Source organism: Hyaena hyaena, unplaced genomic scaffold, assembly GCF_003009895.1.
Source record: "Hyaena hyaena isolate Hyena2069 unplaced genomic scaffold, ASM300989v1 scaffold_130, whole genome shotgun sequence".
Lineage (NCBI taxonomy): Eukaryota > Metazoa > Chordata > Mammalia > Carnivora > Hyaenidae > Hyaena > Hyaena hyaena.
Window position 1 is genome coordinate 1258396 of NW_024080762.1, and position 53578 is coordinate 1311973.

The following is a 53578-nucleotide window of genomic DNA, read 5'->3' on the forward strand; positions in this document are numbered from 1 at the left end:
TATCAACTTTTCCTTCCATTGATTCTTTCGGTGTCATATCCATGAACTCTTTACCTAGATCCAGAAAATTTTCTCCTAGTGCCTATCCTAAAATTTTTATAATTCTAGTTTGCATTTAAGTCCATGATCTATCTAATTTGAGTTAATTTTTGGATCAGGTGTATGGTTTAGGTTGGCATTCATATTTATAGCTATGAAATGTCCAATTGCTCCTGCACCATTTGCTGAAAAGTTTATCCTTCCTCCACTATATTGTCTTTGTGTTTCAGGTGGGCATATTTGTATGATGTCTATTCTGTCTCACTGATCTATGTATCAATTCCTCCACCAATACCGTATTGTCTTTATTATGCAGCTCTATAGCAAGCCTTAGTAGTGGGTACAGTGATTCCTCCCACTTTTTCTTTACAGATTTTAGGTTTCTAGGGCCTGTGATTTTCCATATAAATTATAGAATAAGCTTATTTATGTCACCAAAAATCCTTGCTGGGGTTTTGATAGGAATTGCCTAGATCAGTCTGGGGAGAATGACCATTTTCACTATGTTGAGTCTCCTAATCTACAAACATGGTCGGTCTTCCCATTCATTTAGAATTTCATGGAATTTTTTTCATCAGTGTTTTATAATTTTCAGCATACAGATCCTGTTTTGTTAGGTTTATACCCGTGTATTTCGTTTTTCTTTGAACAATTGTAAGTGATGTTATTTTCTGAATTTTTTTTCTACATGTTCATTGTCCATCCTATTTTAAAATCCTCTCAATCACTTTGCTTGGGGCATACATTTTGTATATAACACTCAGATTTTGTTTTGTGGTCCAATCTGAAACATGTAGTTCTTTTATTAGTTAAATATTAAGTATTCACATTCATTAATGAGTTATTTGGGTTTTGAGGATATCATTATTTTCAGATATGCTTCTGTTATAAATTTCCTTCAAAATGTGGTCTGTGCTTCCTTCACTTTTTGTGTTTCTTCTAGTAAGTTGGAAAGTTTGCATCTTTTCTATTGAATACACTTATAATGATAACTTTATATATATCTTTAATTCCCTTTAAAAATTTTTTTTTGATTGTTTAAGTGTACTTTACATTTATTTACTTTCACAAATTTTATTTTATTTTTTTTTTTTTACAAATAGTTTATTGTCAAATTAGTTTCTACATAACACTCAGTGCTCATCCCCAAAGTGCCCTCCTCCATGCCCATCCCCCCCTCCCCCCCACATCCATCAGTCCTCAGTTTTTGTCAGCATTCAAGAGTCTCTCATGGTTTGCCTCTCTCCCTTTCCCCCACCATTTCCGCCCTTCTTCTCCCGCTTGTTCCTCCGTCAAGTTCCTCCTAATCCTCCTATACGTGCAAACATATGATATTTGTCCTTCTCTGCCTGACTTATTTCGCTCAGCATAACACCCTCAAGGTCCATCCATGTTGCTACACATGGCCAGATTTCATTGTTTCTCATTGCCATGTAGTATTCCATGGTATAGATAAACCACATCTTCTTGATCCATTCATCTGTTGATGGACACTTAGGCTCTTTCCATGTTTTAGCTATTGTGGAGAGTGCTGCTATGAACATTGGGGTACATGTGCTCCTATGCCTCAGCATTTCTGTATCCCTTGGGTAAATTCCTAGCAGTGCTATTGCTGGGTCATAAGGGAGTTCTATTGTTAGTTTCCTGAGGAACCTCCACACTGTTTTCCAGAGGGGCTGTACCAGTTTACATTCCCACCAACAGTGTAGGAGGGTGCCCGTTTCTCGTGGCTAAAATGAGCAAATAAAAATTTTTTTAAAAATGTTTATCTTTGAAGGAGAGAGAGACAGAGTGCAAGCAGGGAAGGGGCAGAGAGAGAGGGAGACACAGACTCTGAAGCAGGCTCCAGGCTCTGAGCTGTCAGCACAGAGCCTGACACAGGGCTCAAACCCATGACCTGCAAGATCATAACCTGAGCTGAAGTTGTATGCTTAACCAACTGAGTCACTCAGGCACCTCTCTAATTCCCTTTGTTACAGATGGGTCTAATGACTTCCTATTATGGGAATGATTAAATCAGCACTAGAATATTTCCCCTCATTTTCCTTCTCTTCCACCATCTGATTTTATATTTATGTTTTGTAGTATTTATACTTTGCATTTGCTAGAAAAGTATGTAGCTGCCAGTAATAGAAACCCCAACTGACATTGTCTTTAAAATTAAGGCTTTTTTTTTTTTTTCACATGAATTTCACAGGAATTCTGGAAGGAGGTCATTCTTGGCATTGTTTCACCAGCTCCACAATGTCATTAAGGACTTAAGCTTTTTTTCTACATTTCTGCTATGCCATCCTCAGATGCTGGCTTCTACTTCATGCTTGTTGCTTCGTGTTTCTAAGATGATCTGCTGCAGCTCTTGCCATCACACTAGCATTCAAGGCAGAATGAAAAAGCTGGGAGAAGCACCAGGAGTGTTTGCCAAGCAAATACATATTCTCTGTGACTCCACAGCATACTTCCTCTGATGTCTCATCGGCCACAAACATGTAATATGATCAGCTCTAGCTATAGAGGAGGCTGGAATGTGACTAATTAAGTGGCATATTCCTATTTAAATAAGTTTTCTGTTCTGTCTTGTAAGTTCTAGTTTTCTTCACATAGATCCTTCACGTTTGTTTTCATTATGTATTTTCTTTACTCTTATTAGCTTTATTGTTACAGTTTTGCTACTGGTTATATGGCTAATTTAAATTAGCTGTTGGTTTTTGAATGTTGATTATACTGTCTTTATTCATCCGTGACACTAAAATTTTTAATTTAGTTCTGAGAGTAAGTTGGGACAGTGAGGAGGAAGAGGAAGCACTGACACTCTGGAATGAGGCATCGATACTCTCTTCCTTAGTCCCTCCTGCAAATGCAGGCCCTTTGAGCTAGCTTAGCCACGCAGGGGGGCCCAGGATCCTTGAAGAGGAGAGCAGTGAGGCAAATACCTCCTCTAAGTGTAGAGGAACTATAGCAATTTCCCACCACAGAAGGACTAGAAAGAAAAGGATCACGGTTTAATATTGTTTTATGTTGTTTTCATCTACTCTTAGAAGGGGAACTTATAGAACAGCGTTTCTTTTTTTTTTTTTTTAATGTTTTATTTATTTCTAGGAGACAGAGAGAGAGACAGCGTGAGCAGGGGAGGGTCAGAGAGAGAGGGAGTCACAGACAGAAACAGGCTCCAGGCTCTGAGCTGGCAGTCAGCACAGGGCCCGACGCGGGGCTCGAACCCACGAACCGCGAGATCATGACCTAAGCGAAAGTCAGATGCCCAACCGACTAAGCCACCCAGGCGCCCCGATATTGTTCCATTTCATTGAATCACTTAGTTCTCTAACCCTCCCCTTGTGATCCAGATTTTTTAATCTCTCTCTTTCTCAGCTTCCTCTTTTTCCATAATTTTATCTTCTATTTCACCTATTTTCCCTCTGCCTCTTCAANACACAGAGCCCAACACGGGGCTCGAACCCACGAACCGCGAGATCATGACCTAAGCGAAAGTCGGTCGCTTAACCGACTAAGCCACCCAGGCGCCCCAGAACAGCTTTTCAAAAATATTCCAAAGAGCAAATATAACAGAAAAGGAAATAAACCCTTCCTTTAATGCTAGATCATGGACCTTTTCTAAAACCCAGAGTTTTATACAAGGTTTTCAAATAGTTACCTGAGCCCTTGGGTCTCCATAAGGAAACCCAGAGGTGATATTGGGTATAAGGTTTGAAAAAAAGGTAAAATTTCCATGTGTAGGAAAATGTGGGAAGGAATGGATATTACTCAAAAAAGGAATGGGGTAGCAAAAGGTAAACAGGACAAAGAAAGGAGAAAGGAAAGCCAAGCATGGAACAAAAATGGCTGAGTAAATTTTGTTTTTCCTTCTTACCTTTTAAGAACAGGTTGCTGTAATATTATTCTCTTTCCAGAAACTTTGGGAAAGTCAATTTTACAAGAAAGACTTGTTCAGTGATTCTCCTCCTAGATGAAGTTCTAGTTATCATTTTTCTTTTTCAAAATAGAGCTCGTTCATGTTTTACCAGTTCCAGGGGCTTTCCTTTAAGCCCCTAGACTGAATTGGGCTGAGCCTTCTGTGTGCTATGAGAATTCCAGAAACCTGTTTTTTACCCTTTACTCTTATTGTCTCTATCCCCCTCTACACAGTGAACTACTTGTTAATGTTCAGTAACTCTTTTACAATTTTTTGATGAATGGATGATGCATGGAAAGACGGGTATGAATACAAGAAAATGGCGGTTACAGGTTTCCAAACTAGTCAAACATCAGATACTTTCATGGTTGTAGACAAAGATGTAATAGAGATGAAGTTTGTCTTTACCAGTCTCCCACATTTCTTCTTACTCTTTCAGTATGCCTGCCCCTCCGCCAGGTAACCAGCCCCTTCATCCTGACAGAAAGCTCTCAAAATTCTCCCCCCACTACACCTTCCCTTTGCAAAGTGTCTTCTTTCTCCTCTCTCATCTATCAAAGCATCTGCTTAATCGCATTTGGCTATGTAAATATCTAATTGATTTAAGTAATACAAATTAAAGTATGGCCAAACTTTTAACTATCCCCTTAGAGAATTTGCACTTTAAGGCAGACATCTGTTAATTCATATTTGCTGGGAGGATTATCTTTTAATGCTTCCTGCCCTGTCCAACTTCTTCTGTCTCCTGGTTCCTTATCTAACCAGAAAAGTAAATATGTAAAATATGTGGAATAGAGATGGTATCATTTATTGAAGCCACTTTTAAAGATGACAAAATTAAGGGTCATAAAATTTGACTGACTAGCTAGAGGTGCAGGCAGCCAGCAATAGTAAGATAGTGACTATTTAAGGAGTTAAGAGTGGGTTTTCATGGTGAACTACTAATATTTCCAACCAAAAACCTAACTTCTGGTTTCAAAGGCCACAATCTCCTTTGTGAAACTGTTTAAGGCCTCACTGAAATTCCCTGGGTCTATGTGGTAGACTGTGTCACAGAGTCTCAGTCCTTTTGCCTTTCTCTCTTTTCTTCCTTTCTAGTTATTCCAAACAGTTAAAAACAGTGGGATTCAGCTACATTTTTAAATGAGATACCTAAGTGAAAAAATAAGAAGTGAGTTGCCAAAAGTAGCCTTGAAGATAGAGAACTGAATTTAGTTCCTCTGACTAGACTAAGTGACTTGCTAAAATAATCTGGGGTCATAGGAGCCAATGGCCAAAGGAATAACTTCTCCATTGTTTATCATTCATGGCCATAAATAGCACTAGAGGAAATCTCAGACTCTAATTGGTCAATGAAGGATGTTAGGCCCAAGAAAGTTAAATGCTTGCCAAAAGTCAGCCTAATGAATTAGGGAAGTAAGGATCAAGAATGAGAGTTTGAATTTACACACTGAAAGCTTTTTCAGTTCCACTGAGATGTGCCATGTGTGGTCATGGAAATCTGGAAAGGCTCGGTGGCCTGGGCGTCTCGTCTCCTGCCAACCTTTCCCACTGAAAGCACATAACACTAACATGGAAACTTCCTTTAATAAGCTTTGCATTTCTTTCCTTGTGATCCTTACATTATTGGTACCTTTGGCCTAACCCATACAAATGGCTTTCTTTCATCCATAATACCAACTTTCTCCATGAAGGAGGTGTAATCCGGCAGGGTGGGGTTCAAAAGAGTCATCATACTATTATATCAGAATTACTTCTGATGCTCCTACCACACTTCTTACAGACCCAACAAAACATCTTTAAGCCTGCTAGGGTTTGTTTGTTTTTTTAATATCACTGCTCTCATTACCGTATAACTAAGATTAATTTTTTGTCTTGTCATCCTCATTTTTCTCAGCTGAATCTATATCCTCATAATCCCAGTTTTTGGTCATTTTGTTTTCATTACCCTGAAGGGTATTGCTTGACATATCTTCAGCCACACTCCCAATTCCCTCTGCCTCAGGCCTTGGCTCTACTGTGTTAATTGGTTCTATCTCAGTAGCTAACCTTGTAGTTATTAACCCATCTTTTATTGCTGATTCACTTCCTATCTCTGGCTCTGTATGGGTCCCTGACTCAGCCTGGACCTCTGGTTCAATCTGACTTTCTAGCACTTTTGGGGTTACTGCCTGTGTCTGAGTCCCTTTCTCTACACAGACACTTGATTGTACCACTGAACCCAGCTGCCTTTCTGGTGCCTGACTCATACACGTAGAAACACCTACATTTGTTTCAGTTAGCCTCTGGTCTACTCTGGTTATATTTCCTATTCTTGTCCTTGTTATAGGAATCACAAGGAGATTTTGATCTGGAGAAGAAACCCGAGAACTTATGTGATTGAGTCCAGAGAGGAACCCTAGAGAAAAAGAGAAGGTCAGGGTCAGCATTGTAGATCAGTAATAGATAAAATCTTAAGTCATCAAACTCCCCTGATGTACTGGCTTAGTTATAATAGAATTTGCTTTACATTTCTGAATGTCCTGTTCATTATCTTTAGGGACCTGGGATTCAAAACCTTGATCCCAGCTCTTCTGTAGGTACAGTATTTCCCAAGGGGTATGCAAGCCAATTCATTGGGGCACAGGAGGAAAATAGTAGTTTCTTTTTGTATTTTTAAAATGTTTTGTTTTCAGGTCCATTTTGAGTATATTTTACAATGTAATGAATATATTAATGGTATAATACATGTACATATTTTATAAATAAACATGTGTCTTTTCAGAATGCTTGCTAAAAAGTGTTTTACTAATAGGGTGTATGATGCAATGGTTTGGAGACCACTGTTAATTAATGAATAAAAATAAGTATGTGGCCTAGAAGGATTAAAGGTGAAATGTTGCACCAACAAAACTCCTATATTATAGCCCTGCTTTATATTGGTAATATTACAGAGGAACATATGTCATATGTTGAAGCTTTATTTTGGAGATCCATAAGTTGGAGAGGTTATTTGGTATAATAAAAAGGAAATTTAAGAGCTGTCTTCTGGAAGGACAGAGAAACTATTCATAGCTCAATTAATGTCTTTTCCTTGTTCCTCTACTTCCTGAATCTTGCTCCTTCCTGTGTAGGGACAGGTATCATTATAGAAAAAATGTTTTAAATTCGAAGCACTTGCTATTAAGAATTGTTCACTGACATAGAAATAACTCTTGTAGAGCCCTTCCAAATTATGAGATTCTAACATGTCAAACATACAACCAAAAGAAAGCAGAAGAGAGAGAGGGGGACCAACTATGTAGAAATGCCTTTTCTGTGCCTTCACTGTTTAACAGGAGCATTAACTCACCAGCTATCATGTAGAAGACACTGCCCCACCAACTGAGGCGGTAGGCTAATAAGAAATGGGACTCCAAGACGTTCCTACTGTACAATTTCACTTGCATCAGGAACAAAATGAGGCAGAGGAGTAGGCAGGTGCCTGGGATCAGAATGAAAGCTATCACTACCCATCATAACCCTCCTTCTGCCATCCCTCCCATTCCACCCTCTTCCCTCTCTTTGCACTTCCTTGTCACCTCAACCATCTCAATTATGCCATGGAGGCTTATTCCATGGCAGTGGTCATGGGAAGACCCATTTGGCAATTAACTAAGATGAGAGAGCAAAAGGCTTCTGCTTTGATTGGAATAAGGTTATCAAGGTGGGGCCTATAGATAAGACCAATAGAGCAGTTACTAGCTAGCTACAAAGAAATTTTTCTTCATGCCAGAAGGGCCTCCAGCCTAGGAAATCTCCTCTGCTAGTCCATCAGATAACAACTCCTAGAGATGTTTCCATTGAGTTAGGACCCTAATCTCTTCAGGGTCCCCCCATTAAAGAGGCAATAGCCCCATAAGGAGTAAAAGCTTATCAAAAGCCTTCTTCCTTGTGTGAAGAGACACTGTCCTATGATGGCAGTGTTGATGTGAGGCAGGGAATGACTTGGTAAAATAAGGAAAATTGGCCCAGAAGGAGAAGAACTACAAGGACTCCAGGGACAAACTTTTCCAACCTCATCATGTTGTACCTGAGATGAAGGAGAAGATGGATATGCCCAGATCTATGTAGGTTTTGTCTCCTGGCCCTTTGGTGGGAGAGATGCTGAGCCATATAATAATAATGAGGATGATGAAGACAGAGATGAGGAAGAAGGCCCTGGAGTATTGGAGGTAGTCTGCCAGGAGAAGTGGAAAAGGAGAGGCTTGGATGGAGCAGAGGTGACCTGCCCCCTAATAAAGCTAGACAGGTTCTAGGGAAGGGACTGAAGGGCAAAGGAGGACGGAATTAGTGCTTGTCTTACATATAATGGAGTCAGAGTTAAGGAGCCACCAAGTGGGTGGCTTCACAGGCATCAGTAAGGACCCTCTTTCCATCTCCTCATTGACATGTGGAATTCCTTTAACAGGGAAGGAAATAATTTATTCCACAATGAGAGAAAAGTTGAAATTATAACTATAACTTGAGAGGTGTATTATGAGGTAACTTTCATATTAAGGTGCAAACGATTACTATGCTTCCCCTTAAGGAAGTTGTGAGTACAGAGGTAAGTAAAAGCACAAGGTCACTAGGCATTAGCTTCCAATAATTAAGGAGCTGTGGCTTTGAAGTCGCTGGAGAAGTCTAGTCAAGACAAACTTGGGTAAATTTACCCTGTTTGGAGGAGCTGTCCTTACATGCTTGTGAATCAGGGGAGAAAAGAAGAGGTAGGGTTGTGGGAAGGAGAAAGGGAGAAAGGCAAGGCTGTGAGGGATCTGAACAGATCTACCAAAGGAGGGGGCTCTAGGATTTGGAAGGCACTCACAGGGTGCTTTTGGCACATGGCTCCAGCAGAGATCATGGTGGCATACGGTCCAGAGCCCCGCAAAGAGCTTCTTCTTATCTTTCATTACCATGAACTGCACCCAATGTAAAGGGGACAAGCACATCAGCAGGACAAAGATGAAGCCCAAGAGGCCAGCACAGAAGATGCGCATGTAGCTTCTGGTCCTCTCCAGAAACTGCTGCTGGTATGGTGACATGGAAGAGAAGTGGTACATGCGGTAGGGGAGAATTGGCTGTGGTGAGGAAGGGAGGAGGACATCATGAATGTCATCTCAGGCATCTCCACCTCTGCTCACAGAAAAGACAAGCCCTGGGTCCTCTACTAGGTGGGAACTCCTCCTCCCTTCACACATCAGGGTCTTTTTCTCCAGAGCCTCCCACAACTTGTAAATATATTCCTTTTTAACTGTCCCCAGTTAAAAAAAAAAAAGTTAGAGTGATCTTTGCCTTTCCTACCTTGACATTTCCCCCATGCCATACACAAGCTGCTTCCTGCAAAAGAACCCCACACTACTTAGCCTACAAAAAGGCTACCTCACCCTATATGTTGGGTAACCCAAGATGCTGGAATTGTAAACTCTGTGGAAGGGCATGGCATTTCCTTCCCTTCTTTCCATCTTAGTTTCTGGGTCACTGCTCTTCTCAACTGCCGTAGAACCTAACCCACTCTGACCTAACACACTTTCCTGCCCCTCCCCCACACCAGGAAACAGAACTAACAGGAAGTGTACAGTGTCTCTGTCTCATTTGCTAGATCTAGTCCAATCCCTTCCTTCAATCCAGATGTCTACTGAGTTCCAAACACCTAGCAAACTGCCTGATAAACCCAAGTTTCCTATAGACACACCACACCTGAGAGGTCTCAAGACCTCTTTTCTTTTCATCCTATACCGCCTTCCTATGTTCTTTTCTTGTCTCCCGCCAGTCAATCACACCATCTCCTGCAATTCCAACTCTTTGATGCTTTTAAGTCCATCTCATTTTTGTTTCCTTTTTCTTAGAACATCTTGTTGTCATATCTGTCTTAGATTGCTATAACAGCCTTTTACCTGTTACTTCTGCTATAAGGCTTCAGTTTATTCTTGACAAATTTGCCTCTAAGTTGCAAATCTGATGTGTGTCTCTTCTGTTCTGATTGCACCCCACTGCTATGAGGTAAAGTCCTAACTTCTTAACATGAATTAATTAAAACCAGCAAGATTAGACTTCTGCTTCCTATCTGACCTCATTCTATCATTCAATACCTCCTCTGTGCCAGGTGTTGTGTGTTCGGTACTGAGGTGTAGTGATGTGTTGGATATCTTTCATTTATCCCTTTGTATCCACTCTTCATCCTTGTTCTTGTTCAAGGAGGCTGACTGATATGGACTACATCAACGGATTCCCTTGCCATCCAGTCCCTGATTAGGTTTAACCAATGGCAGATGTGGGCAGAAGATCAGAGGTCCAGAGGTCTGTGTGTTTATTCCCTGATTCTCTCCTTACCAGATTACAGATGGTTGTCTGTGTTCTTTTACCTAAAGTAGAGCTCCTCACAGGCAGCCTTCTCCACAGAGCCACCCTTTTCTGTTCTATTAACTGCTCCTTTCACTTGTATGATCAGGTTTAGGAATGGTAATGACTTTTCATTGATCATTTCCCCAAATCCTTTTCAGTTCAAAGAGGACTTTATAAATAGTTCCTTAACTCTCTCAGATTAACTAGTTTGAGTGAGCCATCTGTTTCCTGCTGAACATGGTTCTTATTGTCATGAAGTAGAAAGCCTAGTGACGTTTAGGCTCATTCTCTCCCTCCATGTTCTCTTGTGCTCCAAACAACTTTATTTTCCTTGCAGTTTCTTAAAGTAATCTTGCACATGGTGCAAATGGTATTTACCTTACACACGATGTCTATCACACTTACCACTTTATCTTTGTCTGAATTAATATTAGTCAAGATTCACTTGAATCTATCCCTTTTGGGGAAGGCTTCTCTGAATTCAACCCTCAGTCCCAGACTTTGTGCTCCTGTGGCAGCTTGTGCTTACTTCTTTCATAACTTATACTTAGTATCGTAATTTGTCTATACTTCCTTTTGGTCTATCAACTTCAGCAGTAAGGATTTATCCTCGTATACTCAATATCTAGCAGACTGCTTGGAATATAACAATGATTCAGGAAATGCTTATTGATTGAGTGAAACTAAAAAACGTTAAAAAAAAATGGGTTTCTACTTTCTAGTACGGCATGCAAGGAGCTTGGAGATGGTCACTCCATTATAACAATAAGTAGAAAGCTAAACAATTGAAAAATCAACAACTCTTCTTAGATTTGTCAGAAAAATGAGATCACAAGGCAAATTGTGGCTCTCAAAATTGAAGAGATAGTCAAATACAGAGAATCACAACTGACTGGTATATAAACCCCTGCAGGAATCAATATGAGGATAGGAAAATCTGAACTGTAGCTGATGAATTGGTGGAGGTTTAATGTGGACAACTCTGAGAGATTACAAACTCTGGGGGTATCCAATCTTAGGGACATCCCTACAATTTAGTGAGTTTTACCTCCAGCACTTTGATCAGGCTCTCACGGTGAACATCAGAGAAAAGTCCTCTTACACCAGAGGAGGAGAAAAGGAACCATTTTGAAACATGCCAGAATATTCTGCTCTTCTTAACAAGGCCTTCCTTAAAGAGAAACTTTTTACCAGAGCCTAAACTATTGGAGTTTTATCAGAGCTTAATCAATCTGGGTAAAAGGAAATACTCAACTCCAGCCTGCTGTAACCTTTCATGTTACACTCACTCTCCCATCCTGTCCCACCTAAGGAGGGGAAACTCAGACGTACTTATGAATTTCACAGAAGTTTTCCTGCTAAGATCAGGAACAAGGAAAGAATGTCCCTTCTTACCACTCATTTTCAATATCATACTTGAATGCCTTAAGACAAGAAAAGGAAATAAAATGTATAAAAATTGAGAAGGAAGAAATAAGACCGCCTTTGTTTACAAATGGCATGATTGTGTAGAGAATCCCAGTGAATTGACAACAACAGCAAAAATTCTTGAAACAATAAGTGATTATAGGAAGGTGAATATACAAAAGCCAATCATATCTGCAGTGCCTCGCTGGCTCTGCAGCGAGTACAGCATGCAACTCTTGATCTCAGGTTGTTAGTTTGAGTCCCACATTGAGTGTAGAGATTATTTAAAAAAAAAAAAAGTCAATAATTTCCCTATATGCCAGTAATGAATGAGTAGAACTTAAAATTAAAAACACAATATAACACAATATAATTTCCCCAAAATTAAACACTTGATTAGAAAGCTAAAAAATATGTACAAGATCTATATAAGGAAAAATACAAAACTCTGATCAAAGAAAACAAAGGGTTAAATAAATGGAAAGATATTCCTTGTTCATGGGTAGCAGGACTCAATATTGTCAAGATGTCAGTTCTTCCCAACTTGATTTATAGATTCAACACAATCCCAGTCAAAATCCCAGCGAGTTATTTTGTGGACACCAACAAACTGATTTAGTGTATATGTAGAGGCAAAAACAAGAACAAAAAAACACCCGCACACCCTAGAATAGCCAACACAGTATTGAAAGAGAAGAACAAGGTCAGAGGACTGACACTACCCAACTTCAAGACTTAATATATAGCTATGGTGATCAAGACAGCTGGTACTGGAGAAAGAATAGACAAATAGATCAACAAAACAGAGAGCCCAGAAATACATTCACATAAACATAGTCGCCTGGCCTTTGATAAAAGACAAAGGCGATACAATGGAGGAAAGAGTTTTTTCAACAAATCGTGCTGGAACAACTGGACATCCACATACAAAAAAATGAATCTAGACACAGACCTAACACCCTTCCTAAAAATTAATTTAAAATGGGTTATAGACCTAAGTGCAAAACACAAAACTATAAAACTCATAGAAGAAAACATAGGAGAAAATAGGTAACATTGGAGTATGGCAATGACTTTTTATATATAACACCAAAAACACAAGCCATAAAAGAAATAATTGATAAACTAAGCTTCATTAAAATTAAATATTTCTGCTCTGCAGAGACATGGTCAAAAATATATGAAGACAAGACACAGACTGGGAGAAAATATTTGCAAATGGCACGTCTAATAAAGGACTGTTATCCAAAATACACAAATAATTACAACTAAGAACAAATAACCTGATTTAAAAATGGAAGAAAGAACTGAAAATCACTCTCCAGAAGAATGTAACAGAGATCAGAGGTGCTATAATGTATCAAAGATAATGTCCAGAAGTCAACAAAAAAATGACTAAACCTGTGAAGAAAAAGGAAATATCCAGATTCAAGAAGAAGGTAGTGAAGAGAAACTGACCTCAAGATGATCCAGGTGTTGTAGTGATCAGAAAAGGATTTGAAAATAGCCACTATAAATTCTTATAAGGACTGAAAAGAAGATAAATGCATAATGAATGGGTAGATGTGGGATCTCAACAAAGGTAGAGAAAATATTAAAAGAAAAACTAAATGGAAATTCTGGAACTGAAAAATACAGTAACTAAAATGAAAAACTCACTGTATGGATTTAATAGCAGATTGGAGGAAGTAGGAAAAAAAGAGTCAGTGAACTTGAATATAAGTTAATGGAAACTCCCATTCGAAGAACAGAAAGAAAAAATTTGAAGAAAAATAAAGTGTCAAATTCCAACTGGACCATAAAAGGATGAAATTGGAGTCCTGGAATAAATGAGAATAGTAGTTGCAAACTTACCAAATTTTATGAAAGACATTGAGGTATGGATCCAAAGAGCAGAAAGAAACCGAAAAGGATAAATACAAAGAAAATCACACCTAAACCTATCATAAATTGCTGAATCCAAAGATAAAGTCTTAAAAGCAGCCAGAATAAAGCTACATGTGACAGAAGATCAATGATGTGTATCTGATTTCTCATCAGAAATAATGATAGCCCAGAAGGCAATGGAATGACTTTTTCAAATATATATAATTGACATATATCACTATGTTAGTTTTAGGTATATAATTATTTGATACATTAATATATTGTAAATGATTACAACATTAAGTTTAGTTAACACCCATTGCCATACATAGTTATAAGTTTCTTCTTTTTTTTCTTAGCAATTTTGAAATACAGAATACAGTATTGTTAACTATATTCACCATGCTGTACATTACATCCCATGACTTATTTATTTTATAACTGGAAGTTTGTACCTTTTGACCACCTTCTGCCATTTCGCTGATCCTCCACCTCCCACCAATCTGTTCCTGTGTCTGTAAGCTGAGTTTTTATAAAAATCCACATATAAGTGGGAGAAAAGATTTGCAAAATATAGCTGACAAAGAACTTGTATCCAAAGTATCCAAAGCATTCTTACAACTAATAATGAGATAAACAGCTTAGTTTTAAAAATGAACAGGAGAATAACCATACTTTACAAAGGTAGATATACAAATGGAAAATGGAAATGGCATCAAAGAAATGCAAATTAAAACAACAGTGAGATACTATCTTTGTCCCACTTAGAGTGGATGAATTTAAAAGGATTGACAATAAATGTTGGCAAAGATGTGGAGCAACTGAACTCTCATATATTACTGGTGGGAGTGTAAAATGGTACAACTGTGGAGAACAATCTGGCAATTTTAACGTTACCCTATGATCTGTGATTCCTCTCTTAGGTATTTAAGAGATTTGTAAACTTATGTACACAAGAGAACTTTACACAAATGTTCACAGCAGCTTCATTCACAACAGCCCAAACTGGCAACAACCTAAATGTCCCTCAGAAGGAACATAGATAAAGAAACTGTGGCATATTCATATAATTGCATAACTAATCTGAAAAAAAAAAAAAAAGGAATAAATTGTATACACAACATAAAAGACTCTCATAGATGTTATGTTGAGTGAAAGAGACTGGGCACAAAAGAACGTGTATTTCCATTTATATAAATTTCTAGAACAGGAAAAATTGATCTTGATCTTCCTCCATCCTGACGTTCAAAAATTTTCTTCTCTTTGGGGGCACTTGGGTGGTTCAGTTAGTTAAGCATCTGACTTTGGCTCAGGCATGATCTTACTGTTTGTGGGTTTGAGCCATGTGTCGGGCTCTGTGCTGATAGCTCAGAGCCTGGAGCCTGCTTCAGATTTTGTGTCTCCCTCTCTCTCTCTCTCTCTCTGCTCCTTCCTTGCTTGTGCTCTCTCTCAAAAATAAATACAAAATAAATATTAAAACATTTTTTTCCTTCTCTTTGTCTACATGAACTGGCTCTTCCCATCTGTCTGGCCTCTTCCTCCACTATGCTTCTCTGTGACTACTGCTTTGTAGCTATATTGGCCATCTTTTAGTCTCAGGAATGTCCTAAACTCCTTCTTGTAAATGCTGTTTTTCAGACGTTCTTTCTTCTCCTGGACAAACTCTATTCTTCAAGTCTTAGATTAAGTATTACTTCCTCAGTGAAGGCTTCCCTGGCACTCCAGTTCAGCCTGGATTGACTAATTCTTCAATTACACACTCACAATCTTCTATACTTTTCTTCCTTAGTGTTTAACACAATTGGAATTAAGTAATTATTTGTTGTATAATACACCTCCTCCACTAGAATGTAAGCTTCAGAGAAAAAGGTATGTGTTTATCTTGTTTAACTGCCCAACTTCTTGTAGATACTGAATAAATATTGTTAAATGAATGAATGAATGAATGAATGAATGAAAAGGAAATGAGATACAAAGAAAACAATCGGGACCAAGTTCTGAGTAGTCAATCTCATGTGGACATCATATCTAGATAGGTAGATCTGTCTCAGCGGTTGAAGAATGAGATAGGCTTCCTCCTCCTTGTATGAAATAGCAAAACTTCCCTAGCTTTGCCTGGTAGAATTTTCTCAATGGTTATTGAGGTACAAGGCAGGTTCCTATTTTTCTGGCTCATCTTTTTCCCATTATCATGGATGGAATCTGAACATAATGCCCCAAATGGCATCAATACTTTGATTTCACATCTTTTCATCTTAGGATGTTAGGGCTGAACACAATATGAGAAAAAGGAGTGTTTGGGGCCAGATATTGTATAATGTGGTAGAAAATAGGTTGAGTCTTTTTTTTTTTTTAATTTATTTATTTCTAGGAGAGTGAGAGAGAGACAGCGTGAGCAGGGGAGGGTCAGAGAGAGAGAGAGTCACAGACTGAAACAGGCTCCAGGCTCCGAGCTGGCAGTCAGCACAGAGCCCGACGCGGGGCTCGAACCCACGAACCGCGAGATCATGACCTAAGCGAAAGTCGGACCCTTAACCGACTAAGCCACCCAGGCGCCCCAAAAAATAGGTTGAATCTTTATGTGTAGAGTGGTTGCAGATGGAATATCAATGCCCTAAGTAGTGGTATTCCATTTCATCCAAGGTAGATAGTGTTTATTTGTCAAAAGGAAGACTACGTACCATCTTGGTGTCTATTTGTCAAGAGGAGAGTTATATAGCACCTTTAATTTAGATTGCCTTTCTGGGACCTAGTGCTAGTCAGCTCCTTGGATCACTAGTGAGTGTTCTACAGACATTCTTAGGTCTAGTAGCAGATGCTGTTAGTGCACTGCCTGTATCTCTTGGGCTTTAACACTTGAATGTTTTCTGGAAGCCTTCCAGTACCCAACATCTGCACCTTTTTTCCTATCAGCTTCTCTCCTAACCTGACCCAGATGTTCTGGGGAGTTAACAAATCCCTACCCCTGTGTGGGGGAAGCATAATTTTGAAGCATGAGTTTTATATTGTTTCCCATTCTCTCTGCATGACTAAGTCCCAGTTGACCACAGTGGTAAGTAGCTTAAAAATACATTATTTATTGATTGCCATCTCTACCTTTTCTCGCTTCCTCTCTTCCCACCTTATGTATAGCCTAACATCCTGATATAGAGAATAAAGTATCAAAGGGAAGAAGTACTGATGCTATTTGGAGCATCAGCTCCTCCCAGCATTCCATTCGTACCTTCTAAATAACCTACTTATGCTTAAACCTTTGTCTAAGATTGTCTTTTGGAGAAACTCAAACTAAGACAAGTGGTACACTGGGCTGACTCAGCTAAAGAGGCAGAATCTATTGCTTGCTCAAAACTGTAACAGTTCTCAGTCTGAACACATCTGAGGAAGATGACAAACTTCCAAGAGAAACAGTATGACAAACTCAAGATAATCCCAGGTATGGCAAGAGACAGTATATGAAACATGAACAGCAGACAAACACAAGAGAAACTCATTCCATTGAGAGGCAACATGCATCTGACCATTCTGACAACATATGTCTCATTGACCCACATGAAACAATTGCTGTCTAAGTCACTTGAGACCATAAAAAGTTCTCACTATGTTTCTCCCTCCCTTCCTCTCCCTCTGCTTCATCTATCAGGCAATGTATTTGGAACAGAGGGAAGGTATGGAAGGGTGATTTACTGAGCTATCTTATTGCAAATCCACTTAAGCTTTTTAAGGAATTCTCTACAAGCAAAGAAAGAGAGAAAGAATAAAATAGAGCATTCAGCTTCTAAAGGAGCAATGAAAGGTTTGTCTCTTTCTATTTTTTTATTTTTTAAAAATGTTTTATTTATTTCTGAGAGAGAGAGAGAGAGACAGCGTGAGCAGGGGAGGGTCAGAGAGAGAGGGAGATACAGAATCTGAAACAGGCTCCAGGCTCTGAGCTGGCTGTCAGCACAGAGCCCGACGTTGGGCTCAAACCCACAAACCATGAGATCATGACCTGAGCTGAAGTCAGACGCTCAACTGACTGAGCCACCCAGGCGCCCCTCTTTCTATTTTTTTGTTTATTTATTTTGAGAGAGAGAGTAAGTGGGGTAAGGAACAGAGAGAGAGAGAGAGAGGAGAAAGAGAGAGAGAGAGAGAGAGAGAGAGAGAGAGAGAATCCCAAGCAGTCTCCGCACCGTCAGTGCAGAATCTTATGTGCCAGCTGGATCATGACCTGAGCCAAGACTCAGATGCTTAACCGACTAAGCTACCCAGGTGCCCCAGGTTGTCTCTTTCTTATAAGATCATTCCTTCTAGCAAAGTAGAAAACTTAGTTCCAATTACTACCCATTCTCTCCTAGTAGGGCCTTTATGGTTACTTTCTTTTTTTTTTTTTTTACTGTTTTATTTATTTCTTTTTTTTTTTTAAATATTTTTATTTATTTCTAGGAGAGAGAGAGAGACAGCGTGAGCAGGGGAGGGTCAGAGAGAGAGGGAGTCACAGACTGAAACAGGCTCCAGGCTCCGAGCTGGCAGTCAGCACAGAGCCCGACGCGGGGCTCAAACCCACAAACCGCGAGATCATGACCTGAGCTAAAGTCAGACGCTCAACCGACTAAGCCACCCGGGCGCCCCTGTTTTATTTATTTCTGAGAGAGAGAGAGAGACAGCGTGAGCAGGGGAGGGTCAGAGAGAGAGGGAGACACAGAATCTGAAACAGGCTCCAGGCTCTGAGCTAGCTGTCAGCACAGAGCCTGAGGCGGGGCTTGAACCCACAAACCGTGAGATCATGATCTGAGCCGAAGCCGGATGCCCAACTGACTGAGCCACCCAGGCGCCCCTATGGTTACTTTCTTATGATCTAGCATTTTTCACACTCACTAAGACCTACTTCAATCCTCTTACCTCACTTAAAACTTCCATTTCCTGAAGAGTCATCAGTACTTAGCTCCTTGTCAGTTCAGTCTTACAATTAAAGTATAAAAACTGAATTATAAATAAAGCTTATCAACTCAATGAATCCCTCATTCATCATTGTGTGGGGTATGCTTAGTGTGGGAGGAGTGTGGGAGGATGAGGACTTCAATCCACAAGTGTTCTTACAACAGGAATAGCCTGAGGAGCCTCTGAAATGAGGCCCCCTGAAGTAAGGAGGTGCTAGTCATTTTGCTGTAACTAAGGTCACCTGTTAGGAAAAGAAGCCAACATGGAGAGTTTCCTAAGGTAGGGTCAAAATGAAGTGTGTGTATATATGTGTATGTATATGTATGTGTGTGTATGTATATGTATGTCTGTATGTGTGTGGCTGTATGTATGTATGTGTGTGTGTATGTGTGTATGTGTCTGTATGGGTGTCTCTATGTGTATCTGTATGGGTGTCTGCATGTGTGTGTGTATGTGTGTCTGTATGTGTCTGTATGTGTATCTGTATGGGTGTCTGTGTGTGTGTGTGTGTGTATGTGTGTCTGTATGTATGTATGTGTCTATGTGTATCTGTATGGGTGTCTGTGTGTGTGTGTGTGTGTGTATGTGTGTCTGTATGTGTATCAGTATGGGTGTCTGTATGTGTGTGTGTGTATGTATGTATGTATGTATGTGTCTGTATGTGTGTGTGTGTGTGTGTGTGTGTATGTGTGTCTGTACGTGCGTATGTGTCTGTATGTGTATCTGTATGGGTGTCTCTATGTGTATCTGTATGGGTGTGTATATGCATGTGCTGCTAAACACCTATCCTTAGGAATAAAATCTAAGGTATTAACCTAATTAGTTTTCAGTTACCACTTGGAAATGTTAGGGAATTTCTAATTAGAGATCAGGATTATCTACATAAATATCTACATAATTATCTACATAAAACTACATAAATTATAAGAACCACTCAAATAAAAATATCTTAAAAAGGCAAAAAAAAAATCCAACCCTACATAATTGCTCCATGCCTGTTATGGAGCAACAGGCATGTTTGTTTTCTACAAAAGTTACCAATAAATCTTTAAATTAAACCAAAAGGATGCAAAAGCTTATCTTTAAGAGCAGAAAGGGGTTCAAGCTGGGTGCTGCAGTCCTTTCCACTGCCAGGTTTGGGAAGAAGTATGCGCCTCAACCAGTAGATTAGTAGTGGCAGCTACTAAAGGAATAAAGGACAAAATGAATGTAAGGGACTTTCCGCATGGAATCAGATCTGGGTTTGAAAGGGGTCTTTAGTCGTCAAAAGACCTATGTGATTGCCTGACATCACCCCCCCTTACTTAGTTTTACAAGGTATATAAAACATGGGGAAAACTTTTAAGTTGGTCCACATCTATATACTTAGGCTGAAGAAAGTCCTTTAGCCTCATTTGGCTCATTAAAACAAAATTGAGTAACAGGAATCAAAAGAGTCACAGGCCTATCAAGAATCTGATGGAGTCTGTGGCCCTCTTCACAGAAAAGGGTATCCACAAGTTTTATGCAGAATTTCAGAAAGTTTATGGAGACCTGGCTAAGATATCTCCCAACCTAGGGAGAAGTAGTAGGTTCACATAATAGGCTGTAAAGTTTTCAAATGACAAATCCTCATAGGAAATGGGACATCATGGACTCCCCAGAACCCACCTCTCACCTCAGCACCTTTCAGTGACTATGGATGACAGGTATTATTTCCACTGATGTTCATTCCATTGCTGGTAATGATCTGCAATTCAGATTCAACAGTGTTGTCCAAGTACCTTCTACCCTGAGTGTGCCCAAGGCTACATATAATAAAGAAAATTTCAAGCAGAATTAGATGACATCTTTCTCTAGATGACATTTTTCTCTATGAATCATTCTGCTGTGCAAGATCCCTGATGCCCAAAGAGATCTCTGATCCACACACTGCATCTACTGTTAGATTCTTTCATTCATGATTCTAACCACAGATGCTTTCTCTTAGAAATGTTTCCTTGGGGTGTCTGAGTGGCTCAGTTGGCTAAGTGCCCGACTTTGGCTCAGGTCATGATCTCAAGGTTCATGAGTGCAAGCCCTGCATTAGGCTCTGTGCTGACAGTGAGGAGCCTGCTTGGGATTCTCTCTCTGTCCCTCTCATACTCTCTCTCTCTTAAAAATAAATAAACTTAAACAAATTTTAAGTGGATTTTTATTATTTTCTTTATATAACTATAATACATATCTTGGATCCAGTACACACTAAAGATAGTTTTACTGCTATCTCCTTCAAGTGACATGGACGTGATATTAGGAGAGTTTCCTAGAATCTGCACAATCATTTCCAACTCAGCCTTTCCTCCATTTTTACAACAAGCAGTAATTGGGTTTTCGTAACACCATCACGGTTCTGCTTCAGGGGTTGTTTTCTCTTCCTCAGTTGAAGCTTCCATATCAGATCTTAACCCTTCATCTTCAGCAGCTAATTCTTTGGTCACTGGACCAACCCCCAGCCTTGACTTCTCTGTGGGATTTGCATTGACATTTCGATCAAGGGGAGGAAATCTGAAAGTTATGTAGTTGAGGAAGGAGATGATCCCTAAAGGAGGAGAAGAATTTGTGGTGAGTTTCAGGAGACAGATGGATTTTTTGGCTTTCAAAATTCTTATTGATGCTTCAGAAGAGGTTTTAAAGGCCTCTTCTTAGTGAAGCCAACCCTTCTCTCCCCTGGTGGAGTTACTTTACTCTCCTATGCTCTCATTGCATTACAGTATTTCTCATGTGGCAAAGACAAAGCTTGAACCTCCTAGGTTCAAATAACAGTTCCACAACTTTCTTTCTGGTCTTAGGCAAGTCACTCAACCTGTGCATGCCACAGTTAATGGTAGAATAGGTTACTAAATCTAGGTTCCCAGACTTCAAAATCCATGCTTTCTTCACCATACCATGCTGCCTCTCCATGTATAAATGTTCTGAATAGGAATAGTCATTTTTTCTATTTCTCCTCAATTCTACTCGCTTTCAAGAAGTGGTTTCTTCTTCTATCCTCTAGCATAAAGCAGGGGACTAACTCACCAGAAAACGTGTATAAGAAGTCACTCCACCAATTAATATGATAGGTCCACAGGAGATCTGGCTCCAAGGCATCCTTAGTATGCCTGTAAACCTGTGCCAGAAATAGCACAAGGCAGAGGAGCAAGGAGATGGCTAGGACCAAAAGAAAAGATGTCACAACCCATCAGTGTCTTCGGTCTGCCTTGACCGCCCCGCCCCCAAACTTCTGCTACTTCCAGATGTCATATGCATGGCAGGATTAAAATTTAAGGATTAGCTAAGATGGGAAAGAGAAAGGGGCATCTCCCTCCCCTCTGGTATGTCAGCTAAGATGTGTTTTATGCAGTAAGACAGGGCCGGAAGCTGGCAACTTGATGTGATACTGAAGAAGAGGAAAGGGACAAGAAAAAGAGAATAAAAGGCTCCACAGAGAAACTTGGTTCATTTGACAGTTTTACCCTGGGATTACCCTGCCAGTCTAGGTCTGTACCTGAGATGAAGCTGAGTATGGATACCTTCAGATCCAAGTTGGTGGTCATACTTCCTCTTCTAGGCAGGCAAGAGGTGATGAGCCAGGAAAGGGCAACAAGTATAGAGAAGATAGAGATGAGGAAGAAAGTCCTGGAATATTGAAGGTAATCTGTCAAGGACAATGAGAAAGAAAAGGCTTGGTTAGTCCAGCAGGAGGCCTCTCTTAAGAAAACCAGACAGTTGTAGAGAAGGGCGTGAGGTCTAGGGAGGATGAAGCAGAGCTTGCTATGTGGTATCTAGGACATAAATAAGGATCTTATCTCCAAGCTTTTCTTTTTGTTTTTCTTCAAGTTTATTTATTTATTTGAGAGAGAGAGAGAGAGCACATGCATGGCAGGGGCATAGAGAGAGAGGGAGAGAGAAAATCCCAAGCAGGCTCCGAGGTATTAGTGCTGAGTCCGACACGGGGCTAGAGCTCACAAACCGTAAGATCACGACCTGAGCTGAAATGAAGAGGTGGACACTTAACTGACTGAGCCACCCAGGCACCCATTTCCCAGTTCTTCATTGATACTTGGAATTTATTTACGGTGAAGGTAAAGCCTTCACTGTAAAACTAAATATACAAGTAGTACTAGGTGCATTAACACGTTAACTTAGACATAAACTAGCTTATAGGAGACATGACTCCAACATTACAACACAGATTAAAACATTTTCTTGTTCTTAATTCTAATTCTAAAAGTAATACATGGGTGCACCTGGGTGGCTCAGTCGGTTAAGCGTCCAACTTTGGCTCAGATCATGATCTCACAGTTAATGGGTTCAAGCCCCGTGTGGGGCTCTGTGCTGACAGTTCAGAGCCTGAGGGTGCTTCAGATTCTTTGTCTCCCTCTCTCTCTGCCCCTCTCCTGCTCATGCTCTGTCTCTCAAAAATCAGTAAACATTAAAAAAGCTTTTTTAAATAAATAAAAGTAATACATGTTCAATATAAGGGAAAAAAATCAGCCACAATCCCACTGCCTAGAGGCAGCTACTGTTAGCATTTTATATTATTTCTTTCAGTATTTTTCTACCCTCTGTACTGAGTTGATATGATACTGAATATCAAGTGAATTTTTCTAAAGATTATATGGTAAGATTTTCCCCCAAATCACCTGTTGTAAACATCATTTTTATTTTTTTAATTTTTAAAATGTTTATTTATTTACTTATTTATTTATTTATTTATTTTTGAGAGAGATAAAGAGAGAGAGCTCCATCCCACAAACCGTGAGATCACGACCTGAGCTGAAATTGAGAGCTGGTCACTTAACCAACTGAGGCACTCAGGCACCACTGTAAATATCATTTTTAATGGTTACCAAAGAGCTTATCATATTAACATATTTTATTTAATGATTTAGCCATTGTTGGACACGTAATTTGTTTCTATTTGTTTTTTCTCTTTCAAATAGATCTGGGTTGTACAGGCCTTGTCTTGTATATGACTACAAAATCAAGTCCCATTTACTTGAATTCCTCTCTTGTAATGATTTCAAGACCAAATTTTCTGGATTGCAGGAATTTAACACCCTAAAAATATCTTCTTTTTTTTTTTTTTCCTGAGAGTCTCTCAAGGCCCTGCCTCACATTTGCTGAGAGAGAGATCTGCTCAAGTCCTTTTGCTCAAAAGCCCTTACCCAAATGCCAGAACACTACTTCTCCTCTCATCTCCTGGCTCCAGATCTTTGCTCTCTGAAGATTGGACGTTGGTAAGAGAGAAGAAGGGACATGCTAAACATTACTTACTCCTACCACCTCCCTAATACAAAACAGATCCTTCCCTTGACTCCCACAGCAATGTTTTAAGATACATGCACCCAGTATTTATAGCAGTATTACCTACAATAGCCAAATTATGGAAACTGTCCAAGTGTCAAGTATCTATCGACTGATGAATGCATAAAGATGTGGTATGTATGTATGTACACACACCCACCCTCCCCCCACACACATGGAGGAATATTACTCAGCCATAAAAAGGAATGAAATCTGGTCATTTGCAATGACATGGATGGAACTAGAGAGTATTATGTTAAGTGAAATTAGTCAGAGAAAGACAAATACCATATAATTTCACTCATATTTATTTAAGAAATAAAACAAACAAGCAAAGAGAAAAAAGGTGAGAAAGAGGCAAACCAAGAAACAGACTCTTAACTATAGAGAACAAATGGATTGTTACCAAAGAGGAAGTAGGAGGGGGATCGGTTAAATAAGTGACAGAGATTAAAGAGTGCTCTTAATGTGATGAGCACTGAGTGATCTATGGAAGCATTGAATCACTAGATTGTACACCTGAAACTGATATAATGCTGTATTTTAACTAACTGGAATTTAAATAAAAACTCGAAAAAAAAGAAATAGAGGATTACATATGATTGCAAGTAAATAAAGATTTTCTGAGATACTGCATACCCTGCAATGTCTTCAATATCCTTTAGGGAGTGCCTCTTTGTCTAGCTTCTTCTCTTTCTTAAGGTAGCAGGGGCCGGCTTGGCTCTACGACTGAAAGATCTCTAAGAACTTTTATGCCTGAGAATCCCAGTCTGGCTTCCAGGTAACCCAGAGAGAAGAAACTATGCTAAAGCTTATCCCAATTTAAGATCTGACTCTTAAGTTTTACTTCGTTCTCTAGAACTCACCACTTGCATTATCAATAACAGTAAAGTTCATGAAGAGAAACCACACCCCTACCCACAGAGGTGAGTCGTTCTGTGGCCCAAACATATTAGCCACATTAAAACATGATAACCCAAGAGCAACACATTTTCCAAAACCTGGGTCATTCAGAATTAGCAGGATATGTACCCAGTCAGAGCCATCAGCCTACATTGAGCTGCATGAGGACCAGTGGGAGAGGCATCGCTCATGGTATTTCGCCCACAGTCCCCCACAAGACCTAGCAACCCTTGCCTATAACCCTGGATCTTTGCCTATAGTCCCCCAATTATAGCTAATTGGACCAACGAAGAGGATCTGACTCATGTTGGACCAATTTGATTCTTATGCTTGGAAATTTGGATTTGAGACTGATTCATGCTAATTCCTCTTTTCCTTGTTTGAGCCAAGAAGATACAAAGCTAGATTGGGATCTCACTTTTTGGGATCTGCACACTAACAAAACAAGAAAAACTGAGCTGTAGTGATAAAACAAAGTATAAACAAAGATGAGTGACACAGCAGCTCTAGAGAGACTGAGTGACTAGCAGACTTGATTTTCTTAGTCTGAGACCCCAATCGCTTCTGGAATTTCCTAAGGTACAGCATACTTCTTGTCTTTGGGAGTCTATGAGATTCTTCTGAATGAGTAAGTTCACTCTATATTTATACTAGTTCAAATGAAATATGATCATTAAAACACAAAGTGCACTAAGATTTCCAGAGTAAGTCCTATCTAAGGTATGTTACAGCCTGGTCTTTCTTCTACCATGAGAGGAAGACTTGACTTCATGTTTTTCTTACAGTCTTCTCTGTTTTGGCTCCTCATCTCCTGAAACTACATGAGCAAGATCACTCACAACTCCAAAGGAACAACTAAAGATTTGCAGCATAGAATAGTCTAACCCCAAAAGGAAGCCAGTCTACTAGTCATAATTATACACAACTAATTATCTGACCAAACTAAACACTTAACTCCATAGTATAAAATGGCTGCATTTGGTTGACTTCATAGTTTTTTTTTCTAATTTATTGAACAAAACAAACATCCTAAAGCTGAATTCAAGCCTCCTTCTCCTATAAGACCAAAAGCTATTTCAGCTTTTAAACATCAGTTTTTACAGTAGCTTGTCAAAGTTGCAAAGATCTTAGGACCTAAGTTGCAAAAAGGCCCTACTTGTCAGTAATAAGCTTTGGTCCATGGAAAGAATATTCCTAGATATAAGGAATACCTACGTAGGTCACCTGTATCCAAATACTGCTTAAGATTTCCTTAGCAATATTCTTTGATGGCCTTGGTTTGCAGGAATAGCAAGGCAAACCTCCCAGGTTACTAAAGGCAATGAAGCTAATGCCCTGGGAAGAGGTAGGATGTCAAGTCTCAATTTGAGAGGAAGAAGTCCAAATCACGTGAAAAGCTTGGTAAGATCCTTGCCAGTGTTCTCAGGATCATCCCAGTCAGTGATTCTGTACTTCAGAGCACCATCGGGTAGGACATAAAACCTACCAAGACTGAAAGGGATACTACCCTACCGAAAAGCAGTAATGATACTCAGTGAATTAAGAACACTCATCATTTGGTAGTTTGGGGTGGGCAGGATCTCCTTCTATTGTTATGAAAGTAAAACTTGGTCCAGGAGGTTTTAGAAAGTGAGAGGGGCAGGGCTATAAGCCACCTTGCTCTTGTGAATAAATAAGCTTAATTAACATTAGGTGTGCTTTTCCTTTACAGCTGTTGACACTCTGGAAGAAATCAATGGGGGCAGCCAAGATGATGTGAGAAGAAAGAAGCGTAGGAGTGAAGCCAGCCATAGGAAAAGCTAAGCACCTAGTACTCAGCTGTGTCAGAGAGATTTGGGGGTGGGATTCCTCTTACTGCACCCGAGTTCCTTCAGCAAAAATCAAAGCCAGGATAGGGAGGCAGTGCTCCAAAAGGATCTATCTCCTTTTAACTATGAAGGAGCTAGACTGAGTGCAGGTGGGGTTGGCTATGGATTTTGAGAATGAAGAAGGTACTGCTGAGGAGTCAGCCCACTTATTTAGTCCAATCTAAACCTCCATGCTATTGCCATTGTATTTTTATTCCAGTCACATTAGGCCAAGATAAAATTTCCCCAGCCTCATGGAAAAGAAGGTGGTTTTGGAATTCAAAAGTTGGAGACCTAGCACCTGGGAGAGGCAGCTGTGAAATCAGCATAGGATTTAGGTCCCTCACACAGCTTGGCCTTATTGTGCAATGGTTTTCAGACTCTGGCTCTGAAGGGTCCAGTGCTTTGACTAAAAGACCTAGTCTTTTTCTCCCAGTCTTCCAAATGTTTCTAGTTACTGTCTATGGCAAAACATTCCTTTATATTATGGTTTGATCTCGCCTATGCTACAGACGAATTAACAGAAGGGTCTGTTCTACACTTGAGAACTAGCAATAAAAGTGAAGAATGGTGTCCACTACTCCCCACCCCTTCTCCATTTTGTTAGCAACTGCTACAGCAGAGTCTATCAATCACCCAGAACCAGGTGAAAGCAGAGGCAGAGGCACAATGGTCTAATGTGACTCCACGACAGAGGAACAAGAGCACACACATTCTTGAGGCCACCTTAGAGAGTCCCCGTGACACTCACAGAAATGACAGGGGGTACTGTGGGAAAGGGGGCTAAATTCTTGCCATCAGTAGGTAAAAGTTTAAAGTTCTTGGATTTGGATAATAGTGTTTTGGGCAATAATAACATATTATTATAGCAAATTAGTTAAGAGCCGAACATACTCATGACATTTGGGGAATTCATTATGAGAATTGCAGACTACTTACTGATCCTAGAATTAGGACTAGTTAACATTGCAAACAGGGTAGATACTTGACTTAAAGTTGCCTAAAGGACTCAGGTGACCACCTCTAAATCATCAACAGTTGGCCTCAAAGGTAAATTCCAGGTTCTCAGAAATAAACTATTTGCTACTGTAAGTGACAAAATTCCAAGAATTTGACTGATTAAAAATTTAAGTAATCATTTTTAAGTCCTAAATTTTACCTGGGCATGATTATATAAATATGATTGCAGCTTAATTTTTATGCCTATATCGTTTCTCCATTTATCTAGAAATCTCTGGATACACATAATCATATTGCTTTGGTTATAGCCATTTACATGGTCCCCAGTGTATATGAGAGTGTCCATCATTGTGTATAAGCATTTAAAAATCTCTGCTAGGGGTGCCTGGGTGACTCAGTCGGTTAAGCATCCAACTTTGGCTCAGGTCATGATCTCATGGTTTGTGGGTTCGAGCCCCGCGTCGGGCTCTGTGCTGACAGCTAGCTCAGAGCCTGGAGCCTGTTTCAGATTCTTTATCTCCCTCTCTTTCTGATCCTCCTCTGTTCACACTGTCTCTCTCTCTCTCTCTCAGAAATAAATAAAACAGTAAAAAAATTAAAAAAATAAAAAATAAAAAAATAAAAATCTCTGCTAATGTCATGTTTGAAAAATCTTATCTTACTTTTCATTTGATTTGCCTTCCTTTAATGATTGATTATGGTTAAAATAGTTTTACCTATGTTTATTAAACATTTTTAGTCTTCTGTGAATTTTGCCTCGTTATCAAGGATTTATTTATTTGAGTATTTGCCTTTTTATTAATAATACTTTTTCTAACTATCAAGGCCATTAGCCTTTCTTTTTTATTTTTTATTAAAAAATTTTTTTTCCAGTGAGGAATTTTATTTGTATGAACGTATTACATCCCTAGAAAAAGAATCCCCCCAGGATTTTCCCTCCTGTGTGTTTTTGTCTTGCTTCTTCATGGTCCATGATGCCAGCTGAGGTTGTCAGTACAATGAAACCAAACTGGCGGGACCGGAGCAGATTATTCTGCCATTTTTCTAGATCTTTGAGTTGTACGTCAAACCTGGGGCTGATCACTCCACACTTGTTTAACCTGTTTGTGAGATTCACAACAATTTTCCCAGTTCTGTGATCATCGATGATTTCAAATTCGCCAATGTAACTATGCTTGATCATCACAGTCAGAAATCAGACGATGGCTTTGGAGCATGGCTTGGTAAGAACCTGGCATTTCCCTCTCTTTTCAGCATTGTTAACGCTCTTGAGTGCGTCTGCCAGGACATTCATGCGCACCATTGTGGCAGCAGGGGAAAATGGTGGAAAGAGGACAGGGCTAAAAAAATTTCTTAACCATATATTTATTTTTGAGAGATAGAGACAAAGCATGAGCACAGGAGGGGCAGAGAGAAAGGGAGACACAGAATCCAAAGCACGCTCTAGGTTCTGAGCTGTCAGCACAGAGCCTAATGTGGGGCTTGACCCTATGAACTATGAGATCATGACTTGAGCCAAAGTTGGCACTTAACCAACTGAGCCACCCAGGTGTCCCAAGGCCATTAGCCTTTTACCTTTCATATTTGTTGAAAATATTTTCCTTAGTTTTTCTTTTAAGTTGAAGATGGAATTGAATTGTCTGCCTACCTTTGATTTTAGTTCCTTCTCAAGATTTTGTGTTTGGGTGCTGCCTTTGACTTCCACATGTCATAGATGCTCCAGCTCAGGTGTGAGCCTAAGTGCAACCCCCTCAACCCCACCTCCAGCATCTGGGACCTCTGCTTATCTGTATCTCTTGGGGATAATGGGAAAACTGTTTAGTGTAGTTCTGTCTTTCCTCTAAGTCTTGTTTCTAATTGAAAACCTCATATGCTAAAACATAAAAAAAAATTTTTTTAAAGGGGGGGGGCACCTGGGTGGCTCAGTCAATTAAGCATCTGACCTTGGCTCAGGTCATGATCTCACGGTCTGTGAGCTTGAGCCCCACATCAGGCTCTGTGCTGACAGCTCAGAGCCTGGAGCCTGCTTCAGATTCTGGGTCTCCCCCTCTCTCTCTGCCCCTCCCCTGCTCGTGCTCTGTCTCTCTTGCTCTCAAAAATAAATAAAACATAAAAAAATTTTTTTTAAATTAAAGAAAACCTCATATGCATATGGAAACTTCTAGCCCTAGAAACTTATTTTTCCGTGTTTTATATTGCATTTTCAGATCTGCTTAAGTTCACATAAAATTTGACATTAATAATTTACTCTAAATAGCTAGCATTTGTTATACCCCATATCCAACATGCATTTACATTCTCTTCTACAGTTGGCAGAAGAACACGCTGACCTTAAAAGTTGAATCTGATGGAGGCTGAGACACCTTGCTTTGTTTCCTGGTTCTGATCAATTACATCAGTTTCTGCAAGTGACATTAGAATATCAATCACACTGCTTCACAGTGACAGCCTGTAAAGGCCCAATGGGTTCTTCCCAGAGAGTAAAGAGAGTATCAGGTACTAAAAAAGTCACACTGAGAACATCAAAGAAAAGGATGGCTACATTCACAATTTGGCTGAGACCCATCCTGGACTTGGAGAGGTGAGGGCAAAGAGATCTTGGAGGAGGAAAGATGAAAGGCCAATGTGACAGAAAGCTCTGGAACTGTGGGGCCTGTGGTGTTTAATTTGGTGGAACTCACAGGGTGGTTTGGGTGTGTGGCTCCAGCACAGCTCATGGTTGCATGTGATCCAGAGTCCTGCGTAGAGCTCAAAGCCATTCTTGATCACCAGGAACTGCACCCAGTTCAGCGGGGACATGCACATCACCATTAGGAAACCAAAACCACACAGGCTGCCACAGAACGTTCGGATGTAGATGTGTGCCTGATTCACGTGCTGCTGCCGCCTCTGAGGTGGCATCGAGGCATTCGGATATTTGCTGACGGGGAGCGTAGGCTACAAGGATGAGGGAAATATTGCCTACCCAGAAAGATAACCATTGATCCCAGGGTCACCTACTCAACTCTACCTTAAGTGTCCCCATGTGGGCTTGATCTGTGGCTGTCTATCCCTACCCAGGGAGATCTTTTCTCTATCTTTAGGATACTCTATCTAGGCCCACCTTTAAGTAAGTCCTCTTCCTCCCATCTGACCTACAATTAGGTACTTCCTCACCCTTTGGTAGTACCGGTTCCCCTTAATTTTGGGAACCTTAGGATTATAGAAGGTCAAGGCCATTTGTTCCCTGCCCTCCATCTTGGCAGCCAGTTCACTTTCTAACTGCCACGGAATTTGTCTCAGCACCTCCCACTTGTGCTGGCAGAATCAAAACGGGCCAGAACCCATGGCACAGATTCCATATCTGTTTCATATTCTGGGTCTAATCAGATCAGGGAAAAAATCATCACATTTTAATCAGGTGCATGTATATGTGATGTTCCCCACTCCTCCCTTCTCTGACTTTCAACTCCTTTATTAAGTAAATCCACAAATATTTTGTCAGCAGGTGCTCTGTGTCAGGCTTTGTCTTCCTGGGAACATAAAGATGAATAAGACAGGGGTGCTTGGGTGGCTCAGTCGGTTGAACGTCTGGCTTCGGCTCAGGTCATGTTCTTGCCCTTCGTGGGTTCGAGCCCCGCATCAGGCTCTGTGCTGACAGCTAGTCTGGAGCCTGTTTCAGATTCTGTATCTCCCTCTCTCTCTCTCTGACCCTCCCCTGCTCACACTGTCTCTCTCTGTCAGAAATAAATAAAAGCATTAAAAAAAAAAAAGATGAATAAGACACAGCTCCCTAATAGCAAAGAAAAAAGTTAACTCAGGTGTCTTCGGGACTCAATAGCTTGTTGTTAAAATTCAAGACTACTAGTAGCCTGGCATTCACGCTCTTGCCCCTCCACTAAGTGGAAGGCCCTGGGTGTGTCTCAATAGGCTCATGAACCAGTTTGTCTGCCATAGTTCATCATGCAGCATCCTCCCCTTTTCTTCCTTCCTTGTCAGGTTCCCTGTCTTCAATGCCCTCTACTCATGAAGCCATTCAAGGGTGCTACGGTCCTGCCACCGCCAGTGCTGACAGGGCTCACTGTGAAAATGCCCGTATCCCTAGCGCAGGGGGCTAGCAGCCTGTGTGCTGAAAGCTACCATTCACAGTACTGCAGAGTGCTGGGTTCTGTGTGAAAGCGAGAATGGCCTTTTCCTGTTTCCACAGCCAGCACAGCTTGTGCCCAGAGTGGCTCAAAGTCTTCTTTTCAAATAACTCTCTCCGTGTTGGTCCTGACTCCTCTCCCCACAAGGGTTCAAAATCAGTCCAAGATGCTGAACAGATGCCATCCTGTTCCACATCATGGACATTTATTCAAATAAATGCCCAGTTGCATTGCCAGCTCTTGTTTTCCATGAACAGATAAACTCTGATTCCTAAATTTGGGATGAGTCAGAATGCCGTATCACACTTTTCTCCTAGCATATCCTCTCCTCACCCACCCCAACCTGTCAAAACCTATACTTTATGTCAGCTGGTGGGAACAACTGGCAGTTAGATCATTTATGTCCATGCTTTAGCGTGAAGCTCTCCCTCTCCAAAAGTGTTATTTGACTCTCTGTCTTCCAGGACTTAGCCTAGTGCCTGGGAAGAATAGTATTTAATGTTACACGAATGAATGAATGAGCAATATATTTTTAAATAAAGGACAGAGGTTGGTACAGAGGACAGAATGGTTAACATTGTCAGAGGAAAATTAGGGAAGATTTATTGGAAGAGGTGATGTATTCGCTGGATTTCCAGCTAAGGAATTTTCCAGGTGACAGAGGTGATGGGGCGTTTGAGGCAAAGAGAATGGTATGTCTCAAGGCAGGAAGCCATGGACAGCATGAAGTTCTTGGGACATTAGAAGCAATGTGGTTCTATCAGGTACAAACTCAAAAGTGAGGGTTGAGGTTGTAGATATCAGCAAAAGCTAGATCACAAAGAGTCCTTTAGGCCATGCTATGCAATTATATTGTGAAGTCTCAATTGCTGTAATACGCTAGTGCTACTGGCACGATTATAGGAAAGACTTTCCCATCTGCAGCAAACTGGCTGTATGGCATGACTATTAGATGCACATGCATGCCTAGGGAACTAGACATTGGCATTGAATACACAGGCCTATATTTCAATCCCCATTCTAGCACTTATTTAAGAAGTTCCAATACTCACAGCTAGGTTCCTTGGGGAAGTTTCCTTAATCTCAATGAACATCAGTTTCTTAATCTCTAAAACTGGGTTAATAATCATTCCTGCCTCATTAGAATTTTTGTGAGGATTAGGGGCGCCTGGGTGGCTCAGTCATTTAAGCATTTGACTTCGGCTCAGGTCATGATCTCACTGTTTGTGAGTTCAAGCCCTGCATCAGGCTCTGTGTTGACAGTTTAGAGGCTGGAGCCTACTTCAGATTCTGTGTCTCCCCCTCTCTCTGCCCCTCCCATGCTCACTCTCTGTCTCTCAAGAGTATATAAAACGTGGGGTGCCTGGGTGGCTCAGTCGGTTAAACGTCCGACTTCGGTTCAGGTCATGATCTCATGGTTCGTGTGTTTGAGCCCTGCATCGGGCTCTGTGCTGGCAGCTAGCTCAGAGCCTGGAGCCTGCCTTCAGATTCTGTGTCTCCCTCTCTCTCTGACCCTCCCCTGCTCACACTGTCTCTCTCTCTCTCTCTCTCTCTCTCTCTCAAATAAATAAAACATTTAAAAAATTAAAAGAAAAAATAAAACATTAAAAATATTTTTAAAAAAGAATTTTGTGAATGTTAAAAAAGAGAATATGCATAAAGCTCTTAGTACAGTGCCTTCATAGGTGCTCAGTAAATACTATTATTATTTATTCTTTTTATAAAATATTTTTTAACTGTTTTATTTTTTGAGAGAGAGAGTGCAAGTATGGGAAAGAGGGAGAGAGGGGGACAGATGATCTGAAGCAGGCTCTGTGCTGACAAGCTGACAGGCTGACAGCAGCAAGCCCTATGTGGGGTTCCAACTCATGACCCATGAGATGATGACCTGAGCCGAAGTCCAACACTCAACCAACTGAGCCACCCAGGTGCCCTTATTTTTTTTTAAGCTTTTTTTTTTTTTAGTAATCTCTACACCTGATGTGGGGCTCAAACTCATGACCTCGAGATCAAGAGTCTCATGACCACCCAACTAAGCCAGCCAGGTGACACCTATTATAATTTTAAAAAATTTTTTAATTGTTTTACTTCAGAGAGAGAGAGAGACAGCATGAGCAGGGGAGTGTCAGAGAGAGGGAGGCACAGAATCTGAAATAGGTTCCAGGTCTGAGCTGGCAGTCAGCATAGAGCCCAAATGTGGGGCTCGAATCCACGAACCGTGAGATCATGACCTGAGCCGAAGTCGGACGCTTAACAAACTGAGCCACCCAGGCGCCCCTATAATTTTTTAAACTGTCTTGCTAAGTTTGCTTGAACATGGCCTTGGCACAGGGCACCCAAGACAGATGAAATACTACATGTTAGTGGATAGCATATGTCACCTGTCCGCACTTCACTAGCAGCACTAAACGAAAACATTACCGAAGAGACGATATTGATGAAAAGTGGGGTAGGAGGTCACTTTGTGAACAGTGTCTGATTGGTAATGACACAACTCTCTAGCTGTTGAAGAAACAGGTCAGGCAGCACTGGACAAAAGGTAGGATGTGCTGGCCCGCTGGGAACTTGCTAGGGCCTGGACACGTATGACAAAACATTATTCATGCATCACTGGTGACCGGGTATATTGCCATTTTCCCCACTTTAAAAAGCAATTTGGGGTTCCCGGCCTGTTTGGCAGCCACTACCCCAGAGCCTGCAGGGTCCAGGAGGAGCATGGCTGAGGCCACTGGATCTTGAGTCTCCAACGCCAACACAACACAACGTGGAGCTGCTGCAGAAACCAGATTATGGGGGCTATTTAGGCTCCCAGCCCCTCCCTGCAGAAGCCTGGAGCTCTGCTCTTGCACTGATGCCTTTCGCTGTGGAACTGGTGCAGGCTGGTTAAGGACTCAGTCTCTGAGAAAACAATTGGACTGATGTGAATGCAGTTTTGGAAAAACACGTGGACGATGTATACTGCAACATTCCACCACAGCAGGCTGTAGCCAGTGAACTAGGGGAGGCACCGCAGAGGCAGGCCCCCCTCCTGGGCCCCACACTGACCTCGCAGAGCCCCAGGGGGAATGAAAAGTCCAGCCCCCACCACGGGAGACTGAGAAGAAGAAAAAGCTGCTGGGAAGCTGCTATCAAAAGACGTACTCTGGGAAAAGACGGCTTATGGAAATCATTAGTAAAGGAGACAAAATTTGGATGACAAAGCATATCATAACATCCAGGAACTGAAAAATTATGCTGAAAACACACAGAGCTCTCCTTTTCATTTAACACTAGAGATATTGTTGGGGAGCCTGGGTGGCTCAGTCAGTCAAGCATCCAACTGCGGCTCTGGTCATGATCTCACAGTTCATGAGTTCGAGCCCCACTTCAGGCTCTGCACTGACAGCTTAGAGCCTGGAGCCTGCTTCCGATTCTGTGTGTGTCTCTCTCTGCCCCTCCCCTGTTTGTGCTCTCTCTTGCTCTCCCTCTCATAAATAAATAAATAAACATTAAAAAAACACACTAGAAATATTGGGTAAAAAGGAACTTCATACAGATCATGCCATAAGTCACCCCGGTAAAGCACAAGGCATTGTCTCATGCTTGAAAGCAACACCCTCTCATGGTACCAGAAAAAGGGTATTCCTTCCTTTGGATATTTGCATGATTGACAAATGCAATACATGGTGTTCCACAAGAGGATGTTCTACAGAAGAATTAAGATAAAAATGTGGGAGACGAAGTATGTGCCATTGTTAGCCCAGCACACTGGTGCTTAAAACACGCTAGGTCCTTCCACAAAAGAGTTCTTGTGAAAACATTCTCTGCTTTTCTTCAAGCTGCTCTGGAGGACTATTTAAAGAAAATTCAACAAGAGAATTTTTATATATTCCACCCATCTTTACAGCAGAAGAATGCATAACTTCCATTACCTGTGTATATTCAATCATGAAGACAAAGAACTTAAAATAATTTCATGGTATTGCAAAAGACAAAAAGCAGTTTGGTTAGAAGAAAATAGAATAACATGTTTGTGACCTTGTAGGAGGCCAAGACTTGTTTTTATTTTTTTTAAATGTTTTATTTATTTCTAGAAGAGAGAGAGAGAGAGAGAGAAAGACAGCGTGAGCAGGGGAGGGTCAGAGAGAGAGGGAGTCACAGACTGAAACAGGCTCCAGGCTCTGAGCTGGCAGTCAGCACAGAGCCCGCGGGGCTCGAACCCACGAACCGCACCGCGAGATCATGACCTAAGTGAAAGTCGGACGCTTAACCGACTAAGCCACCCAGGCGCCCCTAGAGTAGGGTAAGATATTTTCAATGTGTGTATCTAACAAAAAACTCATAGAAGAATATAATAAAGAATTCTTACAAATCAATGGGAGAAACAACCTAATAGAAAAATGAGCAAAGTCCTTAACTGATGTTTTGCCAGAATAAAAGCATATACATATATAATATAAAAAAGTGTTCAGATTCATTAGCCATGAGGGAAATGCAAACTCAAACCAAAATGCCTTATCACTACACATCCACCAGAAGGACTCAAATGGAAAAGTGTTGGCAAGTATGCAGAGCAACCGAAACCCTCATACACTTCTGTTGGGAGTGTAAATTGTTATGTTCATTGAAAAACAGCTTGGCAGTATCTGCTGGAGCTGAATAAATACATGTCCTTCTCATTCTATGTAGGTGTGCAACAGAAAATGTCCACATGTCCACCAAAAGATATGTATTATGATGCTCATAGCAGCACTTGTCGTAATAGCCCCAAATTGGAAACTACCCAGTTGCCCCTCAATAGAAGAATGGAAAATCATGGTACATTCGTAAATGAAATACTATCTAGAAATATAAATAATCTATAAGCACAGGAGCAATATGGATGAATCTCATCAACACAATGTTGAGCAAAAGAAGCCAGATACAAAAGACTGCATATGCATGATTCCATATATATGAAGTACAAAACAGGCAAAATCTGTGTTGTCAGAAGTCAGAAATACCCTTGGGAGGAAGATGACTGGAGAGTAAGAGGGGACACGTAAGGGGACTTTGGGGTGCTGGAAATGTTCTATTTCTTGATCTGGGCGTTGATTACCATTCTACATGTGTATTATACTTTAATACAAAGTTAAAATAATAAGTTGGATATATAAAATCAAGAATCTTAAAAATGTATCCTTTGTCTTAGTAATTTCACCTCTAGGAATCTAGGAAATTAATATTAGTTTTATAGCTTATTGATATAACCTCTTATCTGCTAGGAACAGTACTAAGTGCTTTACATATATTAACCAACTTGTTTTTGTGAATCACATTTTTCCTTTCTTTAAAAATTTTTTAATGTTTTATTTATTTCTGAGAGACAGAGAGAGACAGCGTGAGCAGGGGAGGGTCAGAGAGAGAGGGAGATACAGAATTTGAAGCAGGCTCCAGGCTCTGAGCTGTCAGCACAGAGCCCAAGGTGGGGCTCGAACCCACGAGCTGTGAGATCATGACCTGAGCCAAAGTCGGACACTTAACCAACTGAGCCACCCAGGCTCCCCGTGAATCACATTTTTCCATTTCATCTTCTAATTTGTTACTGCTGACACAGAAATAAGTTATTTTTGTCTTTGTATTTATCTTTTATCAGGCCACTTGACTGAGTTACTTTAATTCCGATAGATCCTTTGCATGATTCTCTTGGATTTTCTAAGTAAACACCATATGGACTCCAAATAAGAATAATTCTGTCTCTTCCTTTACAAAACTTGACTTTTTGGATTGATTGGACCTCCAAAACAATGTTTATGAAGGGTAGTGGGTGTCCTTATTTTACTCTTGACTTTAATGGAACTGCCTGTATTCCTTTTTGTTTCATATATATACCCATTTTTGTGTTAGTTTCATTCTGTTTCTATTTTGCCAAGAGTTAATATTTAGAATGGCCATATCAAATGCTTTCTTAACATCTAGAACATGGTCTTTCTCCCATTGTCTATTTACCGTAAATGTTGCCACAATACATTTCCTAATGTTTATCTAAGTTTGCATTACTGTACTTAAATGTTTGTGTAGGATACATTATTCATTTTTTCAGATTTTTATTTAATTTCTAGTTAGTTAACATAGTGTAATATTGGTTTCAGGACTAGAATTTAGTGATATGTCATTTATATGTAACGCTCAGTGCTCATCACCTATTTAGCTCACCCCTTACTCACCTCCCTCCATCAACCCTCAGTTTGTTCTCTATAATTAAGAGTCTCTCATGGTTTGGTTCCCTTTTTCTTTTTTTCCCTCTTCTCATACGTTCAGTTGTTTTGTTTCTTAAATTCCACATATGAGTGAAATCATACAGCCTTTGTCTTTCTCTGACTTATTTTGCTTAGCATAATACACTCTAGCTCCATCCACACCATTGCAAATGGCAAGATTTCATTCTTTTTGATGGCCGAGGAGTACTCCATTATGCATATCCACCACATCTTTATCCATTCATCAGTTGATGGACACTTGGGCTTTTCCATAGTTTGGCTATTGTTGATAATGCTGCAATAAATGTTGGGGTGCATGTAAGTACCCTTTGAATCTGTATTTTTGTATCCTTCAGGTAAATGCCTAGTAGTGTAATTGCTGGGTTGTAGGGTAGTTCTATTTTTAACTTTTTGAGGAAACTCCATACTGTTTTCTAGAGTGGCTGCACCAATTTCTTTTTTTTCTTTTTTTTAATATTTTTTTTTATTTCTAGGAGAGAGAGAGAGAGAGAGAGAGAGACAGCGTGAGCGGGGGAGGGTCAGAGAGAGAGGGAGTCACAGACTGAAACAGGCTCCAGGCTCTGAGCTGGCAGTCAGCACAGAGCCCGAGGCGGGGCTCGAACCCACGAACCGCACCGCGAGATCATGACCCAAGAGAAAGTCGGACGCTTAACCGACTAAGCCACCCAGGCGCCCCGTGGCTGCACCAATTTCTATTCCCACCAGCAGGGTAAGAAGGTTCCCTTTCTCCTCAACCTCACCAACATGTGTTGTTTCCTGTGTTGTTAATTTTAGGCATTCTGACAGGTGTGAGGTAGTATTTCATCGTGGTTTTGATTTTTATTCCCCTCATGATGGGTGATGCTGAGCACCTTTTAATGTGTCTGTTAGCCATCTGGATGTCTTCTTTGAAAAAAAAAAAACATCTATTTATGTCTTCTGCCCACTCCTGAATTGGATTATTTGTTTTTTGGGTGTTGAGTTTGATAAGTTCTTTACAGATTTTGGATACTAACCTTTTATTAGGTATGTCATTTACAAATCTCTTCTCTCATTCCATAGGCTGCCTTTTAGTTTTGTTGATCGTTTCCTTTGCTGTGCAGAAGCTTTTTATCTTGATGAGGTACCAATAGTGCAAGTTTGCTTTTGTTTCCCTTGCCTCCTGAGACAGTGTCTAGTAAGAAGTTGCTATGGCCAAGTTTAAAGTTGCCTGTGTTCTCTAGGATTGTGATGGTTTCTTGTCTCACATTGAGGTCTTTCATCCATTTTGAATTAATTTTTGGTGTATGGTGTAAGAAAGTGGTCCAGTTTCATTTTTTTGCATGTCACGGTGCAGTTTTCCCAAAACCATTTGTTGAAGAGACTGTCTTTTTTTCTATTGGATATTCTTTCCTGCTTTGTGAAAGATTATTTGACCATGTAGTTGTGGGTTTTCTATTCTGTTCCATTGATCAATGTGTCTCTTTTTGTGCCAGTACCATACTGTCTTGATTATTACAGCTTTGTAATATAGGTTGAGGTCTAGAATCATGCCTCCAGCTTTGCTTTTCTTTTTTAGGATTGTTTGGACTATTTGGGGTTTTTTGTGGTTACATACAAATTTGAGGTTTGTTCTAGCTCTGTGAAAAATACCGGTGGTATTTTGATAGGGATGACATTAAGTGTGTAAATTGTTTTGGGTAGTATAGACATTTTAACAATGTTTGTTCTTCCAATCCATGAGCATGGAATTATTCCCCATTTTGTGTGTGTGTGTGTGTGTGTGTGTGTGGTCTTCAATTTCTTTCACAAGTGTTCTATAGTTTTCAGAGTTCAGATCTTTTGCCTCTACAGTTAGGTTTGTTCCTAAGTATGTTATTGCGTTGGGTGCAGTTATAAATGGGATTGATTCCTTGATTTCTTTTTCTGCTGCTTCATTACTGAGCTATAAAAATGCAACAAGTTTCTGTATATCTTTATATCTTATGATTTTGCTGTCCATGTATTAGTCTTAGCAATTTTTTGTGGCGTCTTTCAGGTTTTCTACATAGAGTATCATGTCATCTGCGAACAGTGAAAGTTTCACTTCTATGCTAACAAACAGGGGCAATCTGGAAGAATGGATTAATCCTAGAAACATACAAACTACCAAAACTGAAACAGGAAGGAACAGAAAATTTGAACAGACCTATAAACAGCAAAGATATTGAATCAGTAATAAAAAAAAAAAATCTCCCTGCAAACAAGAGCCCAGGGCTAGATGGTTTCCCAGGGGAATTCTACCAGACATTTAAAGAAGAATTAATACCTATTTTACTCAAATTGTCCCAAAAAATTGAGATGGAGGAAATTTTCCAAATTCTTTCTATGAGGCCAGCATTACCTTGATTCCAAAACCAAAGACTCCACTAAAAAGAAGAATTTATAGGCCAATATTGCCAGTGAACATAGATGCAAAAATTCTCAACATACTAGCAAGTTGAATCTAACAGTACATTAAAATAATTATTCATCATGATCAGGCAGGATTTATTCCTGTGCTGCAGGGGTGGTTCAATATTTGGAATTCAATCAACATGATACACCACATTAGTAAATGAACAAGAACTATATGATCCTCTGGATAGATGGAGAAAAAGCATATGACAAAATACAGCATCCATTCTTGATAAAAACCCTCAACAAAGCAGGTAGAGATGGAACATAACTCAATATCATAAAATCCATATAGGAAAGATCCACAACTAATATCATCCTCAATGGGGAAAGACTGAGAGCTTTTCCTTTATGATCAGGAACATGACAGGCATGTCCACTCTCACCATTACTATTTAACATAGTACTAGAAGTCTTAGCCTCAGCAATGAGACAGCAAAAAGAAATAAAAGACATCTGTTGTTCTTCTGATATAATTCTAGGAGTATTTGTTTTTATAGTTTTCCCCAGGAATTATTTAGAATTTAAAAATATATACATGTTTAGACTTTTTCCAGTTTTAATACATTATGGTCAGAGAACATGTCCTATAAGAATTCTTTTTCCTTCTCACCACAAGAAAAAAAATGTAACTGTGTATGCTGATGGATATTAACTAGACTATTGTGATTATTGTGGTGATCATTTTACAATACAAATATCAAATCATTAAGTTGTACACCTAACACTAATGTTATATGTCAATTATACCTCAAAAAATGAGAAAAAAAAATAATCCCACTTTTTGGAATTTAGTAATATTTGGGGGTTTTCACAGTTTTTCTCAATGTCCTATAGACATTAAAATTTTTTTAAGTCTATTTCTTTATTTTGAGGGGGGAGAGGCAGAGAGAGAAGGAGAGAGATAATCCCACGCGGGCTCTAGGCTGACAGTGCAGAACCCAATGTGGGGCTTGAACTCACGAATTTTCAGATCATGACCTGAGCCGACACCAAGAGTTAGACGCTTAATCAGCTGAGCCACCCGGGTGTCCCTGTCCTATTGACATTTAAAAACAATGCATAAGGGTGTGTGTGTGTGTGTGTGTGTGTGTGTGTGTGGTATCATCTTCATTGATTTGTCTATCAATAGACGCTTAGTTTGCTTCCTATCCTGGTTATTGTAAATAATGCTGTAATAAATATAGGGGTGCATATATATTCTCAAAGTAGTGCTTTCATTTTCTTTGGGTAAATACCCAGTAATGGAATTATTGGATCACATGGTATTTCTATTTATAAATTTTTGAGGAAGCTCCATACTATTTTCCACCAGTGGCTGTACCAATTTATATTCCTACCAACAGTGCACAAGGGTTCCCTTTTCTCCACATCCTTGCAAACATGTGTTATTTCTTATCTTTTTTTAAATTTTAGTCGTTTGACAGGTGTAAGGTGATATCTCACTGTGGTTTTGATTTGCATTTGCCTGATGATTAGTGATATTGAGCATCCTTTCATGTGTCAGTTGGAAATCTGTATATCTTCTTTGGAAAAATCTCTATTCAAGTCTTCTGCCCATTTTTAAATCACATTGTTTGTTTTCTGGTGTTGAGTTGTATAATTTCTTTACATGTTTTGGATATAAATCCCTTATCAGATATATCATTTGCAATATCTTCTCCCATTCAGTAGATTTTCTTTTTGTTTTGTTGATGGTTTCCTTCACTGTGCAGGAGCTTTTTATTTTGATGTAGTCCTAATAGATTAATTTTGTTTTTGTTTCCCTTACCTTTGGAGACATGTCTAGAAAGAAGTTGCAATGGCTGACATCAAATAGATTACTGCTGATGTTTTCTTCTAGGATTTTTATGGTTTCGGGTCTCACATTTAGGTCTTTAATCCCTTTTGAACTTATTTGTGTGTGTGGTGTTAGGAAGTAGTCCAGATTCATTCTTTTCCATATAGTTGTTCAGATTTCCCAGCACCATTTATTGAGGAGACTGTCTTTTTCCTATTATATATTCCTGCCTGCTTTGTCATATATTAATTGACATTTTGGTATCATTTTAAATGTCTCTTATTGGGGTGCTTGGGTGGCTCAGTTGGTTAAGCGTCTGACTTCAGCTCAGGTCCTTATCTCACAGTTAGTGAATTCAAACCCCGCATCGGGCTCTGCACTCATTGTGTGGAGCCTACTTCAAATTTTCTCTCCCTCTCTCTTTGTGCCCCTCTCACTCTTTCTCTCTCTCAAAAAAAAAAAAAAAAAAAAAAAAAAATAAAACAAACCACAGATCCAGGGAGTTCAGAGAACAGCAAGCAGAACAAGTGCTCAAAAAAAAAAAAAAAAAAAAAACCTCTCTCTTTGTGCCCCTCTAATTCTTTCCCTCCAAAAAAAAAAAAAAAAAAAAAAAAAAACCTTAAAGAAACCAAATGTCTCCTATAAACAACATTTAGAAAGTTCTTTGCACAATCTGAGACAAAGGTCTTTGATTAGTGGAATTTAATCTATTTACAAATGGGTTGATAGTTTAGATAGATCGGGCTTAGTCCTGTCCTCATTATTTGTATTTTCTGTTAAATACATATTCTTGTGTCCTCCTCTTTCCCTCTTATTTTACCAGAATGATCCAGTTTTCTTTCAGCTTTTTCTTTTTCTATAATGACTTGGTTGTCATGTATGTTGTTTCTGTCTTGTTAGATATAACTTACCAATTTCATTATACATACAGTCACAATGAATTTTAAGATATTAACAGGGGCGCCTGGGTGGCTTAGTCGGTTAAGCGTCCGACTTTCGCTTAGGTCATGATCTCACGGTTCGTGGGTTCGGGCCCGCGTTGGGCTCCGTGCTGACTGCCAGCTCAGAGCCTGGAGCCTGTTTCAGTCTGTGACTCCCTCTCTCTCTGACCCTCCCCTGCCCATGCTGTCTCTCTCTCTCTCTCTCCTAGAAATAAATAAAACATTAAAAAAAAAAGATATGAACAGTAGCAATAAAAGGATAATACTAATATTGAAAAAGTGAAAAAATGAGCATTTTCTTTTTTTAAAATGTTTTATTTATTTCTGAGAGAGAGAGAGAGACAGCGTGAGCAGGGGAGGGTCAGAGAGAGAGGGAGACACAGAATCTGAAGCAGGCTCCAGGCTCTGAGCTAGCTGTCAGCACAGAGCCTGATGCGGGGCTTGAACCCATGAACCGCGAGATCATGACCTGAGCCAAAGTCGGATGTTTAACCGACTGAGCCACCCAGGCGCCCCTAGAAATGAGCATTATTGGTGAGAATGTCAGTATTTATCCCATGTTTCCAAGTATTTACAGAGAGTGAGTGGGGATTATATGGCTTAAGACAGGAAGGGCCTAGGGCTGTGGTCAATAACATCCAAGGTACAAAACTGAAGGATGAAACTTCCAAGTGAAAACAAGGATTAATGGTGGGATACGATGAAAATAGATGCTGGCATGACAACCAATATCCTCAATAATGGTCATTATACTATTGCCTATAAGTGAGAAAATTTGGAAGCAACCTAAATGTGCATTAATGGGAACTGATTAATTAATTATGGAACTTTCACAAGTATGGAACTTTAACCATTTAATCCAAATGTCCTTATCTATAAACTGAGAATAATAAGAGCATCTATATCAAACATAAAGTTATTGTGAGGCTTAAATAAATTAACATAGGTTGAGCCCTTAGAATGGTGTCTGGGACATGATAAGTATGTTAGTGTATATTAGCTCCCATAATTATTATTATTTAGCTTTTAAAAACAGAGTATTACAGGGAGTAGAGGGAGGGGAAATGGGATGAAAGTGGCCAAAGGCACAAACTTTCAGTTATAAGATAAATAAATTCTAGGGATGCAACGTATAACATGTTGACTAAAGTTAACTGCTGATCAGACAACAAAATGAAATAAAAGGCATCAGAATTGGCAAAGATAAAGTTAAGCTTTCACTTTTTGCAGGTGACATGATACTCTACGTAGAAAACCTGACAGACTCCACCAAAAGTCTGTTAGAACTGATACATGAATTCAGGAAAGTTGCAGGGTACAAAATCAATGTACAGAAATTGGTTGCATTTTTATACACCAACAATGAAGCAAGACAAAGGGAAATCAAGAAACTGATCCCATTCACGCTTGCACCAAGAGCCATAAAATACCTAGGGATAAACCTAACCGAAGATATAAAAGATCTGTATCCTGAAAACTATGGAACACTTATGAAGGAAATTGAAGAAGGCACAAAGAAATGGAAAAACATTCCATGCTCATGGATTGGAAGAATAAATATTGTTAAGATGTCAATACTACCCAAAGCAATCTACACATTCAATGCAATCCCAATCAAAATTGCACCAGTATTCTCAAAGCTAGAAGAACCAATCCTAAAATTTGTATGGAACCGCAAAAGACCCTGAATAGACAAAGTAATACTGAAGAAGAAAACCAAAACGGGAGGCATCACCATCCCAGACTTTAGCCTCTATTACAAAGCTGTCAACATCAAGACAGTATGGTATTGGCACAAAAACAGACACATAGACCAATGGAATAAAATACAGAACCCAGAATTGGACCCACAAATGTATGGCCAACTAATCTTTGACAAAGCAGGAAAGAGTATCCAATGAAAAAAAGACAGCGTCTTTAACAGATGGTGCTGGGAGAACTGGACAGCAACATGCAGAAGAATGAAACTAGACCACTTCCTTATACCATAAACAAAAATAAACTCAAAATGGATGAAGGCCCTGAATTTGAGACAGGAAACCATCAAAATCCTAGAGGAGAAAGCAGGAAACAACCTCCTTGACCTCAACCACAGAATTTCTTACTCAAAACATCTCCAAATGCAAGGGAATCAAGCGTAAAAATGAACTATTGGGACCTCATCAAGATAAAAAGCTTCTGCACTGCAAAGAAATCAACAAAACTACAAGGCAACTGTCGGAATGGGAAAAGATAGTTGCAAATGACATACCGGATAAAGGGCTAGTATCCAAAATCTATAAGGAACTCACCAAACTCCACACCCAAAAAACAAATAATCCAGTGAAGAAATGGACAGAAGACATGAATAGACACTTTTCCGAAGAAGACATCCAGATGGCCAACAGACACATGAAATGATGCTCATCATCACTCATCATCAGGGAAATACAAATCAAAACCACACTGAGATACCACCTCACACTGGTCAGAGTTGCTAAAATGAACAAGTCAGGAGACTACAGACATTGGCGAGGATGTGGAGAAATGGGAACCCCCTTGCACTGTTGGTGGGAATGCACACTGGTGCAACCATTCTGGAAAACAGTGTGGAGGTTCCTCAAGAAATTAAAAATAGAACTCCCCTATGACCCAGCAATAGCACTGCTAGGAATTTACCCCAGGGATACAGGAATGCTCATGCATAGGGGCACATGTACCCCAATGTTCATAGCAGCACTTTCAACAATAGCCAAATCATGGAAAGAGCATAAATGTCCATCAACTGGCGAATGGATAAAGAAGATGTGGTTTATATATACAATGGAATACTACTTGGCAATGAGAAGAATGAAATCTGACCATCTGCAGCAATGTGTACGGAATTGGAGGGTATTATGCTAAGTGAAATATAAGTCAGTCAGAGAAAGACAATACCATATGTTTTCACTCATAAGTAGATCTTGAGAAACTTAACAGAAGACCATGGGGGAGGGGAAGGGGGGGAAGTTACAGAGAGGGAGGGAGGCAAACCACAAGAGACTCTCAAATAATGAAAACAAACTGAGGGTTGATGGGGGGTAGGGGAGAGGGGAAAATGGATGATAGGCATTTTAGAGGGCATTTGTTGGGATGAGCACTGGGTGTTGTATGGAAACCAAAATGACAATAAATTATATTAAAAATGAAGTTAATACTGCTATATGATATATATATGTGAGTCATTAAAGGAGTAGATTCTAAGAATTCTCATCACAAGGAAAAAAATATATATATCTATATGAGACAATAGATATTAACTAAATTTATTGTGGTAATCATTGAATGATATATGTAAGTCAAGTCATTATGCTGTACAACCTAAACTTATAGAGTGCTGTATGTCATTATGTCTCTATAAAACTGGGGAACCCCCCACAATATTAGCTCTTTTACATAATATATTAGTTTTTTAAAAGATTTTATTTAAATTTCAGACAATATACTGTGCAAATATTAGTTTCAGGTATACAACATAGTGATTCACCACTTCCATACAACAGCTGGACTCTAATCACAAGTGCACTCTAATCCCCATCACCTATTTCACCCATCCCCCTCCCCCACTACACCTCCAGTAACCATCAGTTCTCTATAGTTAAGAGTCTGTTTCTTGGGGCGCCTGGGTGGCTTAGTCGGTTAAGTGTCCGACTTTTGCTTAGGTCATGATCCCGTGGTTTGTGGGTTCGAGCCCCGCGTCGAGCTCTGTGCTGACTGCCAGCTCAGAGCCTGGAGCCTGTTTCAGTCTGTGACTCCCTCTCTCTCCGACCCTCCCCTGCTCACGCTGTCTCTCTCTCTCCTAGAAATAAATAAAACATTAAAAAAAAAAAATTAAAAAAAAAAGTGTTTCTTGATTTGCCTGTCTCTTTTTTTCTCTTTACTCGTTTGTTTTGTGTCTTAAGTTCCACATATGAGCGAAATCATATGGTATTTACCTTTCTCTGACTTATTTCACTTGGCATAATACATTGTTAACTGAAAGATTAGAGCATGGCAATAGTTATATCATGTTCTCATTTTTTGTTGTTAGAGATTATGGATGTATGCACATAGAAAATGGTATATACAGAAATGACCATACATACTTTGTCATATATATGGTTTTGGCACAGGTCATGATCTCACAGTTTGTGAGTCTGAGCCCAACACCGGGCTCTGTGCTGTCAGCCTGGAGCCTGCTTGGGATTATCTCTCTCCCTCTCTCTCTGCCTCTCCCCATCCCTCTCAAAATAAATAAAAAAATGTAAAATTGTCAGAAAAACCCAAATATTACTAAATTCCAAAAAGCAGGATTCTTTTTTTTTCATTTTTTGAGGTATAATTGACATATAACATTAGTTTTAGGTGTACAACTTAATGATTTGATATTTGTACTATTGCAAAATGATCATCACAGTCGTCTGGTTAACATCCATCAGCATACATAGTTACACTTTTTCTTCTTGTGATGAGAAGGAAAAAGTAGAATTCTTATAGGACATGTTCCTTGGCCATATTAAAACCAGAAAAAATATAAACATGTGTATATATATATTTACATTCATATACATAAATACATATACATATAAGTTTGTACTAAAGTGCCAGTAGTCTTTATCTTTCTGGCTTTTATGTGGTCCCTTAGCAGTGTAAAGAGCTCAAAAGTATGAAATAAGTCCTGGGAAGGGTATAAACATGAAGGACGATGGTGAACCCAAGAGATCAAGTGGTTGGGTCATGAGGTATCCTGGAAAATAAAACTGTACTTCCTATACAGCTGAGTTTGTGAACTGAGAGTCATCCTTCTACATACAATATTGTGCTTTTTGATTTTTTAAAAATAAATACATCTTGCTTTTATAATAAAAAAAAATGATAGTCATTACCTCCCCACATAGTCTCTTCTAAGTGAATCTATTCCCTCACTAGCACCTGCTCAAAGATGGGAGTTGTGCTCATCTACGGTTTAGATGACTGCCATGTCTTACCAATAGCCACAGCTGTTTTGATCAAGAAGAGCATCTCTTCCTAACTAGACTAATCATAGCCTGTCTCTGGAGAACTGAAAACTGGAATACCGAGGGAATAAATCAGGTAGATAAAGAGAACAAAACAGATGCAGGGGTGGGGATGAGAGACTGGATGGGTCCTGTCCAGGGCAATCTTGATTCCTAATAGATATCACGGCCCATTTGACCTTGGCTATAGCTAAGTTCTTATGTTTAGATGCTCGTGAAGATGATTAACTCCCCGCTGTTGAGCTAGTTGGAATTTTCTCCCTCACAACTAAAAGATCTCTAATATAAATAGTGTTTAACCTTTTGCACGCAGAACATAAAGAATCATATTGATTTCTGAAGCATCCTTATATTACATATTATCACTCACAGTAATTGGAAGGACCACTGTTTATTTGACCTTTGTCTCCATGGATAGAGCTCTAATTACCTTATAATTGTGTGTCCACTTGTTGACTTTGAACAATTCTTTATCCTTCCACTGGCCTCCTCCCACTATCTGGCTAATGTGGACTCAAGGAAGGTTAACAGATTTTACTGTTTTCCTAAGCAAACTTTAGGAAGTCAGCTACTGTCAAGGGAGAGAAAGATTGGCCAAACACAGTGATTTTATTACTTGCATCATTGCTTCTTTCTAGCTCTAAAGTTAATTGAAAGTTGTCATGCACAATCAAATCCAATGATCTTTTCTTTCTAGAATATGGCGGTGGGCTAAAAACAGGATGTAGGCCTAGTGGACTCCATGAATAAACTGCATTCAGTTCCCAGGAGACTAGAAGACCACAGGCATTTCCAGAGGCACAATCCAGTGGGATAGAGAGAGTCCCAGTTAGGAAGGCCACACATCTGTAGTCTGGTTGCAGCCTTACCACTCTCTGGCTATATTTGCAGCTGATTGGATAATTGCAATATAAAAGTTTATTGGTGTGCCTACTGCATGCAAAGCACTGTATTATGTGCACCAAGGAATGAATTTAGTCATTTGACAAAGATTTACTGAGCACTTACGATGTACAGGTCACCGTGCTAGGTGCTGGAAGTTTCCCTATGAACAATATCCTATTCTTGCTCTTGAGGAACAGCACTTTAACTTTACCTTGCTGGCTCTCAGTTTTTTTTATCTTAAATGAGAAGTAACCTAGATAATTTCTAAGATCATATCTAGGTCTAAACTTTTATGCCTCCCAGAATTCTCCCCTAGATCTCTGTATCCCTTTCGGGGGTGCCAAGGGGGTTGTTCTGTTCTTGCTTTAATTCAAGCAAAAGTTTACAATAGAGGATTAAATAGTTTTCAAACATACAGTACAAACAGTAAACATACACTGTTTGTATATTAGATTTCAAACGTATACTATAATATGTATATATGCATGCATAAGTTTCTATGTTTGAAAACTATATATATATTGGTTTTTTCCCCAAACAGCATATATTGATTTGAGTTCAGTAGTGTAGTATTTATCCTTAAGATCTTTGTTAAAAGTTGAATCTATCTCTGGAATTTCATGAATGCTTGATCTTTATTCATGATAGTATGAAGCCAGGAGCAGAATATTCAAACCGTTGAATTTTGGCCAACTGCCTAATGTGGTTATAACCAAGTCCCTATGGAAGAGACATGCTGAGGATATTTCAGGTCAAGGAACACTGTAGCTGAGGTCTTGACCCGGATCTCGAATGAACACTCTATACACGTGAGCGAGGCATTACTACCCTAGGGCCACAAGGACTCCTTCTGCCTAGCCTACATCCTGCATCCTGCTCCATTTCTTCCTTCTTCTGGACACCTCCTGACTCCTCTCTCCAATTCCCCCCCAAGTGGGAGGAAGCCCCAGGGCATTTTCTGTGCCACCCACACGACAGAAAAATTCAAAGAACGATAATCAATCCCAGGATGGAAAAAAAGAAATCCAAGAGAAAGATCCAAAAGGCACTCCCAACAAAAGACATTTTAATAGTGCTCTTACCACCAAGAGGGCTACCCATAGCATCGTGAAATTGGACATTTTGGAAATCTGAATCACAGCAATATGCCAGTAATGTTTTCTGAAGTCAAACATTAATAGATGGCCAAAGAACAGTAAGGTCGGAGGGGGTTATGCTCTAGGTTTCTTGGAGGCTATAGCTGGCTATTAGTCAAGGAAGAATGGACCCAGGAAGGAGGAGAATGGGACAAAAGCAAGGAAATGAGTGATAAATTTTAGGGCCAATTGGGGAATTCCATTGGGCAAAGGGTCTGAATGCTTTTCTCTAAAGGACTTACATAATTAATTTAAGGTTTCATTTGGTGCCCAACCTCCCTGAAGGGGGTTTCAGATTATGTCTGTGGGTTTGGCCAGCAAGAGCATTTATAACCACTGAGGCTCTAGGCATAAAGACCTAAGCGACTGGACTACAGCCAAGATAATCCTAGTCCAGAGAAGCCATCAGGTTGCGTGGAGCAGGATGCAGTTTAAGCAAAAGGGGTCCCTATTGAAAAGGCCTTCAACATCACATAACGATCTTAACTATATAAATTTGCCTTTTTTTGGTCTAAAAATCCCAACATCAGAGGCTGCTGGCCCAACCTGGATAGGAGTTCTGATGTTTTCCCATGAGTTTATGTGACCTAGATGTAAGCTTAACGTAGGCAAGAGCCTTAATCAAACAGCTCCTATGCTAAAGGAGAAGCTAACACTATTTTTATCAGTATTTCTCTTCATGCACTATTGAGTCCAGACAAACAGAATTGCTCACACTCCCAACAGCACTGCAGATTCTTCAGAGATCTTTGCTTAGGTTCATTCTATTCATTCAAAAATATTCATTAAGTGTCTGCGAGCCAGACACTGTTCTAGGACCTTCTGGATCCTAAATCAAACAGCTCTCCTTCAAATCTGTAGCCCTTCTCCAGGGACTACTTTTTGTCTATGCATTAAATTGACTGTCTTTAAAATATTAATACAAATGCTTCCTCATTCATGCATTCTTTCAACAAATACTTGTTGAACACTTACTGTGCACAGAGTCCTGGCTCAGGCAGTAAGGATACAACTGTGAAAAAGATACCACTCACTCAGCATGTGGTCTGTGGGGGACAACAGGTAAAGAAGGTATAAGTGAGGGTGCCATAAAGAAGCACCCAAAAGGAAGTGATGTTCTAAGTGCTTCTCAAAGTTTCTCACAGCACATATAGCAGAAGGCTCTTGGCTGGAGGTGACTGGCTAGGATGTCTAGCTGCCCCAGGCTCTGCCTGGCCACCCTAAGGATTGAGACGATCACTATCTCGGCAGACTCGTACCCCAGTCACAGCATACTTGCTGGTCTGGTCTAGGCAAAGGCCTGAAGGATAAGTGGATGCGAAACTGGAGAAAAGATATTCAGAATCCTGTAGGTGTTCATTTAACAAGTCTTTATTAAGCTATGTGCTAGACGATGTGCCTGGGGCTAGGAATACAGCAGTGAACACAGAACCTGTGCTTAAGGAGCTTTTACTCTAGCGGAGAAGACAGACAAATGGACAAGCAATAACAATACTGTGACATAAGTGCTCTAGTGGAGATAGGCTCAAAGGGTTATGGGATTTTACCCAAGTCTGAGAAGTCAGAGACTTACAGAGTAGTAAAAATAGAAGTTTGGACCTTCAAGTAGGTGGAGTGGGAGCAGGAGGTGGGAAAGGCATTCCAGGGAGAAGACATATGGTAGAAGTGAGATAATCGTGGCACATCTCCTTTTGCTATCCCCATAAGCCCTATGCTTGATACAGGCCCTCCACTATCTGAAAGTAGAGCATTCCTATGAAACCTTTCATAAATCAAAATAATGAAAAGCAAAGAAGCAGCAATTACCCTTAATTTATACGGAAAATTTTAATTCGAGCATTCCCAGACCAAAAAAGTAACCTCTCTGAGGCTTTTCTCATACCTTAGGACACATCTTGCTAATGGAGGCCCAAAATAAATTGAGACAAAGCCCAGATGCTCACAGGCACAGTTCGGAGCTGTGGCGGCTGAACGTAGTTCCCAGAGAAGGGGCTTGAGAGGCCACTCTTGCTGCATGGGGGCACACACTGCCTCTATAACGGCTTGCCGCAAAGCAAACACTGAACACTATTTTCATTTTTTTGCCTTTTTTTTTTTTTTGAAAAAACGAAAATTCTCCAGATTTCTCTGGCAAAAACAGTACCTAACGTGATGTCAGTTTTTCATAAAAGCGAAGTGGCTTAATAACAACTTTCAAAAAGCAGGTATACCTATATGCCATCTTTAAAAAATTTTTTTTAACATTTATACATTTTTGAGAGAGAGATAGAGTGTGAGTGGGGGAAAGGCAGAGAGAGAGGGAGACACAGAATCCAAAGCAGGCTCCAGGCTCTGAGCTAGCTGTTGGCACAAAGCTTGACGCGGGGCTCGAACTCACGAGCAGTGAGATAATGACCTGAGCTGAAGTCGCTCAACCAACTGAGCCACCCTATGCCATCTTTTTTCACTCTGTGCTTTGCCCATGCTCCCCTTCCCTGGTTGGCAAACTCGTGCTTTAGGAGCCAGCAGGAAAGTCACCTCCTTTGTGAAAGACTTCCCCAGGCAAAATTTAGTCATTCCCTCCTCTCTGCTTCTACAATGAGTGTATGAATTAAAATTCTGGACACGCTGTCTGATAGTGAATTATTTTTCTGATAATGTAAACTAATTTTACTAGAAGCTATAGATATGAAATTAAGTCATGTTTCATTCACTTAGCAAGCTCTCTTTAATAAAAGGAAAAATAGAAAAAACAACCAAATATCATATACTATATTATCTGTGTCCTTATTCTTGTTATTCATCTGTTAAAAAATTGATAGCAACATTGTATATATACTAACTTAAAGAATTCGTATTGTTAAGTAACTTTAATTTTTGCCACTATCTCTATCTGGTTTCTTTTTTATTATTTAAAAAAAATTTTTTTAATGTTTTTTATTTATTTCTGAGAGACAGAGAGGGACAGTGTGAGCAGAGGTGGGTCAGGGAGAGAGGGAGACACAGAATCTGAAGCAGGCTCCAGCCTCCGAGTTTTCAGCACAGAGCCTGACGTGGGGCTTGAACCCACGAACCGTGAGATCATGACCTGAGCTGAAGTCGGACGCTTAACTGACTGAGCCACCCAGGCGCCCCTGGTTTCTAAACATTCATATGGATTATGGCTTTTTTTAAGTTTTTAATGGTTGTTCATTAGTTTTCTGATTGATATATTTGTTAGAAAGAGGTTAATATGTTTAAAATATTCTCTCAACAAAAATCTTTGTATTTTCGGGCTGCCCGGGTGGCTCAGTTGGTTAAGCGTCCGACTTCAGCTCAGGTCATGATCTCGCGGTTGGTAGGTTCGAGCCCTGCATCAGGCTCTGTGCTGACGGCTCAGAGCCAGAAGCCTCCTTTGGATTCTGTGTCTCCCTTCTCCCTTCTCTCTGCTCCTCCCCCACTCCTGTTCTGTCACTCTCTCAAAATTAAATAAACATTAAAAAAATTTTTTTAAATTGTATTTTTATTAGTAATTTTTACACTCTCTTTATTCGGAGTTCAGCTCCTTCATTCTGTGACATGAGTAAATGACTCCTTTCCCTTGGTACATG

General features: G+C 39.9%; 2 protein-coding genes and 2 pseudogenes across 3 annotated transcripts; 1 reads left to right on the top strand and 3 right to left on the bottom strand.

Moving 5' to 3' along the window:
- Positions 1–5808: 5808 nt before the first annotated feature.
- LOC120235510 (transmembrane protein 202-like) lies at positions 5809–9420 on the bottom strand. Its single transcript, XM_039237873.1, has 5 exons — positions 9331–9420; positions 8772–9024; positions 7998–8144; positions 7278–7409; positions 5809–6344 (listed from the first exon to the last, which is right to left on the bottom strand). The coding sequence occupies exons 1-5, from the start codon at positions 9406–9408 to the stop codon at positions 5809–5811; spliced, it is 1146 nt and encodes a 381-aa protein (XP_039093804.1). The 5' UTR covers positions 9409–9420.
- Positions 9421–20633: 11213 nt separating this feature from the next.
- On the bottom strand, positions 20634–30741 carry LOC120235499 (transmembrane protein 202-like). 2 transcript variants are annotated; one of them, XM_039237860.1, is made up of 5 exons: positions 30652–30741; positions 30177–30432; positions 21984–22133; positions 21515–21646; positions 20634–21038 (listed from the first exon to the last, which is right to left on the bottom strand). In XM_039237860.1, exons 1-5 carry the CDS (start codon positions 30730–30732, stop codon positions 20842–20844), a joined length of 816 nt encoding a protein of 271 aa, XP_039093791.1. In that variant the 5' UTR covers positions 30733–30741; the 3' UTR covers positions 20634–20841. The 2 variants fall into 2 exon arrangements, with proteins under 2 accessions (XP_039093791.1, XP_039093792.1); XM_039237861.1 differs by having other exon boundaries at positions 30177–30456; positions 30652–30682.
- Positions 28403–28801, bottom strand: LOC120235508 (annotated as a pseudogene).
- A 1495-nt stretch (positions 30742–32236) lies between the features above and the next one.
- Positions 32237–35565, top strand: LOC120235511 (annotated as a pseudogene).
- Positions 35566–53578: the final 18013 nt, after the last annotated feature.

Excerpts from the sequence above, each read along its gene's own strand:
- LOC120235499 (XM_039237860.1), bottom strand. The coding sequence starts at position 30,732 with ATGGAGGGCAGGGAACAAATGGCCTTGACCTTCTATAATCCTAAGGTT. Across the intron at positions 21,647-21,983 it reads CATACTCAGCTTCATCTCAG|CCATCTCCTTGCTCCTCTGC; the intron begins GTACAGACCTAG and ends TTTTGGTCCTAG. Across the intron at positions 21,039-21,514 it reads CTTCTTATACACGTTTTCTG|GGATCATCTCCTTCCTCAAC; the intron begins GTGAGTTAGTCC and ends CTCCTCCTTTAG.
- LOC120235510 (XM_039237873.1), bottom strand. The coding sequence starts at position 9,408 with ATGGAAAGAAGGGAAGGAAATGCCATGCCCTTCCACAGAGTTTACAAT. Across the intron at positions 9,025-9,330 it reads TGGGTTACCCAACATATAGG|CCAATTCTCCCCTACCGCAT; the intron begins GTGAGGTAGCCT and ends TCCTCACCACAG. Across the intron at positions 6,345-7,277 it reads TGTCTTCTACATGATAGCTG|GGTTCCTCTCTGGACTCAAT; the intron begins GTGAGTTAATGC and ends CTTTTTCTCTAG.